General features: G+C 49.7%; 1 protein-coding gene across 1 annotated transcript; it reads left to right on the forward strand.

The window, feature by feature from the left end:
- Positions 1–287: 287 nt before the first annotated feature.
- On the forward strand, positions 288–40,223 carry RASSF7 (Ras association domain family member 7). Its single transcript, XM_038765376.1, has 6 exons — positions 288–303; positions 20,960–21,113; positions 26,913–27,409; positions 27,461–27,583; positions 36,744–36,879; positions 40,048–40,223. Exons 2-6 carry the CDS (start codon positions 21,011–21,013, stop codon positions 40,077–40,079), a joined length of 891 nt encoding a protein of 296 aa, XP_038621304.1. The 5' UTR covers positions 288–303; positions 20,960–21,010; the 3' UTR covers positions 40,080–40,223.
- The last annotated feature ends 31,866 nt before the right edge of the window (positions 40,224–72,089 follow it).

Here is a 72,089-nt window from a genome sequence, read left to right on the forward strand (position 1 = left end):
CCTCTTTGGCCCCGCCCCCTCCAGGGGATCGGCCCCGCCCACACCTGCGGGAGGGGGCGTGGCCTGAGCGGAGCCGTCCAATAGAGTCGCTGGAGGGGCGTGGCCTGGTCGGCGCCGGCCAATGGGGTGTCGGGGCAGGTTGGGGCGTGTCCGCGCCGGCCAATGGGGTGCCGGGGCGGGGCCGCAGGTTGCGGCTCCGGGGCTCGGCCGGGCTCGGCTGTTTCCGTGTCGCTCCGGGCGGCGGCGTCCTGGGCGGCGGCGCGGAGGAGGAGGAGGAGGAGGAGGAGGAGGAGGCGGCGGCAGGTGAGTGCCGTGGTCGGGGTCAGAGGGCACGACGGGCCCGGGGAGCCTGCCCTGCCCCCCCCGCGTCGCCCCCTCCCCATTGGGGCGGGGGGCAAAGGTCACGGTGACCTGAGGCCGGGCCTGGGGGGGAGGTGGGGGGCCTCGGGCCCCTCCCCCACACTCATCTTCGGGATCGGGGGCCGCCCCCTCCCTCTCTCCCTCCCTCCCCCCCCCCATACACCTGCAGGTTTTCCTGGGAGGGGGCGAGGCCGGGGTCGGTCCTGCCCCTCCTCCCCGCCCCGTGTTTCCGTGACCCCCCCCTCCCCCGATTTCCGGGGACCCCCTTCTCCCCCTTTCCCGTATTTCCGTGACCCCCCCCCCTCGTTTTCCGTGGACCCCTTTTCTTCTCTCCCCCTTTCCTGGGGACCCTCTCCCCCCCCCCCCCCCGTTTTCCGGGGCCCCATCTCTCCCCTTCCCCCGTCTCCAGGGACCCCCCCTCCTCCCCCTCCCCCGGTTTTCTGGGGACCCCTTCCTTCCCCCTGTTTCCGGACCCCCCCTTTCCCCCTTCCCCCTTTTCCGAAGATCCCCCCCTCCCCCTTCCCCCGTTTCCAGGGCCCTCCCTCCTCCCCCTGCCCCCGTTTTCCGGGGACCCCCCTTTTCCCCCTCCCCCCCGTTTCCGGGGACCCCCCCCTTTCTCTTTGCCCCCGGTTTCCGGGGACCCCCTCTTCCCCTCCTCCCGGTTTCCAGGCACCCTCCTCTCCCTCTTCCCCCCGTATCCAGGGACCCCCTCCCCCCGTTTTCAGGTGACCCCGTTTTCCCCCTCCCCCCGTTTCTGGGGACCCCCGCCTTTCCCCTTCCCCCCGGTTTCTGGGGACCCCCCTCTCCCCCTCCTCCCGGTTTCCAGGGACCCCCCTCTCCCTCTTCCCCCCGTTTTCCGGGGACCCCCCTCTCCCCCTCACCCTGTTTTCCGGGGACCCCCCCCTTCCCCCTGTTTCCAGGGCCCCCCTCCTCCCCCATCCCCTTTTTCCGGCCCCCCCCCCCTTTTCCCCTTCCCCCGTTTATGGGAGCACCCCCTTTTTCCCCTCCCCCCACTCTCTGGGGACTCCTTCTCCCCTTCCTCCCGGTTTCCAGGGACTCTCCTCCCCCTCCTCCTGTTTTCCGGGGGACCCCCCCCTCCCCCTTCCCCCTGCTTATGGGAGCCCCCCCTTTTCCGGGGCCCCCCTCTCCCCCTTCCCCCTGTTTCCAGGAACACCCCCTTCCCCCTCCCCCCGTTTTTCGGGGACCCCCCTCCCCTTCCCCCCACTTTCCCCCGGGGCCCCGGGTAATCATCCGTCTGTCTGTCCCCCCATTAGGGCGGGGAGTTTATGAGTGTGGCCTTGGGGGGTTTTGGGGGTTTGAGCCACCGCACCATTCATTCATTCATTCATTCAATCGTATTTTCTGAGTGCTTACTGTGTGCAGGGCACTGTACTAAGCGCTTGGGAAGTCCAAGTTGGCAACAGAGAGAGACAGTCCCTACCCAACAGTGTGCGCACCTGCTATTAGCCACCCCTTGCCTGGGCCCTGGTTTCGGGGTCATCACGGTGGGTGCCCCCCCTAGACGGTGGGAACCTTTACCCAAGGGGAACCCCCCCAGTCCCTCTATTTATTTCTTTATTTTACTTGTCCATATCTATTCTATTCCTTTTATTTTGTTAATATGTTTGGTTTTGTTCTCTGCCTCCCCCTTCTAGACTGTGAGCCCACTGTTGGGGTAGGGACCGTCCCTAGACGTTGCCAACTTGGACTTCCCAAGCGCTTAGTCCAGTGCTCTGCACACAGTAAGCGCTCAGTAAATACGATTGATTGACTGATTGATTGATTCCCCTTCCCACCCCCAGCCGGCTTCCTGCGTGGGAATGGCCCCCCCCGGGACCCAGGCTGGCACTGAGGGAGCCCGGGCCCTGTGCCAGGGAACAGCTTGGCAATTGTGCAAGCTGCGTATATGTGTGGGGGTGGTGTATACACTCCCCCAAGCTCCCTCCCCCCGTGTCCCTCACCCACCCAAGTCACCCCCCAGTCAGATGCCACCGGGGACGGTGGCAGCCCAGAGGCCTCCCGGGTGCCCCCAGTGATGCGGGGGCTGCAGCTTAGTGGTCTCCCCCTCTTTGCCCCATTTTCATCCATTCTGTCATATTTATTGAGCGCCTACTGTGTGCAGGGCACTGTACTAAGCGCTTGGGAAGTCCAAGTTGGCAACATATAGAGACAGTCCCTACCCATCGGGGGGTGGGGGTCTCCCAGTCCCTCCGGAGTGCCCAGCCAGTCAGCCCCTGCTTGGAGGTTGGCAGCGGGTGGCAACCTCCCCCGCAATTCACAAAAGCCTTCCCCGCCTAATAATTGTGGCATTAATAATAATAATGGCATTTATTAAATGCTTACTATGTGCAAAGCACCGCTCTAAGCGCTAGGGAGGTTATAGAGGTGATCAGGTTGTCCCACGTCTTAATCCCCCTTTTCCCGACGAGGTCACTGAGGCCCAGAGAAGTGAATAATAATGATGGCATTTGGTAAGCGCTTACTAGGTGCACAGCACTGTTCTAAGCGCCGGGTGGGATACAAGGTGATCAGGTTGTCCCGCGTGGGGCTCACAGTCATCATCCCCATTTTCCAGATGAGGGAACTGAGGCCCCGAGAAGTGGAGTGACTTGCCCAAGGTCACACAGCAGACACGTGGTGGAGCAGAATTCGAACCCATGACCTCTGACTCCAAAGCCCATGCTCTTTCCACAGAGCCATGCTGCTTCTCTAAGTGAGGTCTACAAGACTGAGCCCCTTCCTTCCTTTCCCCCTCGTCCCCCTCTCCATCCCCCCCGTCTTATCTCCTTCCCTTCCCCGCAGCACCTGTATAGATGTATATATGGTTGTACATATTTTTTACTCTATTTATTTATTTATTTTACTTATACATATCTATCCTATTTATTTTATTTTGTTAGTATGTTTGGTTTTGTTCTCTGTCTCCCCCTTTTAGACTGTGAGCCCACTGTTGGGTAGGGACTGTCTCTAGATGTTGCCAATTTGTACTTTCCAAGCGCTTAGTACAGTGCTCTGCACATAGTAAGCGCTCACTAAATACGATTGATGATGATGATGATGATGATGAGACAGACAACAAAATAAAACAAAGGTCCCCTGGCTGACAAGTGGCGGAGGCGGCATTAGAACCCACAACCTCTGACTCCTCAGCCTGTGCTGACTGCTTTCTAGACTGTGAGCCCGCTGTTGGGTAGGGACCGTCTCCATATGTTGCCAAGTTGGACTTCCCAAGCGCTTAGTACAGTGCTCTGCACACAGTAAGCGCTCAATAAATGCGATTGAATGAATGAATGAAGCGACTTGCCCAAAGTCACACAGCTGACAAGTGGCAGAGCAGGGATTTGAACCCATGACCTCTATCTCCAAATAATAATAATAATAATAATAATAGCATTTATTAAGCGCTTACTATGTGCAAAGCACTGTTCTAAGCGCTGGGGAGGTTACAAGGTGATGAGGTTGTCCCACGGGGGGCTCACAGTCTTCATCCCCATTTTCCAGATGAGGTAATGGAGACCCAGAGAAGTTAAGTGACTTGTCCACATGTTTTGTTTTGTTGTCTGTCTCCCCCTTCTAGACTGTGAGCCCGCTGTTGGGTAGGGACCGTCTCTATATGTTGCCAACTTGTACTTCCCAAGCGCTTAGTACAGTGCTCTGCACACAGTAAGCGCTCAATAAATACAAATGAATGAATAAATATGATTGAATGAATGAATGGTACTTGTTAGGCGCTCACTATGTGCCAAGTACCATTCTAAGCGCTAGGGGAGATACAAGGTGATCAGGTTGTCCCACGTGGGGCTCCCAGTCTTCATCCCCATTTTCCAGATGAGGCAACTGAGGCCCAGAGAAGTGAAGTGACTTGCCCACAGTCACCCAGCTGACAAGTGGCGGAGCCGGGATTTGAACCCACGACCTCTGACTGCCAAGCCCGGAGTCTTCTCACTAGGCCGCGCTGGTTCCTTTCCCTTCCCGGCCCTGTCCCCGAGTTCATTCGTTCATTCAGTCGTATTTATTGAGCGCCTACCCTGTGCAGAGCACTGGACTGAGCGCTTAATTCCGAGTGGGAGTGGGTCACCGGCCCCTGACTCAGGCTTCAGGAATCCCGAGATTCCCGGATTCCATGCGGGGGTGGGGACTCCTGTGTCCTCCCCCTCATTTTCCTCGTGCACCCCATTTTTCCCGGACCCCAGTTGGTGGGAGGGGACTGAGCCACGGAGGACGGGGAAGGGACTACAATCAATCAATCAATCGTATTTATTGAGCGCTTACTATGTGCAGAGCACTGTACTAAGCGCTTGGGAAGTACAAATTGGCAACATATAGAGACAGTCCCTACCCAACTTCCCCTCCATCACCCCCAGACGGCGGCGTCTTTAATCAATCGTATTTATTGAGCGCTTACTGTGCGCAGAGCACTGTACTAAGCGCTTGGGAAGTACAAGTTGGCAACATATAGAGACAGTCCCTACCCAACAGTGGGCTCACAGTCTAAAAGGGGGAGAGTCTTTAATATTACAAAAAGCAGCGTGGCTCAGTGGAAAGAGCCCGGACTTGGGAGTCAGAGGTCATGGGTTCTAATCCCCCTCTGCCGCTTGTCAGCTGGGTGACTTTGGGCAAGTCACTTCGCTTCTCTGGGCCTCAGTTTCCTCATCTGGAAAATGGGGATGAAGACCGTGAGCCCCCCGTGGGACAAACTGATCACCTTGTAACCACCCCAGTGCCTTAGAACAGTGCTCTGCACATAGTAAGCGCTTAATAAATAAATGCCATTTAAAAAAATCATCAGAACAAATAGAATTAGAAGTCACTTCATTCAATCGTATTTATTGAGCGCTTACTGTGTGCAGAACACTGGACTAAGCGCTTGGGAAGTACAAGTTGGCAACATCTAGAGACGGTCCCTACCCAACATTCATTCATTCATTCAATCGTATTTATTGAGCGCTTACTGTGTGCAGAACACTGGACTAAGCGCTTGGGAAGTACAAGTTGGCAACATCTAGAGACGGTCCCTACCCGACATTCATTCATTCAATCGTATTTATTGAGCGCTTACTGTGTGCAGAACACTGTACTAAGCGCTTGGGAAGTACAAGTTGGCAACATCTAGAGACGGTCCCTACCCAACATTCAGTCATTCATTCATTCAACCGTATTTATTGAGCGCTTACTGTGTGCAGAGCACTGGACTAAGTGCTTGGGAAGTACAGGTTGGCAACATATAGAGACGGTCCCTACCCAACATTCATTCATTCATTCAATCGTATTTATTGAGCGCTTACTTTGTGCAGAACACTGTACTAAGCGCTTGGGAAGTACAAGTTGGCAACATATAGAGACGGTCCCTACCCAACATTCATTCATTCATTCATTCAGCCGTATTTATTGAGCGCTTACTGTGTGCAGAGCACTGGACTAAGCGCTTGGGAAGTCCAAGTTGGCAACATATAGAGACGGTCCCTACCCAACATTCATTCATTCATTCAGTCGTACTTATTGAGCGCTTACTGTGTCCAGAGCACTGGACTAAGCGCTTGGGCAGTCCAAGTTGGCAACTTATAGAGACGGTCCCTACCCAACAGCGGGCTCACAGTCTAGAAGGGGGAGACACACAACAAAACAAAACATATTAACAAAATAAAATAAATAGAATAGATATGTACAAATAAAATAAAGAAATAGAGTAACAGCAGGCTCACAGTCTAGAAGCTTCACTTCTCTGTGCCTCTGTCCCCCCGTGGGACAACCTGATCACCTTGTATCCCCCCCAGCGCTTAGAACAGTGCTTGGCACATAGTAAGCACTTAACAGATACCATTATTATTATTAGAGAAGCAGCGTGGCCCAGTGGCAAGAGCCCGGGTTTGGGAATCGAAGGTCGTGGGTTCTAATCCCGGCTCCGCCACTTGCCAGCTGGGCGACTTTGGGCAAGTCACTTCGCTTCTCTGGGCCTCGGTTCCTTCATCTGGAAAATGGGGATGAAGACTGGGAGCCCCCTGAGGGACAGACAACCTGATCAATCAATCAATCAATTAATCGTATTTATTGAGCGCTTACTGTGTGCAGAGCACTGTACTAAGCGCTTGGGAAGTCCAAGTTGGCAACATATAGAGACGGTCCCTACCCAACAGTGGGCTCACAGTCTAAAAGGTCACCTGAACCTGATCACCTTGTGTCTCCCCTAGCGCTTAGAACAGCGCTTGGCACATAGTAAGCGCTTAACAAATGTCATCATCATCATTGCTCGTTATAATAATAATAATAATGTTGGTATTTGTTATGCCCTTACTATGTGCCAAGCGCTGTTCTAAGCACTGGGAAAAATCCAAGCTAATCAGGTCGACACAGTCCCTGTCCCCCCATAGGGCTCACACTCTCCATTCCCATTTTCCCTAATCTTCATTCCCATTTTCCTCCCCATTGAAAAGCAGCGTGGCTCAGTGGGAAGAGCCCGGGCTTGGGAGTCCGAGGTCGTGGGTTCTAATCCCGGCTCCGCCACTTGTCAGCTGGGTGACTTTGGGCCAGTCACTTCGCTTCTCTGGGCCTCAGTGACCTCATCTGTCAAATGGGGATGAAGACTGGGAGCCCCACGCGGGACAACTTGTACTTCCCAAGCGCTTAGTACAGTGCTCTGCACACAGTAAGCGCTCAATAAATACGATTGATTGACAAACTGATGGCCTTGTATTCCCCCACCAGTGCTTTCCCTCATCTGGAAAATAATAATAGAATGATGGCATCTATTAAGCGCTTACCATATGCCAAGCACTGTTCTAAGCACTGGTGGGGGACTGTGAGCCCACTGTTGGGTAGGGACTGTCTCTATATGTTGCCAACTTGTACTTCCCAAGCGCTTAGTCCAGTGCTCTGCACACAGTAAGCGCTCAATAAATACGATTGATTGACTGATTGATTGATCAAACAGTGCTTGGCACATGGTAAGCGCTTAATAAATGCCATCATTATAATTATTATTATTTTCCAGATGGGGGAACTGAGGCCCATTCATTCAATCGTATTTATTGAGCGCTTACTGTGTGCAGGGCACTGGACTAAGCGCTTGGAAAGTCCAAGTCGGCAACAGATAGAAACGGTCCCTATCCAATAACGGGCTCCCAGTCTAGTGAGGCTCAATGGAAAGAGCCCGGGCTTGGGAGTCAGAGGTCATGGGTTCAAATCCCGGCTCTGCCAGTAGTCAGCTGGGTGTCTTTGGGCAAGTCACTTGCTTCTCTGGGCCTCAGTTCCCTCATCTGTCAAATGGGGATTGAAGACTGTGAGCCCCACGGGGGACAACCTGATCACCTTGTATCCTCCCCAGCGCTTAGAACAGTGATTTGCACATAATAAGCGTTTAATAAATGCCATTATTATTATTATTATTATTATAACAGCCTCCCCCTTTCCTCTGCTCCTCCTCCCCATCGCCCCCACTCCCTCTCTCTGCTCTACCCCCTTCCCCTCCCCTCAGCACTTGGTTATATTCGTACATATTTCTTATTCTATTTATTTTATTAATGATGTGTGTAGATCTATGACTTGGCTCAGTGGCAAGAGCCCGGGCTTTGGAGTCAGAGGTCATGGGTTCGAATCCCGGCTCCGCCACACGTCTGCTGTGTGACCTTGGGCCAGTCACTTCACTTCTCTGTTCCTCAGTTCCCTCATCTGGAAAACGGGGATGAAGACCGTGAGCCCCGCGTGGGACAACCTGATCACCTTGTATTCCCCCCCCCCCAGCACTTAGAACAGTGCTCTGCACATAGTAAGCGCTTAACAAATGCCACTATTATTATTATTTATCCATTTTGAGGCTATTGATGCCCATCTATATGATGATGTCCGTCGATGACTGTTTCTATATGTTGCCAACTTGGACTTCCCAAGTGCTTAGTCCAGTGCTCTGCACACAGTAAACGCTCAATCAATACGATTGATTGATTGATTGTCTACTTTTTTTCTTTTTGATGGCATTTATTAAGCGCTTACTGTGAGCCCACTGTTGGGTAGGGACTGTCTGTATATGTTGCCAACTTGTATTTCCCGAGCGCTTAGTATAGTGCTCTGCACACAGTAAGCGCTCAATCAATACGATTGATTGATTGATTGTCTACTTTTTTTTTTTTGATGGCATTTATTAAGCGCTTACTGTGAGCCCACTGTTGGGTAGGGACCGTCTCTGTATGTTGCCAACTTGTACTTCCCAAGCGCTTAGTATAGTGCTCTGCACACAGTAAGCGCTCAATAAATACGACTGATTGATTGATTGATTGCAAAGCACTGTTCTAAGTGCTGGGGAGGTTACAAGTCTACTTGGTTTGTTTTGTCATCCATCTCCCGCCCCTTCTAGACTGTGAGCCCGTTGTGAGTAGGGATACCTGTCCATATCTATTCTATTTATTTTATTTTGTTAAGATGTTTGATTTTGTTCTCTGTCTCCCCCTTCTAGACTGTGAGCCCACTGTTGGGTAGGGACCGTCTCTATATGTTGCCAACTTGGACTTCCCAAGCGCTTAGTCCAGTGCTCTGCACATAGTAAGCGCTCAATAAATACGATTAATGAAGATGATGATATCTATTCTATTTATTTTATTTTGTTAGTATGTTTGGTTTTGTTCTCCGTCTCCCCATTTTAGACCGTGAGCCCACTGTTGGGTAGGGCCCGTCTCTAGATGTTGCCAACTTGGACTTCCCAAGCGCTTAGTCCAGTGCTCTGCACACAGTAAGCGCTCAATAAATACGATTGATGATGATGATGATATCTATTCTATTTCTTTTATTTTGTTAGTATGTTTGGTTTTGTTCTCTGTCTCCCCCTTTTAGACCGCGAGCCCGCTGTTGGGTAGGGACCGTCTCTAGATGTTGCCAACTTGGACTTCCCAAGCGCTTAGTCCAGTGCTCTGCACACAGTAAGCGCTCAATAAATACGATTTGATTGATTGATTGATCTGCTGAATTGTAACACTTTCCAAGTGCGTAGTCCAGCGCTCTGCACACAGTAAGCGCTCAATAAATACGATTGATTGATTTGATTTGGTTGGACGACTGAATGGGCCCCAAGGTCCCGGAGGGAAAGGAGGGAGGGGGCCGGGGCCTTCTGCTGTGGCTGAACCTGTTCCTCTCCCCGTCTTCCCTCCACCCTCCTCCTGTTTGCATGCCAGGGTTTAGTATGTAAACACCGACCCGGTTGAGGATTGGCGCATGCTCCCCCTGTGAAGTCAGAGGTTGGTCTGGGCCCTTTCCTAATGTCTCACCCAAATCCCTCCCGCTGCAGGGAGGAACTGAGGAAGCAGTCTCTAGATGTTGCCAACTTGTACTTCTAGCTTCTAGACTGTGAGCCCACTGTTGGGTAGGGACCGTCTCTACCAGCTTGGGGTTCCCAAGCGCTTAGTACAGTGCTCTGCACACAGTAAGCGCTCAATAAATACGATTGATTGATTGATTGTCTACTTTTTTTCTTTTTGATGGCATTTATTAAGTGCTTACTGTGAGCCCACTGTTGGGTAGGGACTGTCTCTGTATGTTGCCAACTTGTGCTTCCCAAGCGCTTAGTACATTGCTCTCCACACAGTAAGCGCTCAATACGATTGATTGATTGATTGCCTGCTTTTTTTCTTTTTGATGGCATTTATTAAGCGCTTACTGTGAGCCCACTGTTGGGCGGGGACTGTCTCTGTATGTTGCCAACTTGTACTTCCCAAGCGCTTAGTACAGTGCTCTGCACACAGTAAGCGCTCAATAAATACAATTGATTGCAAAGCACTGTTCTAAGCGCTGGGGAGGTTACAAGTCGACTTGGTTTGTTTTGTCATCCGTCTCCCACCCCCTTCTAGACTGTGAGCCCGTTGTGAGTAGGGATACCTGTCCATATCTATTCTATTTATTTTATTTTGTTAAGATGTTTGGTTTTGTTCTCCGTCTCCCCCTTTTAGACTGTGAGCCCGCTGTTGGGTAGGGACCGTCTCTATATGTTGCCAACTTGGACTTCCCAAGCGCTTAGTACAGTACTCTGCACACAGTAAGCGCTCAATAAATACGATTGATGATGATGATGATATCTATTCTAGTTATTTTATTTTGTTAGTATGTTTGGTTTTGTTCTCTGTCTCCCCCTTTTAGACTGTGAGCCCACTGTTGGGTAGGGACCGTCTCTAGATGTTGCCAACTTGGACTTCCCAAGCGCTTAGTCCAGTGCTCTGCACATAGTAAGCGCTCAATAAATACGATTGATGATGATGATGATATCTATTCTATTTATTTTATTTGGTTAATATGTTTGGTTTTGTTCTCTGTCTCCCCCTTCTAGACTGTGAGCCCGCTGTTGGGTAGGGACCGTCTCTAGATGTTGCCAACTTGGACTTCCCAAGCGCTTAGTCCAGTGCTCTGCACATAGTAAGTGCTCAATAAATATGATCGATGATGATGATGATATCTATTCTACTTATTTTATTTTGTTAGTATGTTTGGTTTTGTTCTCTGTCTCCCCCTTTTAGACTGTGAGCCCACTGTTGGGTAGGGACTGTCCCTAGATGTTGCCAACTTGGACTTCCCAAGCGCTTAGTCCAGTGCTCTGCACACAGTAAGCGCTCAATAAATACAATTGATTGATTGATTGATCTGCTGAATTGTAACACTTTCCAAGTGCGCAGTCCAGCGCTCTGCACACAGTAAGTGCTCTTTTAGACTGTGAGCCCACTGTTGGGTAGGGACTGTCTCTATATGTTGCCAATATGTACTTCCCAAGCGCTTAGTACAGTGCTCTGCACATAGTAAGCGCTCAATAAATACGATTGATGATGATGATGAGTAAGTACAATGAAATGACTGACTGGACGACTGAATGGGCCCCAAGGTCCCGGAGGGAAAGGAGGGAGGGGGCCGCGGCCTTCTGCTGTGGCTGAACCTGTTCCTCTCCCCGTCTTCCCTCCACCCTCCTCCTGTTTGCATGCCAGGGTTTAGTATGTAAACACCGACCCGGCTGAGGATTGGCACATGCTCCCCCTGTGAAGTCAGAGGTTGGTCTGGACCCTTTCCTAATGTCTCACCCAAATCCCTCCCGCTGCAGGGAGGAACTGAGGAAGCAGTCTCTAGATGTTGCCAACTTGTACTTCTACTACTACTACTAATAATAATGATGGCATTTATTAAGCGCTTACTATGTGCCAAGCACTGTTCTAAGCGCTGGGGGGATCCAAGGTGATCAGGTTGTCATCATCATCATCAATCGTATTTATTGAGCACTTACTATGTGCAGAGCACTGTACTAAGCGCTTGGGAAATACAAATTGGCAACATCTAGAGACAGTCCCTACCCAACAGTGGACTCACAGTCTAAAAGGGGGAGGCAGAGAACAAAACCAAACATACCAGCAAAATAAAATAAATAGAATGCATATGTACAAGTCAAATAAATAAATAAATAGAGTAATAAATCCGTACAAACATATATGCATATATGCAGGTGCTGTGGGGAAGGGAAGGAGGTAAGATGGGGGGATGGAGAGGGGGACGAGGGGGAGAGGAAGGAAGGGGCTCAGTCTGGGAAGGCCTCCTGGAGGAGGTGAGCTCTCAGCCCAAATCCCTCCCGCTGCAGGGAGGAACTGAGGAAGCAGTCTCTAGATGTTGCCAACTTGTTCTAATAATAATAATAATAATAATAATAATAATAATAATGATGGCATTTATTAAGCGCTTACTATGTGCCAAGCACTGTTCTAAGCGCTGGGGGGATCCAAGGTGATCAGGTTGTCCCACGCGGGGCTCACGGTCTTCATCCCCATTTTCCAGATGAGGGAACCGAGGCCCAGAGAAGTGAAGTGACTCGCCCAAAGTCACCCAGCTGACAAGCGGCGGAGCCGGGATTTGAACCCATGACCTCTGACTCCAAAGCCCGGGCTCTTTCCATTGAGCCACGCTGCTTCTGGTGGAGCCAGGATTAGAACCCAGGTCCTATGATAATAATGATGGCATTTATCAAGCGCTTACTATGTGTAAAACACTGTTTTAAGTGCTGGGGAAGTTACAAGGTGATCAGGTTGTCCCACGGGGGGCTCACAGTCTTAATCCCTATTTTCCAGATGAGGAAACTGAGGCCCAGAGAAATGAGGTGACTTGCCTAAAGTCACCCAGCTGACAATTGGCGGAGCTGGGATTTGAACCCATGACCTCTGACTCCAAAGCCCGGGCTCTTTCCATTGAGCCACGCTGCTTCTGGTGGAGCCAGGATTAGAACCCAGGTCCTATAATCAATCAATCAATCAATCGTACTCATTGAGCGCTTACTGTGTGCAGAGCACTGTACTAAGCGCTTGGGAAGTACAAGTTGGCACTGACTTGTCCCAGGTCACACAACAGACAAATAATAATAATAATAATAATGGCATTTATCAAGCGCTTACTATGTGCAAAGCACTGTTCTAAGCGCTGGGGAGGTGACAAGGTGATCAGGTTGTCCCACGGGGGGCTCCCAATCTTAATCCCCATTTTCCAGATGAGGAAACTGAGGCCCAGAGAAGAGAAGTGACTTGCCCAAAGTCACCCAGCTGACAAGTGGCGGAGCGGAGATTTGAACCCATGACCTCTGACTCCAAAGCCCGGGCTCTTTCCATTGAGCCACGCTGCTTCTGGTGGAGCCAGGATTTGAACCCAGGTCCTATAATATATAGGTCCTGTATCTATGTATATATGTTTGTACATATTTGTTACTCTATTTATTTATTTATTTTACTTGTACCTATCTAGTCTATTCATTTTATTTTGTTAGTATGTTTGGTTTTGTTCTCTGTCTCCCCCTTTTAGACTGTGAGCCCACTGTTGGGTAGGGACCGTCTCTATATGTTGCCAACTTGTACTTCCCAAGCGCTTAGTCCAGTGCTCTGCACACAGTAAGCGCTCAATAAATACGATTGATGATGATGATGATGATATAATAATAATGATGGCATTTATCAAGCGCTTACTATGTTCTGAGCACTGTTCTAAGCGCTGGGGAGGTGACAAGGTGATCAGGTTGTCCCACGGGGGGCTCCCAGCCTTAATCCCCATTTTCCAGATGAGGAAACTGAGGCCCAGAGAAGTAAAGTGACTTGCCCAGTCACACAGCTGACAATTGGCAGAGCCGGGATTTGAACCCATGACCTCTGACTCCAAAGCCGTGTAGCAGGCCTGAGCCCCCTCCCCGGATATCAGGTGCTCCTTTTCCCCGGAGACGGGGGCCGCAGCCGCTGGCGTCTCCCGTCCTGCCCCCACGGGCCGGCCGGGCGGGACGTGGCATGGTGCCAGTCGGATCAGCTGGGAATTCCCCGCTCCGGGCCCGAAGCGAATCCCGGGGATGAGGCCGGAGACCCCCCGGGAACCCGGGAACGAACCCACTGGGCCTCCATCTCTCCCGTCCCGCCGCCAACCCCTCGCCCGCATCCCACCTCTGGCCCGGAACGCCCTCCCTCCTCAAAGAGAAGCAGCGTGGCTCAGTGGAAAGAGCCCGGGCTCGGGAGTCCGAGGTCACGGGTTCAAATCCCGGCTCCGCCGACTGTCAGCTGGGTGACTTTGGGCAAGTCACTTCTCTGGGCCTCAGTTCCCTCATCTGGAAAATGGGGATGAAGACTGTGAGTCCCCTGGGGAACAACCTGATCACCTCGTATCCCCCCCAGCGCTTAGAACAGTGCTTTGCACATAGTACAGTAAGCGCTCAATAAATACAATTGATGATGATGATAGTAAGCGCTTAATAAATGCCATCATTATTATTAAATCCGACAGGCGACGACTCTCCCCGGTCTTCAATCAATCAATCAATCGTATTTATTGAGCGCTTACTGTGTGCAGAGCACTGTACTAAGCGCTTGGGAGGTACAAGTTGGCACCATATAGAGCCAGTCCCTACCTTACTGAAGGCCCACCTCCTCCAGGAGGCCTTCCCTGACTGCGCCCTCCTTCCCTCCTCTCCCACACCCTTCCACCTCCCCGATTTGCTCCCTTTCTTCATCCCCCCTCCCAGCCCCACACCGCTTCTGTCCACATCTGTCCACATTGAAGCAGCGGGGCTCAGTGGAAAGAGCCCGGGCTTTGGAGTCAGAGGTCATGGGTTCAAATCCCGGCTCCGCCAACTGTCAGCTGGGTGTCTTTGGGCAAGTCACTTCACTTCTCTGGGCCTCAGTTCCCTCATCTGGAAAATGGGGATGAAGACTGTGAGCCCCCCGGGGGACAACCTGATCACCTTGTAACTTCCCCAGCGCTTAGAACAGGGCTTTGCACATAGTAAGCGCTTAACAAATGCCATCATTATTATTATTGTTATTCTCTGTGCCTCAGTTCCCTCATCTGTAAAATGGGGATTAAGACTGTGAGCCCCCAGTGGGACAACCTGATCACCTTGTATCCCCCCCAGCGCTTAGAACAGTGCTTGGCACATGGTAAGCGCTGAACAAATGCCATCATTATTATTATTATTATTATTATTATTCTCTGGGCCTCAGTTACCTCCTCTGTAAAATGGGGATTAAGACTGTGAGCCCCCCGTGGGACAACCTGATCACCTTGTAACTTCCCCAGCGCTTAGAACAGTGCTTGGCACATAGTAAGCGCTTAACAAATGCCAGCATTATTATTATTGTTGTTCTCTGTGCCTCAGTTCCCTCATCTGGAAAATGGGGATTAAGACTGTGAGCCCCCTGTGGGACAACCTGATCACCTTGTAACCTCCCCAGCGCTTAGAACAGTGCTTTGCACAAACTAAGGGCTTTATAAATGCCATTATTATTATTATTATTATTATTATTATTATTATTATTATCTGTAAAATGGGGATTAAGACTGTGAGCGTCCCGTGGGACAACCTGATCACCTTGTAACTTTCCCTGCGCTTAGAACAGTGCTTTGCACATGGTAAGTACTTAATAAATGCCATCATTATTATTATTATTACTGCCCCAGTGCTTAGAACAGTGCTTGGCACATAGTAAGCGCTTAACAAATACCAACATTATTATTATTATCTGTCACTTATTGATTTCTACTCATGTCTGTCCCCCCATCTAGACTGAAGCTCACTGTGGGCAGGGAGTGTGCCCGTTTGTTGTTGTTTTGGACTTCCCCAGCGCTTAGAACAGTGCTTTGCACATAGTAAGCACTTAACAAATGCCATCATTATTATTATTGTTGTTCTCTATGCCTCAGTTCCCTCATTTGTAAAATGGGGATTAAGACTGTGAGCCCCCCGTGGGACAACCTGATCACCTTGTAACCTCCCCAGAGCTTAGAACAGTGCTTTGCACATAGTAAGCACTTAATAAATGCCATCATTATTGTTACTATTACTATCCCAGTGCTTAGAACAGTGCTTGGCACATAGTAAGCACTTAACAAATACCAACATTATTATTATTATCTGTCACATTGATTTCTATTCATGTCTGTCTCCCCCTCTAGACTGAAGCTCACTGTGGGCAGGGAGTGTGCCCGTTTGTTGTTGTATTGGACTCTCCCAAGTGCTTAGGCCAGTGCTGTGCACACAGTAATAATAATAATGATGGTATTTGTTAAGCACTTACTATGTGCCAAGCACTGTTCTAAGCGCAGGGGAGGATGCAAGGTGATCAGGTTGTCCCATGGGGGGCTCCCAGTCTTCGTCCCCATTTTCCAGATGAGGGAACTGAGGCCCAGAGAAGTGAAGTGACTTGTCCAAAGTCACCCAGCTGACAAGTGGTGGAGCCGGGATTTGAACCCGTGACCTCTGACTCCCAAGCCCGGGCTCTTTCCACTGAGTCACGCAGTAAGCACTCAGTAAATCTCTATATGTTGCCAGTTTGTACGTCCCAAGCGCTTAGTACAGTGCTCTGCATACGGTAAGCGCTAAATAAATGAGAAGCAGCGTGGGTCAGTGGAAAGAGCCCGGGCTTTGGAGCCAGAGGTCACGGGTTCAAATCCTGGCTCCACCAATTGTCAGCTGTGTGACTTTGGGCAAGTCACTTCACTTCTCTGGGCCTCAGTTCCCTCATCTGGAAAATGGGGAATAAGACTGTGAGCCCCCGTGGGACAATCTGATCACCTTGTATCCTCCCCAGCGCTTAGAACAGTGCTGTGCACATAGTAAGCGCTTAATAAATGGCATCATTATTATTATTATTATAAATACGATTGATTGAATGAATGAATGAATGAATACGATTGAATGAATGAATAAATGAACCCCCCCCCAGCCGGCCTGCAGTTTCCTCGGCGGCCGGCAGGGGGAGCCCGCGCCCCCTCCGCTGATCGTGAGTTTTCATGGTCTTCGTTCATTCATTCAATCATTCATTCATTCCATCGTAGTCAGTCAACCAATCAATCAATCAATCGTGTTTATTGAGCGCTTACTGTGTGCAGAGCACTGTACTAAGCGCTTGGGAAGTACAAGCTGGCAACATATAGAGACAGTCCCTACCCAACAGTGGGCTCACAGTCTAGAATTGGGCCCACAGTCAGTATAATAATGATGGCATTTGTTAAGCGCTTACTATGTGCAAAGCACTGTTCTAAGCGCTGGATAATGATGGCATTTATTAAGCGCCTACTATGTGCCAAGCACTGTTCTAAGCACTGGGGAGGTTACAAGTTGATCAGGTTGTCCCACGAGGGGCTCACAGGCTTCATCCCCATTTTCCAGATGAGGTCACTGAGGTACAGGAAAATGAAGTAATAATAATAATGGCATTTGTTAAGCGCTTACTATGTGCCAAGCACTGTTCTAAGCGCTGGGGAGGATACAAGGTGATCAGGTTGTCCCACGGGGGGGCTCACAGTCTTCATCCCCATTTTTACAGATGAGGGAACTGAGGCCCAGAGAAGTGAAGTGACTTGCCCAAAGTCACCCAGCTGACAACTGGCAGAGCAGAGATTTGAACCCATGACCTCTGAGTCCAAAGCTCTTTCCATTGAGCCACGCTGCTTAGTACAGTGCTCTGCAAGCAGTAAGCGCTCAGTGATTACAATTGAATGAATAGTAAGCGCATAACAAACACCATTGTTATTATTATTACTTGTTTTGTTGTCTGTTTCCCCCCCCTTTCTATTCATTCATTCAGTCGTATTTATTGAGCACTTACAGTGTGCAGGGCACTGGACTAAGCGCTTGGGAAGTACAGTTCAGCCACAAATAGAGACAATCCCTGCCCGCAATGAGTTCACAGTCTAGAAGTCACACAGTCTAGAACAAAAACTACTCCTTCATTCATTCATTCATTCATTCAATCGTATTTATTGAGCGCATACTGTGTGCAGAGCACTGGACTAAGCGTAATCCCCATGTCCCCCACCCTACCTCCTTCCCCTCCCTGCAGCATTTGTATGTATATATATATATATTTGTACAGATTTATTACTCTATTCATTTTACTTGTACATATTTACTATTTTATTTATTTTGTTAATGATGTGCATCTAGCCTTAATTCTATTTGTTCTGACGATTTTGACACCTGTCTACACGTTTTGTTTTGTTATCCGACTGTGAGCCCGTCGTTGGGTAGGGACCGTCTCCATATGTTGCCGACTTGGACTTCCCAAGCGCTTAGTACAGAGCTCTGCACACAGTAAGCGCTCAATAAATACGATTGAATGAATGTCTGCTGTGTGAGCTTGGGCAAATCACTGCACTTCTCTGAGCCCCGATTATCTCATCTGTAAAATGGGGATTAAGACAGGGAGCCCCATGTGGGACAGGGACTGTGAGAAGCAGCGTGGCTCAGTGGAAAGAGCCCGGGCTTGGGAGTCAGAGGTCACGGGTTCTAATCCCGGCTCCGCCACTTGTCAGCCGGGTGACTTTGGGCAAGTCACTTCACTTCTCTGAGCCTCAGTGACCTCATCTGTAAAATGGGGATGAAGACTGTGAGCCCCACCTGGGTCAACCTGATCACCTTGTTGGGGAAGCAGCATGGCTCAGTGGAAAGAGCGCGGGCTTGGGAGTCAGAGGTCATGGGTTCGAATCCCGGCTCCGCCACTTGTCAGCTGTGTGACCTTGGGCAAGCCACTTAACTTCTCTGTGCCTCAGTTCCCTCATCTGTAAAATGGGGATTAAGACTGTGAGCCCCAAGTGGGACAACCTGATCACCTTGTAGCCCCCCCCAGCGCTTAGAACAGTGCTTTGCACACAGTAAGCGCTTAACAAATACCACCATCATTATTATTATTTATTCCCCCCAGCGCTTAGAACAGTGCTTTGCACATAGTAAGTGCTTAAAAAATGCCATCATTATTATTATTATTCTGCAGGTGAATGGACTCACTCTACCCTTGTAGACCCCCCCAGAGGTGAAATCAGCAGTGGGGTGGGGGTGGGGAAGTGGAGGGGAGGAGGAGGAGGAATGGGGGAGAGGGGGCATCCATCACCCCTCCCCTCTGTGGGAGAGAGGGGCCCCGCAAGTTCGCATTGGGGCCTTTTGAAGCGTTGAGGAGGGGTCTTTTCTCCCAGTGAATGAACCCGGCGCTAATCCCCCTTTGTGGGCCCGCAGCCTCTTGGTGGGGGGGTTGGTTCCCAGGCGACCCCCTCCGCCATCCCATAGGAAGGGGAGGGGGGAGGGACTCGGAGGGAACAGGGAAGGGAAGCTTTTCCCAGGAGCCCCCTCCCCAACTCCCCTCACCCCCCTCATTCCGGCTGGGACCCGGCCACATCCCGCAAAATCCTCTGTGGGCCTGACAGGGTAAGGCCAGAGGGTCTTCTCCTCTCCGGGGCCTGGACCCTTCCCCATCCTGCAGCTGGGGGTCTGGGGATGGTGGGAGAAAGGCCAGGCCTTGGTCCAGAGGGACCCCCGGTGCCCCGGGCTTCCCTGGACTATAAGGAAGGTGGGTAAAGCCAGAGGGTCTTATGTAGGACGAGTCTGGGGCCTGGACCCTTCCCCATCCCGCAGCTGGGAGTCTGGGGGTCGGTGGGAGAAAGGCCAGGCCTTGGTCCAGAGGGACCCCCGGTGCCCCGGGCTTCCCTGGGCTATAAGGAAGGCAGGTAAGGCCGGAGGGTCTTCTCCTCTCGGACGAGTCGGGGGCCCGGACCCTTCCCCATCCCGCAGCTGGGGGTCTGGGGACGGTGGGAGAAAGGCCAGACCTTGGCCGAGAGGGACCCCCAGTGCCCCGGGCTTCCCTGGGCTACAAGGAAGGGAGGTAAGACCAGAGGGTCTTCTCCCGTTGGACAAGTCCGGGGCCTGGACCCTTCCCCATCCCGCAGCTGGGGGCCTGGGGGTCGGTGGGAGAAAGGCCAAGCCTTGGTCCAGAGGGACCCGCGGTGCCCCGGGCTTCCCTGGGCTATAAGGAAGGCGGGTAAGGCCAGAGGGTCTTCTCCTCTCGGACAAATCCGGGGCCTGGACCCTTCCCCATCCCGCAGCTGGGGGTCTGGGGATGGTGGGAGAAAGGCCACAGGCCTTGGCTGAGAGGGACCCCCGGTGCCCCGGGCTTCCCTGGGCTATAAGGAAGGCAGGTAAGGATGGAGGGTCTTCTCCTCTCGGACGAGTCCGGGGCCTGGACCCTTCCCCATCCCGCAGCTGGGGGTCTGGAGATGGTGGGAGAAAGGCCACAGGCCTTGGCTGAGAGGGACCCCCGGTGCCCCGGGCTTCCCTGGGCTATAAGGAAGGCGGGTAAGGATGGAGAGTCTTCTCCTCTCGGACGAGTCCGGGGCCTGGACCCTTCCCCATCCCGCAGCTGGGGGTCTGGAGATGGTGGGAGAAAGGCCAGGCCTTGGTCCAGAGGGACCCCCGCTGCCCTGGGCTTCCCTGGGCTATAAGGAAGGCGGGTAAGGACGGAGGGTCTTCTCCTCTCGATGGTCTTCTCCTCTCGGATGAGTCCGGGGCCTGGACCCTTCCCCATCCCGCAGCTGGGGGTCTGGGGATGGTGGGAGAAAGGCCAGGCCTTGGTCCAGAGGGATCCCCGGTGCCCCAGGCTTCCCTGGGCTATAAGGAAGGCAGGTAAGGACGGAAGGTCTTCTCCTCTCGGATGAGCCCGGGGCCTGGACCCTTCCCCATCCCGCAGCTGGGGGTCTGGGGACGGTGGGAGAAAGGCCAGGCCTTGGCCGAGAGGGACCCCCGGTGCCCCGGGCTTCTCTGGGCTATAATGAAGGCGGGTAAGGATGGAGGGTCTTCTCCTGTTGGACGAGTCCGGCGCCTGGACCCTTCCCCATCCCGCAGCTGGGGGTCTGGAGATGGTGGGAGAAAGGCCAGGCCTTGGTCCAGAGGGGCCCCCGGTGCCCCGGGCTTCCCTGGGCTATAAGGAAGGGGGGTAAGGCCAGAGGGTCTTCTCCTCTCGGACGAGTCCGTGGCCTGAACCCTTCCCCATCCCGCAGCTGGGGGTCTGGGGATGGTGGGAGAAAGGCCAGGCCTTGGTCCAGAGGGACCCCCAGGCTTCCCTAGGCTATAAGGAAGGGAGGTAAGGCCAAAGGGTCTTCTCCTCTCGGACGAGTCCGGGGCCTGGACCCTTCCCCATCCCGCAGCTGGGGGTCTGGGGATGGTGGGAGAAAGGCCAGGCCTTGGTCCAGAGGGACCCCCGGTGCCCCGGCCTTCCCTGGACTATAAGGAAGTGGGGTGGTTCCTTCTGTGGGTACGGTCACCCCCATCACCTGACCTCCCTCTCCTCTCTCCGCCGGGCAGGAAAACGGCCGGAGACCCCGGATCCCTGCCCCCCGCCCTCCGCCCCCCGCCATGGAGCTGAAGGTCTGGGTGGACGGCATCCAGCGGGTGGTCTGCGGCGTCTCGGAGCAGACCTCGTGCCAAGAGGTGGTCGTCGCGCTGGCCCGCGCCCTGGGTGAGGCCCAAGGGGGAGAGGGGCTGCTGGCGGCGGACGGTGACCCCCGCGGCGGGGCCGGGAGCGTCGGGAAGCAGGGGTCTTCCCTGGGGAGGGAAGCAGCGTGGCTCGGTGGAAAGAGCCCGGGCTTTGGAGTCAGAGGTCATGGGTTCATTCATTCATTCATTCATTCAATCGTATTTAATAATAATAATGATGGCATTTGTTAAGCGCTTACTATGTGCAAAGCACTGTTCTAAGCGCTGGGGGGGATACAGTGTGATCAAGTTGTCCCACGTGGGGCTCACAGTCTTAATCCCCATTTTTACAGGTGAGGGAACTGAGGCTCAGAGAAGTTAAGCGACTTGCCCAAGGTCACACAGCAGACTTGTGGCGGAGCTGGGATTCGAACCCATGATGTCTGACTTATTGAGCGCTTACTATATTATAATGATGGCATTTGTTAAGCGCTTACTATGTGCAAAGCACTGTTCTAAGCGCTGGGGGAGATACAAGGTGATGAAGTTGCCCCACGGGGGGCTCCCAGTCTTAATCCCCTTCTTACAGATGAGGTCACTGAGACTCAGAGAAGTGACTTGCCCAAGGTCACACGGCAGACATGTGGTGGAGCTGGGATTTGAACCCATGACCTCTAGTACAGTGCTTAGTACTAGACCTTAGTACAGAGCACTGTACTAAGCGCTTGGGAAGTCCAAGTTGGCAACATCTAGAGACGGTCCCTACCCAACAGCGGGCTCACAGTCTAGAAGGGGGAGACAGACAACAAAACCAAACATATTAACAAAATAGAATAAATATATTCAAATCCCGGCTCCGCCAATTATCAGCTAGGTGACTTTGGGCAAGTCACTTCACTTCTTTGTGCCTCAGTTACCTCATCTGTAAAATGGGGATTAAAACTGTGAGCCCTCCATGGGACAACCTGATCACCTTGTAACCTCCCCAGCGCTTAGAACAGTGCTTTGCACATAGTAAGCGCTTAACAAATACCATTATTATTATTATTATTATTATTATTTGGAGTCAGAGGTCTTGAGTTCATTCATTCAATTGTATTTATTGAGCGCTTACGGTATGCAGAGCACTGGACTAAACGCTTGGAAAGTCCAAGTTGGCAACATCTAGAGACAGACGGTCCCTACCCAACAGCGGGCTCACGGTCTAGAAGGGGGAGACAGACAACAAAACAAAACAAATTAACAAAATAAAATAAATAGAATAAATATGTTCAAATCCCGGCTCTGCCAATTGTCAGCTGGGTGACTTTGGGCAAGTCACTTCACTTCTCTGGGCCTCAGTTCTCTCATCTGGAAAATGGGGATGAAGACTGTGAGCCCCCCGTGGGACAACCTGATCACCTTGTAACCTCCCCAGTGCTTAGAACAGTGCTTGGCACATAGTAAGCGCTTAATAAATGCCATCGTTATGATTATTATTATTTGGCTTGAGAGGCAGAAGGACCTGGGTTCTAATCCCGGCTCCACCACGTGTCTGCTACGTGACCCTGGGCAAGTCACTTCACTTCTCTGGGCCTCAGTTCCCACCTCCGTGAAATGGGGATGAAGACTGGGAGCCCCCTGTGGGACAGGGACTGTGTCCCACCTGATTTGCTTGTATCCACCCTAGTGATGATGATGATGGTATTTGTTAAGCGCTTACTAGGTGCCAAGCACTGTTCTAAGCGCTGGGGGAGATCCAAGATTATCAGGTTCTCCCACGTGGGGCTCACACTCTTCATCCCCATTTTACAGATGAGATAACTGAGGCACAGAGAATAATAAATAATAATGATGGCATTTGTTAAGCACTTACTATGTGCCAAGCACTGTTCTAAGCACTGGGGGAATACAAGGTGATCAGGTTATCCCATGTGGGGCTCATGGTCTTCATCCCCATTTTACGGACGAGATAACTGAGGCACAGAGAATAATAAATAATAATGATGGCATTTGTTAAGCGCTTACTATGTGCCAAGCACTCTTCTAAGCACTGGGGGAATACAAGATGATCAGGTCATCCCACATGGGGCTCACGGTCTTCATCCCCACTTTACAGATGAGATAACAGAGGCACAGAGAATAATAAATAATAATGATGGCATTTGTTAAGCGCTTACTATGTGCCAAGCACTCTTCTAAGCACTGGGGGAATACAAGATGATCAGGTCATCCCACATGGGGCTCACGGTCTTCATCCCCATTTTACAGATGAGGTAACTGAGGCACAGAGAATAATAAATAATAATGATGGCATTTGTTAAGCGCTTACTATGTGCCAAGCACTTTTCTAAGCGCTGGGGAGATTCCAAGGTGATCAGGTTGTCCCACGGGGGGCTCACAGTCTTCATCCCCATTTTCCAGATGAGGGAACTGAGTCACAGAGAATAATAAATAATAATGATGGCATTTGTTAAGCGCCTACTATGTGCCAAGCACTGTTCTAAGCACTGGGGGAATACAAGGTGATCGGGTTGTCCCATGTGGGGCTCACGGTCTTCATCCCCATTTTCCAGATGAGGTCACTGAGGCTCAGAGACGTGAAGTGAGCTGCCCAAGTTCACGCAGCCGACAAGTGGCGGAGCTGGGATTTGAACCCACGACCTCGGACTCCAAAGCCCGGGCTCTTTCCACTGAACCATGGCGGGAAAGCACTTAGTCCAGTGCTCTGCACACAGTAAGCGCTCAATAAATACGATTGAATGAATGATTAGAACCCACAACCTCGGACTCCCAAGCCCGGGCTCCTTCCACCGAGCCACGCTGCTTCTCCTACCCCTACCCAACCATGGGCCCACAGTCCAGAAGCGCGAGTGCCGAACAAACGCTCTCATTCATTCATTCATTCATTCAGTCAGTCAGTCAGTCAGTCGTATTTATTGAGTGCTTACTGTGTGCAGAGCACTGGACTAAGCGCTTGGGAAGTACAAGTTGGCAACATATTTTTATTATATATATATATATATATATATATATCTAGAAGCGCGAGCGCCGAACAAACGCTGTCATTCATTCATTCAGTCAGTCAGTCATTTATTGAGCGCTTACTGTGTGCAGAGCACTGGACTAGGTGCTTGGGAAGTACAAGTTGGCAACATATTATTATTATATATATATATATATATATCTAGAAGCGCGAGCACCGAACAAATGCTGTCATTCATTCATTCATTCAGTCGTATTTATTGAGCGCTTACTGTGTGCAGAGCACTGGATTAAGCACTTGGGAAGTACAAGTTGGCAACATATTATTATTATAGATATATCTAGAAGCGCGAGCACCGAACAAACGCTATCATTCATTCATTCAGTCGTATTCATTGAGCGCTCACTGTGTGCAGAGCACTGGACTAGGCGCTTGGGAAGTACAAGTTGGCAACATATTATTATTATATATATATATATCTAGAAGCGCGAGTGCCGAACAAACGCTGTCATTCATTCATTCAGTCAGTCGTATTTATTGAGCGCTTACTGTGTGCAGAGCACTGGACTAGGCGCTTGGGAAGTACAAGTTGGCAACATATTATTATTATTATATATATATATATATATATATATATATATATATATATATATATCTAGAAGCATGAGCGCCGAACAAACGCTGTCATTCATTCATTCAGTCGTATTCATTGAGCGCTCACTGTGTGCAGAGCACTGGACTAGGCGCTTGGGAAGTACAAGTTGGCAACATATTATTATTATATATATATATCTAGAAGCGCGAGTGCCGAACAAACGCTGTCATTCATTCATTCAGTCAGTCGTATTTATTGAGCGCTTACTGTGTGCAGAGCACTGGACTAGGCGCTTGGGAAGTACAAGTTGGCAACATATTATTATTATTATATATATATATATATATATATATATATATATATATATATATATATATATCTAGAAGCATGAGCGCCGAACAAACGCTGTCATTCATTCATTCAGTCATATTCATTGAGCGCTCACTGTGTGCAGAGCACTGGACTAGGCGCTTGGGAAGTACAAGTTGGCAACATATTATTATTATATATATATATCTAGAAGCGCGAGTGCCGAACAAACGCTGTCATTCATTCATTCAGTCAGTCGTATTTATTGAGCGCTTACTGTGTGCAGAGCACTGGACTAGGCGCTTGGGAAGTACAAGTTGGCAACATATTATTATTATTATATATATATATATATATATATATATATATATATCTAGAAGCATGAGCGCCGAACAAACGCTGTCATTCATTCATTCAGTCGTATTCATTGAGCGCTCACTGTGTGCAGAGCACTGGACTAGGCGCTTGGGAAGTACAAGTTGGCAACATATTATTATTACATATATGTATCTCGAAGTGCGAGCGCCGAACAAACACTGTCATTCATTCATTCAGTCAGTCGTATTCATTGAGCGCTTACTGTGTGCAGAGCACTGGACTAGGCGCCTGGGAAGTACAAGTTGGCAACAGATTATCATTATTATAGATATATCTAGAAGCGCGAGCGCCGAACAAACGCTGTCATTCATTCATTCAGTAGTATTCATTGAACGCTTACTGTGTGCAGAGCACTGGACTAAGCGCTTGGGAAGTACAAGTTGGCAACATATTATTATTATATATATATATCTAGAAGCGCGAGTGCCGAACAAACGCTGTCATTCATTCAGCCGTATTTATTGAGCGCTTACTGTGTGCAGAACGCTGGACTAAGCGCTTGGGAAGTACAAGTTGGCAATATATTATTATATATATATATATATATATCTAGAAGCGCGAGCGCCGAACAAACGCTATCATTCATTCATTCAGTCGTATTCATTGAGCGCTCACTGTGTGCAGAGCACTGGACTAAGCGCTTGGGAAGTACAAGTCGGCAACAGATTATTATTATATATATATCTAGAAGCGGGAGCTCCGAACAAATGCTATCATTCATTCATTCAGTCGTAGTCATTGAGCGCTTACTGTGTGCAGAGCACTGGACTAAGCGCTTGGGAAGTACAAGTTGGCAACATATTATTTTATATATATATATATATATATATATATATATATCTAGAAGTGCGAGCGCCGAACAAATGCTATCATTCATTCATTCAGTCGTATTTATTGAGCGCTTACTGTGTGCAGAGCACAGGACTAAGCGCTTGGGAAGTACAAGTTGGCAACATATTATTATTTTATATATATATATTTATCTAGAAGCGCGAGCGCCGAACAAATGCTATCATTCATTCATTCAGTCGTATTCATTGTGCGCTTACTGTGTGCAGAGCGCTGGACTAGGCGCTTGGGAAGTACAAGTTGGCAACATATTATTATTATATATATATCTAGAAGTGGGAGCTCCGAACAAACGCTATCATTCATTCATTCAGTCGTAGTCATTGAGCGCTTACTGTGTGCAGAGCACTGGACTAAGCGCTTGGGAAGTACAAGTCGGCAACATATTATTTTTTATATATATATATATATATATATATATATATATATCCAGAAGCACGAGTGCCGAACAAACGCTATCATTCATTCATTCAGTCGTATTCATTGAGCGCTTACTGTGTGCAGAGCACTGGACTAGGCGCCTGGGAAGTCCAAGTTGGCAACGTATTATTATATTATTATAATATAATAGCCCACTGTTGGGTAGGGACCGTCTCTATATGTTGCCAACTTGGACTCCCCGAGCGCTTAGCCCAGCGCTCTGCACACAGTAAGCGCTCAATAAATCCGATCGATTGATTATTGTTGTTAATTATCGTGGTGGTTCTCCTTCTTCTCCCGCCCCTCCCCGCGGTGTGGCCGCACAGGGCAGACGGGGCGCTACGTCCTGATCCAGAAGCTGCGCGGGAAGGAGCGCCAGCTGCTGCCCCACGAGTGCCCGGTTGCCACGCAGGCCCAGTGCGGCCAGTCCGCCCACGACGTCCAGCTGGTGCTGCGGCGCACGGGGCCCAGCCCGGCCGAGCGCGCCGCCGCCGTGCCCGTCGAGGCCCGGCCGGCCGGCCGCGCCGCCGCCCCGGCGCCGACCTCTGACCCGGGCGCCCCGGTGCCCACCGAGGCCGCGGAGCTGGTGCGGCTGGAGCGGCTGGTGAGGCGCAACGAGGCGGAGCTGGGCGAGGAGGCCTTCTGGCAGGGCGAGCTGCGGCAGGAGCGGGCCCGCGAGCGCCAGCGCCAAGAGACCGTGCGGGGCCTGCGGGCCTCCACCCGCGACTACGTGCGCCAGCTGCGGGCCCTGGCCGCCCGCGCCCGGGCCCTGGAGGAGGAGCTGCACCGCGCCCGGGCCCCGGCCCCCGGGCCCCCGGCGCCCGCCCCGCGGTGCCCGGCCCCGGAGGCCTCGCCCGGGCCCAGCCCCGCGCAGCTGGAGGACATGGCCTGCAGGATGCGCAGAGACCTGGAGGACAAGGTCCAGCAGAGCTCGCAGCTGCGGAGCAACCTGGCCGACGTGGGCCGGGCGCTGGAGGCCGCCGAGAGGAGCCTGCAGGTCCGGGCGGGGGCCCCGGGGGGCCGGGGAAACTGAGGCCGGGAGGGGGGAGGTGCCGCCTGACACCCCGGCCTCCGAGAGGAACCTGGCCCACGTGGGCCGGGCGCTGGACGCCTCCCCTGCGGGTGGGGAGGGGGCCCTGAAGGTTTGGGGAAACTGAGGCTGGGAGGCGGGAGGTGCCGCTGACACCTCCACCACCTAGAGGAACCTGGCCCACGTGGGCTGGGCGCTGGACGCCTCCCCTGCGGGTCTGGGGAAACTGAGGCCGGGAGGGGGGAGGTGCCGGCTGACACCCCGGCCTCCGAGAGGAACCTGGCCCACGTGGGCCGGGCGCTGGACGCCTCCCCTGCGGGTGGGCAGGGGGCCCTGAGGGTCTGGGGAAACTGAGGCCGGGAGGGGGGAGGTGCCGGCTGACCCCCCGGCCTCCGAGAAGAACCTGGCCCACATGGGCCAGGCGCTGGACGCCTCCACTGCGGGTGGGGAGGGGGCCCTGACTGTCTGGGGAAACTGAGGCCGGGAGGGGGGAGGTGCCGGCTGACCCCCCGGCCTCCGAGAGGAACCTGGCCCACGTGGGCCGGGCGCTGGACGCCTCCCCTGCGGGTGGGCAGGGGGGCCCTGAGGGTCTGGGGAAACTGAGGCCGGGAGGGGGGGAGGTGCCGGCTGACCCCCCGGCCTCCGAGAAGAACCTGGCCCACATGGGCCAGGCGCTGGACGCCTCCACTGCGGGTGGGGAGGGGGCCCTGACTGTCTGGGGAAACTGAGGCCGGGAGGGGGGAGGTGCCGGCTGACATCTTGGCCTCCGAGAGGAACCTGGCCCACGTGGGCAGGGCGCTGGACGCCTCCCCTGCGGGTGGGGAGGGGGCCCTGAGGGTCTGGGGAAACTGAGGCTGGGAGGGAGGAGGTGCCGGCTGACACCCCGGCCTCCGAGAGGAACCTGGCCCACGTGGGCTGGCTGCTGGACGCCTCCCCTGCGGGTGGGGAGGGGGCCCTGTCGGTCTGGGGAAACTGAGGCCGGGAGGGAGGAGGTGCCGGCTGACACCTCGGCCTCCGAGAGGAACCTGGCCCACGTGGGCTGGGCGCTGGACGCCTCCCCTGTGGGTGGGGAGGGGGCCCTGTCGGTCTGGGGAAACTGAGGCCGGGAGGGAGGAGGTGCCGGCTGACACCCCGGCCTCCGAGAGGAACCTGGCCCACGTGGGCTGGGCGCTGGACGCCTCCCCTGTGGGTCTGGGGAAACTGAGGCCAGGAGGGGGGAGGTGCCGGCTGACACCCCGGCCTCCGAGAGGAACCTGGCCCACGTGGGCTGGGTGCTGGACGCCTCCCCTGCGGGTCTGGGGAAACTGAGGCCGGGAGGGGGGAGGTGCCGGCTGACACCCCGGCCTCCGAGAGGAACCTGGCCCATGTGGGCCGGCCGCTGGACGCCTCCCCTGCGGGTCTGGGGAAACTGAGGCTGGGAGGGGGGAGGTGCCGACTGACACCCCGGCCTCCGAGAGGAACCTGGCCCACGTGGGCTGGACACTGGACGCCTCCCCTGCGGATTGGGAGGGGGCCCTGAGGGTCTGGGGAAACTGAGGCAGGGAGAAGGGAGGTGCTGGCTGAAGCTTCTGCCCCCAAGAGGAGCGTGGCCCATGCGGGCCGGGCACTGGAGGCTGCTGAGAGGAGCCAACAGGCATTGGGGTGGCCTGGGGAAACTGAGGCATGGGGGCTGGCTGCGGCCTTAGCCCCTAAAAGCAGCCTGGTGGCCGTGGGGGCGGCGCTGGAGGCCGCCCAGAGGAGCCTCCAGGCGGGCGGGGGAGGTCTGGGGAAGGATCCCGGAGAACTTGGGGAAACTGAGGCAGGGAGGGCGGGGGATGAGTTGTAGGAGAGGAGCTCAAGCCCAGCAAAGACCGGGTTCCTCCCCGGGTGGTCTGCCGACTCCACCCTCAGACCCACCCCAGTCAATCATTGTGGGATTTACTGAGCGCTTCCGGTGTCCAGAGCACTGTCCTACGTGCTTGGGAGAGGATAATAATAATAATAATAATAATAATAATAATAATAATAATAATAACAATAATAATAATAATGGCATTTATTAAGCGCTTACTACATGCAAAGCCCTGTTCTAAGTGCTGGGGAGGTTACAAGGTGATGAGGTTGTCCCATGGGGGGCTCACAGTCTTAATCCCCATTTTCCAGATGAGGGAACTGAGGCCCAGAGAAGTGAAGTGACTTGCCCAAAGTCACACAGCTGACAGTTGGCGGAGCTGGGATTCGAACCCGTGACCTCTGACTCCAAAGCCCGGGCTCTTTCCACTGAGCCACGCTGCTTCTCTAATGGACACTTTCCCTGCCCATATCAATCAGTCAGTGCTATTTATTGAGCGCTATAGAGCCTGAGCCTAGGAGTCAGAGGGGTGCGGGTTCTAATCCCGGCTCCGCCGTATGTCTCCTGTGTGACCTTGGTCAAGTCACTTCACTTCTCTGTGCCTCAGTTCCCTCATCTGGAAAATGGGGATGAAGACTGGGAGGCCCACGGGGGACAGGGACTGTGCCCAACCTGATTAACTTGTTTCTTCCCCAGCACTTAGAACAGTGCTTGGCACATAGTAAGCGCTTAACAAGTACCATAATTATTATTATTATTATTAAGTCCCCTCACTTTTCTGGGCCTCAGTTTCCTCATCTGTAAAATGGGAACTAAGCGTGTGAGCCCCAGGTGTCCATCCTGATTAACTTGTTTCTTCCCCAGCACTTAGAACAGTGCTTGGCACATAGTAAACGCTTAACAAGTACCATAATTATTATTATTATTATTATTAAGTCCCCTCACTTTTCTGGGCCTCAGTTCCCTCATCTGTAAAATGGGAACTAAGCGTGTGAGCCCCAGGTGTCCAACCTGATTAACTTGTTTCTTCCCCAGCGCTTAGAACAGTGCTTGGCACATAGTAAACGCTTAACAAGTACCGTAATTATTATTATTATTATTAAGTCCCCTCACTTTTCTGGGCCTCAGTTCCCTCATCTGTAAAATGGGAACTAAGCAAGTACCATAATTATCATTATTATTACTATTAAGTCCCCTCACTTTTCTGGGCCTCAGTTCCCTCATCTGTAAAATGGGAACTAAGCGTGTGAGCCCCAGGTGTCCAACCTGATTAACTTGTTTCTTCCCCAGCGCTTAGAACAGTGCTTGGCACATAGTACGCACTTAACAAGTACCATAATTATTATTATTATTATTAAGTCCCCTCACTTATCAGGGCCTCAGTTCCCTCATCTGTAAAATGGGAACTAAGCGTGTGAGCCCCAGATGTCCAACCTGATTAACTTGTTTCTTCCCCAGCACTTACAACAGTGCTTGGCACATAGTAAGCACTTAACAAGTACCATTATTATTATTATTAAGTCCACTCACTTTTCTGGGCCTCAGTTCCCTCATCTGTAAAATGGGAACTAAGCAAGTACCATAATTATTATTATTAATTCCCCTCACTTTTCTGGGCCTCAGTTCCCTCATCTGTAAAATGGGAACTAAGGGTGTGAGCCCCAGGTGTCCAACCTGATTAACTTGTTTCTTCCCCAGCACTTAGAACAGTGCTTGCACATAGTGAGCGCTTAACAAGTACCATAATTATTATTATTATTATTATTATTATTAAGTCCCCTCACTTTTCTGGGCCTCAGTTCCCTCATCTGTAAAATGGGAACTAAGCGTGTGAGCCCCAGGTGTCCAACCTGATTAACTTGTTTCTTCCCCAGCACTTAGAACAGTGTTTGGCACATAGTAAGCACTTAACAAGTACCATTATTATTATTATTAAGTCCGCTCACTTTTCTGGGCCTCAGTTCCCTCATCTGTAAAATGGGAACTAAGCAAGTACCATAATTATTATTATTAATTCCCCTCACTTTTCTGGGCCTCAGTTCCCTCATCTGTAAAATGGGAACTAAGCGTGTGAGCCCCAGGTGTCCAACCTGATTAACTTGTTTCTTCCCCAGCACTTAGAACAGTGCTTGGCACATAGTGAGCGCTTAACAAGTACCATAATTATTATTATTATTATAAGTCCCCTCATTTTTCTGGGCCTCAGTTCCCTCATCTGTAAAATGGGAACTAAGCGTGTGAGCCCCAGGTGTCCAACCTGATTAACTTGTTTCTTCCCCAGCACTTAGAACAGTGCTTGGCACATAGTAAGCACTTCACAAGTACCATAATTATTATTATTATTATTATTAAGTCCCCTCACTTTTCTGGGCCTCAGTTCCCTCATCTGTAAAATGGGAACTAAGCAAGTACCATAATTATTATTATTACTATTATTAAGTCCCCTCACTTATCAGGGCCTCAGTTCCCTCATCTGTAAAATGGGAACTAAGCGTGTGAGCCCCAGGTGTCCAACCTGATTAACTGTTTCTTCCCCAGCACTTAGAACAGTGCTTGACACATAGTACGCACTTAACAAGTACCATAATTATTATAATTATTATTAAGTCCCCTCACTTTTCAGGGCCTCAGTTCCCTCCTCTGTAAAATGGGAACTAAGCAAGTACCATAATTATAATTATTAAGTCCCCTCAGTTTTCTGGGCCTCAGTTCCCTCATCTGTAAAATGGGAACTAAGCGTGTGAGCCCCAGGTGTCCATCCTGATTAACTTGTTTCTTCCCCAGCACTTAGAACAGTGCTTGGCACATAGTAAGCACCTAACAAGTACCATAATTATTATTAAGTCCCCTCACTTTTTTGGGCCTCAGTTCCCTCTTCTGTAAAATGGGAACTAAGCGTGTGAGCCCCAGGTGTCCAACCTGATTAACTTGTTTCTTCCCCAGCACTTAGAACAGTGCTTGGCACATAGTAAGCACTTAACAAGTACCATAATAATAATTATTATTTATTATTATTAAATCCCTTCACTTCTCTGGGCCTCAGTTCCCTCATCTGTAAAATGGGGATTGAGGCTGGGAGCCCCATGTGGGACAGGGCCTGTGTCCAACCTCATTTGCTCATCTCCCCCCACCCCCAATCCCCAAGTGCTTAGTACAGTGCCTGCGTGGCTCAGTGGAAAGAGCCCGGGTTTGGGAGCCAGAGGTCATGGGTTCTAATCCCGGCTCTGCCACTTGTCAGCTGTGTGACTTTGGGCAAGTTACTTCATTTTTCTGGGCCTCAGTGACCTCATCTGTAAAATGGGGACTAAGCCTGTGAGCCCCCCATGGGAAAACCTGATCACCTTGTATCCCCCCCAGTGCTTAAAACAGTGTTTGGCACATAGTAAGCGCTTAACAAATGCCATCATTATGGGAAGCAGTGTGGCTCAGTGGAAAGAGCCCGGGCTTTGGAGTCAGAGGTCATGGGTTCAAATTCCGGCTCTGCCAAATGTCAGCTGTGTGACTTTGAGCAAGTCACTTCACTTCTCTGGGCCTCAGTGACCTCATCTGGAAAATGGGGATGAAGACTGGGAGCCCGCCTTGGGATAACCTGATCACCTTATATTCATTCAGTCATATTTATGGAGCGCTTACTATGTGCAGAGCACTGTACTAAGTGCTTGGGAAGTACAAGTTGGCAACATATACAGACGGTCCCTACCCAACGGTGGGCTCACAGTCTAGAAACCTATAACCTCCCCAGCGCTTAGGCTACTGCTTTGCACGTAGTAAGCGCTTAATAAATGCCATCATTATTATTATTATAGTAAGCAGCTTGGCTCAGTGGAGAGAGCCCGGGCTTTGGAGTCAGAGGTCATGGGTTCAAATCCTGGCTCCACCAATTGTCAGCTGTGTGACTTCGGGCAAGTCACTTCACTTCTCTGTGCCTCAGTTCCCTCATCTGTAAAATGGGGGTGACTGTGAGCCCCACATGGGGCAACCTGATCACCTTGTATTCTCCCTAGCGCTTAGAACAGTGCTTTGCACATAGTAAGTGCGTAAAAAATGCCATCATCATTATTATTGTTATTATTCTCTGTGCCTCAGTTACCTCATCTGTAAAATGGGGATGAAGACCGTGAGCCCCCCGTGGGACAACCTGATCACCTTGTATCCTCTCCAGTGCTTAGAACAGTGCTTTGCACATAGTAAGGACTTAATAAATGCCATTATTATTATTATTATTAAGCACTTAATAAATACCCCAATTATTATTACAGAGCACTGTACTAAGCGCTTGGAAAAGGACAGTACAACAGAGTTAGGAGACATCCTTCTTAAAGAACTGACAATCTGGAGAACAGTTCGGTCCTGTTAGACTGTGAGCCCACTGTTGGGTAGGGACCATCTCTATATGTTGCCAACTTGCACTTCCCAAGCGCTTAGTACAGTGCTCTGCACACAGTAAGCGCTCAATAAATACGATTGATTGATTGCGTGGGTCTGTCCGTCTTGTCCCTGTCCATCAGCCAGGCCTCTGGGGTCATTCCGGTCGCTTCAGGGGTCATTCAGTTGTATTTATCGAGCGCTTCCTGTGTGCAGAGCACTGTACTAAGCGCTTGGGATGTACAGTTTGGCAACAGATAGAGACAGTCCCTACCCAACAATGGGCTCACAGTCTAGAAGGGGGAGACAGATGACAAAACAAAACAAGTACCATCAATACCATCAGGATAGATAAGTAGAAGTATAGCTATATGCACCTCATTAATAAAATAGAGTAATAAATCTGCACAAATATTCATTCATGCATTCAATCGTATTTATTGAGTGCTTACTGTGTGCAGAGCACTGTACTAAGCGCTTGGGAAGTCCAAGTCGGCAACATCTAGAGACGGTCCCTACCCAACAATGGGCTCACGGTCTAGAAGGGGGAGACAGGTGACAAAACAAAACATGTGGACGGGTGTCAAGTCGTCAGAACAAATAGAAATAAAGCTAGATGCACATCGTTAACAAAATAAATAGAATAATAAATGTGTACAGGTAAAATAGAGTAATAAATCTGTGCAAACGCTTAGAACAATGCTTTGCACATAGTAAGCGCTTAACAAATGCCATTATTATTATTATTATTATAATATATACAGGTGCTGTGGGGAGGGGAAGGAGGTAGGGCGGGGGGGAATTGGGAGGAGGAGAGGAACAAGGGGGCTCAATGTGGGAAGGCCTCCCGGAGGAGGTGAGCTCTCAGTAGGGCTTTGAAGGGAGGAAGAGAGCTAGTTTTCATTCATTCATTCATTCAATCGCATTTAGTGAGTGCTTACTGTGTGCAGAGCACTGGACTAAGCGCTTGGGAAGTCCAAGTTGGCAACATCTAGAGACGGTCCCTACCCAACAGCGGGCTCACAGTCTAGAAGGGGGAGACAGAACAAAACAAAACATATTAACAAAATAAAAGAAATAGAATAGTAAATATGTACAAGGAAAATAGAGTAATAAATCTGTATTCACTCATTCATTCAGTCGTATTTATTGAGCGCTTACTGTGTGCAGAGCACTGGACTAAGCGCTTGGGAAGTCCAAGTTGGCAACATCTAGAGACGGTCCCTACCCAACAGCGGGCTCACAGTCTAAAAGGGGGAGACAGACAACAAAACAAAACATATTAACAAAATAAAATAAATAGAATAGTAAATATGTACAAGTAAAATAGAGTAATAAATCTGTATTCATTCATTCATTCAATTGTATTTATTGAGTGCTTACTGTGTGCAGAGCACTGGACTAAGCGCTTGGGAAGTCCAAGTTGGCAACATCTAGAGATGGTCCCTACCCAACAGTGGGCTCACAGTCTAGAAGGGGGAGACAGAGAACAAAACAAAACATATTAACACAATAAAATAAATAGAATAGATATGTATAAGTAAAATAGAGTAATAAATCTGTATTCATTCATTCATTCAATCGTATTTATTGAGCGCTTACTGTGTGCAGAGCACTGGACTAAGCACTTGGGAAGTACAAGTTGGCAGCATCTAGAGACGGTCCCTACCCAACAGCGGGCTCACAGTCTAGAACGGGGAGACAGAGAACAAAACAAAATATATTAACTAAATAGAATAAATATGCACAAATAAAATAGAGTAATAAATTCATACAAACATATACATATATACAGGTGCTGTGGGGAGGGGAAGGAGGTAAGGTGGGGGAGAGGAAGGAGGGGGCTGAGCGTGGGAAGGCCTCCTGGAGGAGGTGAGCTCTCAGTAGGGCCTTGAAGGGAGGAAGAGAGCTAGCTTGGTGGATAATAACAATAATGATAATAATGGCATTTGTTAAGCGCTTAGTATGTGCTAAGCACTGTTCTAAGCACTGGGGAGGTTATAAGGTGATCAGGTTGTCCCATGGGGGGCTCACAGTCTTAATCCCCATTTTCCAGATGAGGTCACTGAGGCCCAGAGAAGTGAAGTGACTTGCCCAGAGTCACACAGCTGACAACTGGCAGAGCTGGGTTTTGAACCCACGACCTCTGACTGCAAAGCCCAGGCTCTTTCCACTGAGCCACGCTGCTTCTCTAAGCATCCTCCGTGGATGTGCGGAGGGACTTGTACTTCCCAAGCGCTTAGTCCAGTGCCCTGCACACAGTAAGCGCTCAATAAATACGATTGATTGATTGATTGAGGGCATTCCGGGCCAGGGGGAGGCCGTGGGGCGGGGGTCAGTGGCGGGACGGGCCGAGTCTTTTATCATCATCATCATCATCATCAATCGTATTTATTGAGCGCTTACTGTGTGCAGAGCACTGGACTAAGCGCTTGGGAAGTACAAGTTGGCAACATATAGAGACAGTCCCTACCCAACATTGGGCTCACAGTCTATTAATTAGGGGGAGACAGAGAACAAAACCAAACATACTAACAAAATAAAATAAATAGAATAGATGTGTACAAGTAAAATAAATAGAGTAACAAATCTGTACAAACATATATCCATATATACAGGTGCTGTGGGGAAGGGAAGGAGGTAAGATGGGGGGGATGGAGAGGGGGACGAGGGGGAGAGGAAGGAGGGGGCTCAGTCTGGGAAGGCCTCCTGGAGGAGGTGAGCTCTCAGTAGGGCCTTTTAGACTGTGAGCCCACTGTTGGGTAGGGACCGTCTCTCTATGTTGCCAACTTGGACTTCCCAAGCGCTTAGTCCAGTGCTCTGCACACAGTAAGCGCTCAATAAATGCGATCGATTGATTGACGGGCGAGGAGGAGGCCCGGTGAGGAGGTGAGCTGTGACCCCTTCCCGTTCCCCCCCCCGCCTCCCCAGGTGCAGACGCAAGAGCTGGAAGACTTGAACAAGGAGCTGCGCCAGTGCAACCTGCAGCAGTTCATCCAGCAGACGGGCGCCACCGCCACCGCCTGCCCCCCGCCCGGGCCCGCCCCGGCCCCCCATGGCAACTCAGGTCAGCCCCCTCCCATCAATCAATCACATTTATTGAGCGCAGAGCACTGTACTAAGCGCTTGGGAAGTACAAGTTGGCCCATGTCTCCGACCCGTGCCCCCCATGCCGCTGGCCGGCACCGACCCGTGACGGGGTGGAGGGCGGGGGCCGGCCCACCTTGCGTTTTGGGGGACCACTGCGCCCCACACCCTGTTGACCCTCCTGGTGTGTCCCCTTCCTCCCAGGACCCCCGGCCCGCCTCCCCGCTGGGCCCGGCCTGGGCAAGCCCCGGAGCCCGCGGGTCCCGCTGTTGGTGGGCTTGGCCACGGAGGCCATCTATGTGTGAGGGTCCCCGCCGGGAGGCCACCCCCAGCTCTGCCCGGCCATCCGTCCGCCCTCCTGCTGCCCGCCATCCCGTCCATCTGCTCTTCTGCCTGTCCATCCTGTCTGCTACTCCATCCATCCCGTCCGTCTGCCTGTCCACCCTGTCTGCCGCTCCATCCATCCCGTCCGACTGTCCATCCGCCCACCCGTCTGCCCGTCCATCCTGTCTGCTGCTCCATCCGCCCCGTCCGACTGTCCGTCCGCCCATCCGTCTGCCCGTCCATCCTGTCTGCCGCTCCATCCATCCCGTCCGACTGTCCGTCCGCCCACCCATCTGCCCGTCCGTCCTGACCGCTCGCTCATCCTGTGTGCCCATCCTGCCCGTTCTACCCATCCATCCTGTCTGCCCATCCACCCACCTGTCCTGTCTCCATCCTGTCTGCACATCCTGCCCATCCATCCTGCCTGCCCACCCACCCGCCCACCCACCCGTCCACCCATCTGTACTCTCTCCATCCGGTCTGCACACCCTGCCCATTCTGCCCACCCACCCATCCAGCCATCTGTCCTGTCTCCATCCTCTCCGCCATCCCGTCCATCCGCTCTTTTGCCCGTCCATCCTGTCTGCCACTCCATCCGTCCCGTCCAACTGTCCGTCCGCCCATCTGTCTACCCGTCCATCCTGTCTGCAGCTCCATCCATCCTGTCCGACTGTCTGTCCGCCCATCCGTCTGCCCGTCCATCCTGTCTGCTCGCTCATCCTGTGTGCCCATCCTGACCGTTCTACCCGTCCATCCTGTCTGCCCATCCACACACCTGTCCTGTCTCCATCCTGTCTGCCCGTTCTGCCCATCCCGCCTATCCATCCTGCCTGCCCACCCACCCACCCATCCACCCATCTGTCCTCTCTCCATCCGGTCTGCACACCCTGCCCATTTTGCCCACCCACCCACCCATCCAGCCATCTGTCCTGTCTCCATCCTCTCCCCCATTCCGTCCATCCGCTCTTCTGCCCGTCCATCCTGTCTGCCGCTCCATCCATCCCGTCCGACTGTCCGTCCGCCCATCCGTCTGCCCGTCCACCCTGTCTGCCGCTCCATCCGCCCCGTCCGACTGTCCGTCCATCCTGCCCGTCCATCCTGTCCACTCGCTCATCCTGTGTGCCCATCCTGCCCGTTCTATCCATCCATCCTGTCTGCCCACCCACCCACCTGTCCTCTCTCCATCCGGTCTGCACGTCCTGCCCATTCTGCCCGCCCACCCACCCATCCAGCCATCTGTCCTGTCTCCATCCTCTCCGCCCGTCCTGTCCGTCCTTCACTTCCTGCTCATCCAAGCCCTCCCAAGCGCCTGGTACAATCAATCAATCGTATTTATTGAGAGCTTACTATGTGCAGAGCACTGTACTAAGCGCTTGGGAAGTACAAATTGGCATCACATAGAGACAGTCCCTACCCAACAGTGGGCTCACAGTCTAAAAGGGGGAGACAGAGAACAGAACCAAACATACCAACAAAATAAAATAAGTAGGATAGAAATGTACAAGTAAAATAAATAAATAAATAAATAGAGTAATAAATATGTACATATGTACATATGTATATGTACATATGTATATGTACATATAAATATGGTACAGTGCTCTGCACACAGTAAGCGCTCGATAGATGCGATTGATTGATTGATTGATTGATTGAGCCCCGCGGGGGGCAACCTGATCGCCTTGTAAATTCCCCAGCGCTTGGTACAGTGCTTTGCACATAGTGAGCGCTTAATAAATGCCATCGTCATTATTATTATTATTATGACCTCTGACTCCAAAGCCCGGGCTCTTTCCACTGAGCCATGCTGCTTCTGTTAAGGCCCAGTAACCTTTGACAGGCCATTCAAAAAGAGTTCACTGCCCTAATTGTCTCTCTTTGCCCCTTTTGAAACCCTTGTTCTTTGACCTGCTCAGAAAGGGAGTTTTAGTTGTGATAACATTCTGTGGAAGTGACATTCTGCAGGTGTTTGTTTGGGGTTTTGGGGGTTATTTTATTTTATTTTTATTTTTATTTATTTTGTTAGTATGTTTGGTTTTGTTCTCTGTCTCCCCCTTCTAGACTGTGAGCCCACTGTTGGGTAGGGACCGTCTCTAGATGTTGCCAACTTGGACTTCCCAAGCGCTTAGTCCAGTGCTCTGCACACAGTAAGCGCTCAATAAATACGATTGATTGATTGATTGATTGAGCGCTTACTGTGTGCAGAGCACTGGACTAAGCGCTTGGGAAGTCCAAGTTGGCAACATCTAGAGACGGTCCCTACCCAACGGCGGGCTCACAGTCTAGAAGGGGGAGACAGACGACAAAACAAAACATATTAACACGATAAAATAAATAGAATAAATATGTACAAATAAAATAGAGTAATAAATCTGTACAAACATGTATACAGGTGCTGTGGGGAGGGGAAGGAGGTAAGGCAGGGGGGATGGGGAGGGGGAACCTCGAAGCCTCGCATGGCGAAGGGGTCCAGGGTGGGAGCGGGGACGGCCCTCTGTCTTCATCATCATCATCAATCGTATTTATTGAGCGCTTACTGTGTGCCGAGCACTGTACTAAGCGCTAGGGAAGTACAAGTTGGCAACATATAGCCCACCTTTTAGACTGTGAGCCCACTGTTGGGTAGGGACCGTCTCTATATGTTGCCAATTTGTACTTCCCAAGCGCTTAGTCCAGTGCTCTGCCCACAGGAAGCGCTCAATAAATACGATTGATGATGATGATAAAAAATACGATTGATGATATAGAGCCAGTCCCTACCCAACAGTGGGCCCACAGTCTCACAGCGACGTCCCTTTCACACGCCCACGTTTGTGTCTTGCAGTTGTGTCCACGCGGCCGAGCGCCTGGAGGTAGAAGGCGGAGCCCCGGAGGACGGTGACTCCAGCCGCAGCAGAGCCCGCGTCCGGCCGGGTAACACCACCGGGCGAGGCCCGCGGACGGCCAGCGCGGCCGCAGGGCCGGCATCGGGCCGGGTAACACCACCGGATGAGGCCCGCGGGCGGCCAACGCGGCCGCGGAGCCTGCGTCCGGCCGGGCGGCCCCGGTGGACTCCAAGCCGGGCTGGGAGCGGCCTGGACTGATGCCCGCCTGTGTGTTGGGGGGACGAGGAGGGCACTGCCCACCATCCCTCCTAGCCTCCGGGGCCGGTCCGGAGCTTTCCACCCTCCCGAGGCCGTCGGGGCCGGGGTCTTCGACCTGCCAGTGGCCGGGAGTGGACGCTGAGCCGTCCCAAGGGTCCGGAGGTGGGGTCTGCCCGGTGGACACTCTCTTTGCCCTCCTACTGCCTTGCTCCTGGGGGAAACTGAGGCCCAAGCAGAAGAAAGATGCTCAGGTTGGGGGTCGGAGCTGAAAGGCAGCGACCTTCACCCCCTCGAGGCCCAGCTCAGGAACCCCCCACTCCCCACCCCGACCCGGGCCCGGCCGGTCAGTGGTTTTCCGGGTGTCCCCTCGCCCGCCCCGGAGAGGCCGGGGTGATCTGGGACACGTGTGTCTTCCCGGCGCGTGCGGGTTCGGCGTACGTGGAAGCGTGTACCCGGGCTCTCCCTCGGACACGACCCAATGGGGAGGGCCGGTGGGCTAATAAATGTCCAGAATCAATCAATCAATCGTACTTATTGAGCGCTTACTGCGTGCGGAGCACCGGACTAAGCGCTTGGGAAGTCCAAGTTGGCAACGCATAGAGACGGTCGCTACTCCAACAGCGGGCTCACAGCCTCGAAGGTACGCTGTGCCAGGTGTCTTGCCTCCGTGGGGCTGGATGGTCATCGTTAAGTAATAATAATAATAATAATGGCATTTGTTAAGCGCTTACTATGTGCAGAGCACTGTTCTAAGCGCTGGGGGGGATACAAGGTGATCGGGTTGTCCCGCATGGGGCTCACAGTCATCACCCCCATTTTACAGATGAGGTAACTGAGGCTCGGAGAAGTTAAGTGACTTGCCCAAGGTCACACAGCAGACACGTGGCAGAGCCGGGATTCGAACCCATGACCTCTGATTCCAAAGCCCGGGCTCTTTCCACTGAGCCATGCTGCTTCTGTGTACTTACAGAGTAAGTTGTAAGTACAGTGTACTTACAATAATAATAATAATGATGGTTTTTGTTAAGTGCTTACTATGTGCAAAGCACCGTTCTAAGCGCTGGGGAGGCTACAAGGTGATCAGGTTGTCCCACGGGGGGCTCCCAGTCTTCATCCCCATTTTCCAGATGAGGGAACTGAGTTCCCAGAGAAGCGAAGCGACTTGCCCAAAGTCACACAGCTGACAATGGGCGGAGCAGGGATTTGAACCCATGACCTCTGACTCCCAAGCCTGGGCTCTTTCCATTGAGCCACGCTGCTTCTCTTGGGTGCTGGGCTCTGTACTAAGCGCTGGGGAATAATAATAATAATGGCATTTATTAAGTGCTTACTATGTGCAAAGCACTGTTCTAAGCGCTTGGGAGGTTACAAGGTGATCAGGTTGTCCCACATGGGGCTCGCAGTCTTAATCCCCATTTTACAGATGAGGTCACTGAGGCCCAGAGAAGTGAATTGACTTGCCCAAAGTCACACAGTTGACAATTGGCGGAGCAGGGATTTGAACCCATGACCTCTGACTCCCAAACCCGGGTTCTTTCCATTGAGCCACGCTGCTTCTCTTGGGTGCTGGGCTCTGTACTAAGCACTGGGGAATAATAATAATAATGGCATTTATTAAGTGCTTACTATGTGCCAAGCACTGTTCTAAGCGCTGGGGAGGTACAGGGTGATCAGGTTGTCCCACATGGGGCTCACAGTCTTAATCCCCATTTTACAGATGTGGTCACTGAGGCCCAGAGAAGTGAAGTGACTTGCCCAAAGTCACACAGCTGACAGTTGGCGGAGCAGGGATTTGAACCCATGACCTCTGACTCCCAAGCCTGGGATCTTTCCATTGGGCCACGCTGCTTCTCTTGGGTGCTGGGCTCTGTACTAAGCACTGGGGAATAATAATAATCATGGCATTTATTAAGTGCTTACTATGTGCAAAGCACTGTTCTAAGCGCTGGGGAGGTTACAAGGTGATCAGGTTGTCCCACGTGGGGCTCACAGTCTTAATCCCCATTTTACAGATGAGGTCACTGAGGCCCAGAGAAGTGAAGTGACTTGCCCAAAGTCACACAGCTGACAATTGGTGGAGCAGGGATTTGAACCCATGACCTCTGACTTCTAAGCCCGGGCTCTTTCCACTGAGCCATGCTGCTTCTCTTGGGTGCTGGGCTCTGTACTAAGCGCTGGGGAATAATAATAATAATAATGGCATTTATTAAGTGCTTACTATGTGCAAAGCACTGTTCTAAGCACTGGGGAAGTTACAAGGTGATCAGGTTGTCCCACGGGGGGCTCACAGTCTTCATCCCCATTTTACAGATGAGGTAATTGAGGCCCAGAGAAGTGAAGTGACGTGCCCAAAGTCACACAGCTGACAATTGGCGGAGCAGGGATTTGAACCCATGAACTCTGACTCCAAAGCCCGGGTTCTTTCCATTGAGCCACGCTGCTTCTCTTGGGTGCTGGGCTCTGTACTAAGCGCTGGGGAATGATAATAATAATAATAATAATAATAATAATAATAATAATAATGGCATTTATTAAGTGCTTACTATGTGCAAAGCACTGTTCTATGCGCTGGGGAGGTTACAAGGTGATCAGGTTGTCCCACGTGGGGCTCATAGTCTTAATCCCCATTTTACAGATGAGGTCACTGAGGCACAGAGAAGCTAAGTGACTTCATCAATCATCAATCGTATTTATTGAGCGCTTACTGTGTGCAGAGCACTGTACTAAGCGCTTAATAACAATAATGATGGCATTTGTTGTGTGCTTACTATGTGGAAAGCACTGTTCTAAATGCTGGGGAAGATACAAGGTGATCAGATTGTCCCCCGTGGGGCTCACAGTCTTGATCCCCATTTTACAGATGAGGTCACTGAGGCCCAGAGAAGTGAAGTGACTTGCCCAAAGTCACACAGCTGACAATTGGAGGAGCAGGGATTTGAACCCATGACCTCTCACTCCAAAGCCCGGGCTCTTTCCATTGAGCCACGCTGCTTCTCTTGGGTGCTGGGCTCTGTACTAAGCGCTGGGGAATAATAATGATAATAATAATAATAATAATATAATAATCATGGCATTTATTAAGTGCTTACTATGTGCAAAGCACTGTTCTATGCGCTGGGGAGGTGACAAGGTGATCAGGTTGTCCCACGGGGGGCTCACAGTCTTAGTCTCCATTTTACAGATGAGGTCACTGAGGCACAGAGAAGCTAAGTGACTTCATCAATCATCAATTGTATTTATTGAGCGCTTACTGTGTGCAGAGCACTGTACTAAGCGCTTAATAACAATAATGATGGCATTTGTTGTGTGCTTACTATGTGGAAAGCACTGTTCTAAATGCTGGGGAAGATACAAGGTGATCAGATTGTCCCCCGTGGGGCTCACAGCCTTGATCCCCATTTTACAGATGAGGTCACTGAGGCACAGAGAAGTGAAGCGACTTGCCCAAAGTCACACAGCTGACAATTGGCGGAGCAGGGATTTGAACCCATGACCTCGGACTCCCAAGCCCGGGTTCTTTCCATTGAGCCACGCTGCTTCTCTTGAGTGCTGGGCTCTGTACTCAGCACTGGGGAATAATAATAATAATAATAATAATAATAATAATAATAATAATAATAATAATGGCATTTATTAAGTGCTTACTATGTGCAAAGCCCTGTTCTAAGCGCTTTGGAGGTTACAAGGTGATCAGGTTGTCCCACATGGGGCTCGCAGTCTTAATCCCCATTTTACAGATGAGGTCACTGAGGCCCAGAGAAGTGAAGTGACTTGCCCAAAGTCACACAGCTGACAATTGGCGGAGCAGGGATTTGAACCCATGACCTCGGACTCCCAAGCCCGGGTTCTTTCCATTGAGCCACGCTGCTTCTCTTGGGTGCTGGGCTCTGTACTAAGCACTGGGGAATAATAATAATAATAATAATAATAATGATGGCATTTATTAAGTGCTTACTTTGTGCAAAGCACTGTTCTAAGCGCTGGGGAGGTTCCAAGGTGATCAGGTTGTCCCCCGTGGGGCTCACAGTCTTAATCCCCATTTTACAGATGAGGTCACTGAGGCACAGAGAAGTGAAGTGACTTGCCCAAAGTCACACAGCTGACAATTGGAGGAGCAGGGATTTTAACCCATGACCTCTGATTCCAAAGCCCGGGCTCTTTCCATTGAGCCACGCTGCTTCTCTTGGGTGCTGGGCTCTGTACTAAGCACTGGGGAATAATAATAATAATAATAATAATAATTAATAATAATAATAATAATAATGGCACTTATTAAGTGCTTACTATGTACAAAGCACTGTTCTATGCGCTGGGGAGGTTACAAGGTGATCAGGTTGTCCCACGTGGGGCTCACAGTCTTAATCCCCATTTTACAGATGAGGTCACTGAGGCACAGAGAAGCCAAGTGACTTCATCAATCATCAATCGTATTTATTGAGCGCTTACTGTGTGCAGAGCACTGTACTGAGCTCTTAATAACAATAATGATGGCATTTGTTATGCGCTTACTATGTGCAAAGCACTGTTCTAAATGCTGGGGAAGATACAAGGTGATCAGATTGTCCCCCATGGGGCTCACAGTCTTGATCCCCATTTTACAGATGAGGTCACTGAGGCCCAGAGAAGCGAAGCGACTTGCCCAAAGTCACACAGCTGACAATTGGCGGAGCAGGGATTTGAACCCATGACCTCGGACTCCCAAGCCCGGGCTCTTTCCATTGAGCCACGCTGCTTCTCTTGGGTGCTGGGCTCTGTACTAAGCGCTGGGGGAGAGGCAAGATAATCGGGTTGGACACAGTCCGTGTCCCACATGGGGTCACGATCTTCATCCCCACTTTACCGATCAGGGGTTCTAATCCCGGCTCTGTCCCTTGTCTGCTGTGTGACCTTGGGCAAGTCACCTCACTCTCATTCATTCATTCAATCATATTTATTGAGCGCTTACTGTGTGCAGAGCACTGTACTAAGCGCTTGGGAAGTACAAGTTGGCAACATATTGAGACGGTCCCTACCCAGCTGCGGGCTCACAGTCTAGAAGGGGGAGATATAGACAACAAAACAAAACATCAACAAAATAAAATAAATAGAACTCATTCAGTCGTATTTATTGAGCGCTTACTGTGGGCAGAGAGGTGTAGTAAGCGCTTGGGAGAGCATAATGGACGGCGGGACGGGTTTGTTTGGGAATCAACGCGATGGGAGAGAGAGAGAGAGAGAGTGGGGACAGAAAGGCTGAGTTTTATAAAACATTTATTCCGCGAGGCGAATTGAATTATTTGATTATTTTATCAATCAATCGTATTTATTGAGCACTTACTGTGTGCAGAGCACTGTACTAAGCGCTTGGGAAGTACAAGTTGGCAACATATAGAGACAGTCCCTACCTAACAGTGGGCTCACAGTCTAATTATTACATGTTATTAATTATTAGATTATTATTATTAGATGTTATAGATGTTAGATTATTATTATTAATAATCTAATAATTATTTTAGATGCGGCCAATTGAACTTCCCTTTTGGGAGGAATATGATAATAATAATAATAATAATAATGATAGCGTTGGTATTTGTTAAGCACTTACTATGTGCCAAGCACTGATCTAAGCACTGGGGTAGATACAAGGTAATTAGGTTGTCCCACGTGGGGCTCCCGGTCTTCACCCCCATTTTACAGATGAGGGAACTGAGGCCCAGAGAAGTGAAGTGACTGGCCCAAGGTCACACAGCTGACAAGTGGCAGAGCCGGGATTAGAACCCATGACCTCTGACTCCAAAGGCCGGGCTCTTTCGCCTTGAGCCACGCTGCTCCTCTAATATAATCATTTTAGAGGATATAATCATATTTAATGATCTCCTCTAATATAATCATTTTAGAGGATATAATAATATTTAATTATATTAGAGCTTCCCTTTAGGGAGGAATACGATTACTTGTGTGTTACTCGCGTGTGGGAAAACACCCAGGTGAAATTCACTTATGGTTCGTTCGCCCATGGTGAGGCGGCTAGCTCCCACCCACGAGCATTTCCCACTCAGGAGGAGTCCACTTCATTCATTCAATCCAACGTATTTATTGAGCGCTTACTGTGTGCAGAGCACTGGACTAAGCGCTTGGGAAGTACAAGTCGGCAACAAATATGAGGTACACACTCGTGGAGAAGCCCCTGGCTCCCACCCATGTTTACTTCCCACTTGGGAGGAATCCACTTACGTATTAGACGCCCATGGCGAAGCGCTTGGCTTCCAGCCCCATGAGCGTCCGGCAGGATGGGACACTCACCCATTCATTCATTCATTCATTCATTCATTCAATCATCATCATCATCATCATCAATCGTATTTATTGAGCGCTTACTGTGTGCAGAGCGCTGGACTAAGCGCTTGGGAAGTACAAGTCGGCAACAAATATGAGGTACACACTCGTGGAGAAGCCCCTGACTCCCACCCATGTTTACTTCCCACTTGGGAGGAATCCACTTACATATTAGACGCCCATGGCAAAGCACCTGGCTTCCAGCCCCACAAGCGTCCAGCGGGATGGGACATTCACCCATTCATTCATTCATTCATTCATTCATTCATTCAATCGTGTTTATTGAGCGCTTACTTCATTCACTCAATTGTATTTATTGAGCGCTTTCTGTGTGCAGAGCTCTGGACTAAGAGCTTGGGAAGTACAAGTTGGCAACATATATGAGTTACACACTTGTGGAGAAGCCCCTGGCTCCCACCCACGATTACCTCCCAGTTGGGAGGAATCCACTTACGTATTAGATGCCCATGGTGAAGCGCCTGGCTTCCAGCCCCATGAGCATCCAGCAGGATGGGACACTCACCCATTCATTCATTCACTCATTCATTCAATTGTATTTATTGAGCGCTTACTGTGTGCAGAGCACTGGACTAAGCGCTTGGGAAGTCCAAGTCGGCAACATATATGAGTTACACACTCATGGAGAAGCCCCTGGCTCCCACCCACGATTACTTCCCAGTTGGGAGGAATCCACTTATGTATTAGACGCCCATGGCAAAGCGCCTGGCTTCCAGCCCCATGAGCGTCCAGCGGGATGGGACACTTACCCATTCATTCATTCATTCATTCATTCATTCATTCATTCATTCAATCGTGTTTATTGAGCGCTTACTTCATTCATTCAATTGTATTTATTGAGCACTTACTGAGTGCAGAGCGCTGGATTAAGCGCTTGGGAAGTACAAGTCGGCAACATATATGATTTACACACTCGTGGAGAAGCCCCTGGCTCCCACCCATGTTTACTTCCCAGTTGGGAGGAATCCACTTACATATTAGACGCCCATGGTGAAGCGCCTGGCTTCCAGCCCCATGAGCATCCAGCGGGATGGGACACTCACCCATTCATTCATTCATTCAATTGTATTTATTGAGCGCTTACTGTGTGCAGAGCACTGGACTAAGCGCTTGGGAAGTACAAGTCAGCAACAAATATGAGGTACACACTCGTGGAGAAGCCCCCGGCTCCCACCCATGTTTACTTCCCAGTTGGGAGGAATCCACTTACGAATTAGATGCCCATGGCGAAGCGCCTGGCTTCCAGCCCCATGAGCGTCCAGTGGGATGGGACACTCACCCATCCATTCATTCATTCATTCATTCAATCGTGTTTATTGAGCACTTAGTTCATTCATTCAATTATATTGAGCGCTTACTGTGTGCAGAGCACTGGACTAAGCGCTTGGGAAGTACAAGTCAGCAACATAAATGAGTTACACACTCCTGGAGAAGCCCCTGGCTCCCACCAACAATTACCTCCCACTTGGGAGGAATCCACTTACTTATTAGACGCCCATGGCGAAGTGCCTGGCTTCCAGCCCCATGAGCATCCAGCGGGATGGGACACACCCATTCATTCATTCATTCATTCATTCAATCGTGTTTATTGAGCGCTTACTGTGTGCAGAGCGCTGGACTAAGCGCTTGGGAAGTATAAGTCGGCAACATATATGAGTTACACACTAGTGGAGAAGCCCCTGGCTCCCACCCACAATTACTTCCCACTTGGGAGGAATCCGCTTACGTATTAGACACCCATGGCGAAGTGCCTGGCTTCCTGCCCCATGAGCGTCCAGCGGGATGGGACACTCACCCATTCATTCATTCATTCATTCAATTGTATTTATTGAGCGCTTACTGTGTGCAGAGCACTGGACTAAGCGCTTGGGAAGTACAAGTCGGCAACATATATGAGTTACACACTCGTGGAGAAGCCCCTGGCTCCCACCCACGATTACTTCCCACTTGGGAGGAATCCACTTACGCCCATGGCAAAGCGCCTGGCTTCCAGCCCCATGAGCGTCCAGGGGGATGGGACACTCACCCATTCATTCATTCATTCATTCATTCATTCATTCAATCGTGTTGAGCGCTTCATTCATTCAATTGTATTTATTGAGCGCTTACTGTGTGCAGAGCACTGGATTAAGCGCTTGGGAAGTACAAGTTAGCAACATATATGAGTTACACACTCGTGGAGAAGCCCCTGGCTCCCACCCATGCTTACTTCCCAGTTGGGAGGAATCCACTTCCGAATTAGACGCCCATGGCGAAGCGCCTGGCTTCCAGCCCCATGAGCGTCCAGCGGGATGGGACACTCACCCACTCATTCATTCATTCAATCGTGTTTATTGAGCGCTTCATTCATTCATTCAATTGTATTTATGGAGCACTGTGTGCAGAGCACTGGACTAAGCGCTTGGGAAGTACAAGTCGGCAACATATATGAGTTACACACTTGTGGAGAAGCCCCCGGCTCCCACCCACGATTACTTCCCAGTTGGGAGGAATCCACTTACATATTAGACGCCCATGGCGAAGCGCCTGGCTTCCAGCCCCATGAGCGTCCAGTGGGATGGGACACTCACCCATTCATTCATTCATTCATTCAATTGTATTTATTGAGCGCTTACTGTGTGCAGAGCGCTGGACTAAGCGCTTGGGAAGTACAAGTCAGCAACAAATATGAGGTACACACTCGTGGAGAAGCCCCTGGCTCCCACCCATGTTTACTTCCCAGTTGGGAGGAATCCACTTACGTATTAGACGCCCATGGCGAAGTGCCTGGCTTCCAGCCCCATGAGTGTCCAGCGGGATGGGACACTCACCCATTCATTCATTCATTCATTCATTCATTCATTCATTCAATCGTGTTTATGGAACGCTTCATTCGTTCAATTGTATTTATTGAGCGCTTACTGTGTGCAGAGCACTGGACTAAGCGTTTGGGAAGTACAAGTTGGCAACATATATGAGTTACACACTCGTGGAGAAGCCCCCAGCTCCCACCCACGATTACTTCCCACTTGGGAGGAATCCACTTACGTATTAGACGCCCATGGCGAAGCGCCTGGCTTCCAGCCCCATGAACCTCCTGTGGGATGGGACACTCACCCATTCATTCATTCAATCGTGTCTATTGAGCGCTTACTTCATTCATTCATTCAATTATATTTATTGAGCGCTTATTGTGTGCAGAGCACTGGACTAAGCGCTTGGGAAGTCCAAGTCGGCAACATATATGTAACTTCACAAAGCCCCGGCTCCCACCCATGATTACTTCCCAGTTGGGAGGAATCCACTTACGTATTAGACGCCCATGGTGAAGCGCCTGGCTTCCAGCCCCATGAGCGTCCAGTGGGATGGGACACTATCCCATTCATTCATTCATTCATTCAATCGTATTTATTGAGCACTTACTGTGTGCAGAGCACTGGACTAAGCCATCCCACGTCTTCTCACTTGATGCAGGCTGAGCGGGCATAACAATAATAAAATAATAATAATAATAACAATAATAATAATAATAATAATAATAACAATGGCATTAATTCGAGACTGTGAGCCCACTGTTGGGTAGGGACTGTCTCTATGTGTTGCCAACTTGTACTTCCCAAGCGCTTAGTACAGTGCTCTGCACACAGTAAGCGCTCAAGTACGATTGAGTGAATGAATTTATTAAGTGCTTACTATGTGCAAAGCACTGTTCTAAGCTCCGGGGAGGTTACAAGGTGATCAGGTGGGTCCCACGTGGGGCTCACAGTCTTCATCCCCATTTTCCAGATGAGGGAACTGAGGCGCAGAGAAGTGAAGTGACTTGCCTAAAGTTACCCAGCTGACAAGTGGCGGAGCCGGGATTTGAACCCACGGCCTCTGACTCCAAAGCCCGGGCTCTTTCCACTGAGCCACGCTGCTTCTCATCTTGGGAGTCAGAGGTCATGGGTTCTAATCTCGGCTCCGCCACTCGTCAGCTTGTGTCCCAGACAAGGGGTGGAGCGGGATTAGAACCCATGACCTTCTGACTCCCGGGCTTGCGGACCCCAAATGTGAAATTAATCCAACTGGAGTAGGGTGGGTGCGTGCACTGGGGGGCTGGAGCTGGAGATGGAACTTGACAGGTTGGGGTGTTCATCCATTCAATCATAAATAAATATTCATAAATAAATTCATAAACATTCAACAACATTCAAAAATTCATAAATAAGTTCCTAAATATTCAACATTCAAAAATTCATAAATAACTTCATAAATACCCAACATTCAAAAATTCATAAATGAATTCATAAATATTCAACCATATCCAACAATTCATAAATAAATTCATAAATATTCAACAATTCATAAATAAATTCGTAAGTATTCAACATTCAAAAATTCATAAATGAATTCATAAATAATCGACAATATTCAAAAATCCATCAATGAATTTGTAAATATTCAACAATATTCAAAAAATCATAAATGAGTTCGTAAATATTCAACAATATTCAAAAATTCATAAATGAATTCGTAAATATTCAACAATATTCAAAAATTCATAAATGAATTCATAAATATTCAATAATAGTCAAAAATTCATAAATAAATTCGTAAATATTCAACAATATAAAAAAATTCATAAATGGATCATAAATATTCAACAATATTCAACAATTCATAAATGGATTCATAAATATTCAATAATATTCAAAAATTCATAAATGAGTTCGTAAATATTCAACAATATTCAAAAATTCATAAATGAATTCGTAAACATTCAACAATAGTCAAAAAAATAAATGAATTCATAAATATTCAGCAATAGTCAAAAATCCATTAATGAATTCATAAATATTCAACAATATTCAAAAGTTCATAAATGAATTCATAAATATTCAACAATATTCAACAATTCGTAAATAAATTCATAAATATTCAACTATATTCAAAAATTCATAAATGAATTCGCAAATATTCAATAATATTCAAAAGTTCATAAATGAATTCATAAATATTCAACAATATTCAACAATTCATAAAGAAATTCATAAATATTCACCGATATTCAACAATTCATAAATGAATTCATAAATATTCAACAATATTCAACAATTCATAAATGAATTCATAAATATTCAACAATATTCAACAATTCATAAAGAAATTCATAAATCTTCAACAGTATCCAGCAATTCATAAAGAAATTCATACATATTCAACAATATTCAAAAATTCATAAAGAAATCATAAATATTCAACAATATTCAAAAATTCATAAATAAATTCATAAATAAATAAATATTTATTCTATTTATTTTATTTTGTTAATATGTTTTGTTTTGTTGCCTGTCTCCCCCTTCTAGACTGTGAGCCCGCTGTTGGGTAGGGACCGTCTCTCTATGTTGCCAACTTGGACTTCCCAAGCGCTTAGTCCAGTGCTCTGCACACAGTAAGCGCTCAATAAATACGATTGAATGAATGAATGAATTGAATGGGAAAATCAGATGGGGGGGGGGGTACCCCAAGAGGCTGAGGGACAGAGAAGGGGGTGGTGGGGATTGCATAGAGAAGCAGGGTGGCTCAGTGGAAAGAGCCCGGGCTTTGGAGTCACAGGTCATGGGTTCAAATCCCGGCTCTGCCAACTGTCAGCTGGGTGACTTTGGGCAAGTCACTTCACTTCTCTGGGCCTCAGTGACCTCATCTGGAAAATGAGGCTAATAATAATAATGATGATGATGGCATTTGTTAAGCGCTTACTATGTGCAAAGCACTGTTCTAAGCGCTGGGGGGGATACAAGGTGATCAAGTTGTCCCAAGTGGGGCTCACAGTCTTCACCCCCCATTTTACAGATGAGGGAACTGAGGCTCAGAGAATTTAGGTGTCTCCCCCTTCTAGACTGTGAGCCCGCTGTCGGGTAGGGACTGTCTCTATATGTTGCCAACTTGGACTACCCAAGCGCTTAGTACAGTGCTTTGCACACAGTAAGCGCTCAATAAATACGATTGAATGAATGAATAAATGAATGACTTGCCCAAGGTCACACAGCAGACATGTGGTGGAAGCGGGATTCGAACCCATGACCTCTGATTCCAAAGCCCAGGATGATGAAGACTGTGAGCCCCCCGTGGGACAACCTGATTCATTCATTCATTCATTCAATCGTATTTATTGAGCGCTTACTGTGTGCAGAGCACTGTACTAAGCGCTTGGGAAGTCCAAGTTGGCAACATCTAGAGATGGTCCTTACCCAACAGTGGGCTCACAGTCTAGAAGATCACCTTGTAGCCTCCCCAGTGCTTAGAACAGTGCTTTGCACATAGTAAGCGCTTAACAAATGCCGTCATTATTATTATTATTGTGAACACACACACACTCATTCACTTTCTCAGTCTCACCCTATCTCCCCCACATTCATTCAATCGTATTTATTGAGCACTTCCTGTGTGCAGAGCACTGTACTAAGCGCTTGGGAAGTCCAAGTTGGCAACATATAGAGACGGTCCCTACCCAACAGTGGGCTCACAGTCTAGAAGGGGGAGACAGACAACAAAACCAAACATAGAAGTTTCTGTCCTTCCGTTTCATTCATTCATTTCATTCAATCGTATTTATTGAGTGCTTACTGTGTGCAGAGCACTGTACTAAGCTCTTGGGAAGTACAAGTCGGCAACATATAGAGACGGTCCCTACCCAACAATGGGCTCACAGTCTAGAAGGGGGAGTCAGACAACAAAACAAAACATATTAACAAAATAAAATAAATAGAATATGTAAATATGTATGTCAAATAAATAGAGTAATAAATCTGGACAAACATACATACAGGTGCTGTGGGGAGGGGAAGGAGGTAAGGTGGGGGGATTCATTCATTCAATCATATTTATTGAGCGCTCACTGTGTGCAGAGCACTGGACTAAGCGCTTGGGAAGTCCAAGTCGGCAACATATAGAGATGGTCCCTACCCAACAGCGGGCTCACAGGCTAGAAGGGGGAGACAGACAACAAAACAAAACATATTAACAGAATAAAATAAATAGAATATGTAAATATGTACAAGTAAAATAAATAGAGTAATAAATCTGTATAAACATATATACAGGTGCTGTGGGGAGGGGAAGGAGGTAAGGCGGGGGGGATTCATTCATTCAATCGTATTTATTGAGCGCTTACTGTGTGCAGAGCACTGCACCAAGCGCTTGGGAAGCACAAGTTGGCAACACACAGAGACGGTCCCTACCCAACAGCGGGCTCACAGTCTAGAAAGGGGAGACAGAAAACAAAACAAAACATATTAACCAAATAAAATTCTGATTCTCAGCCCCATTTCCTGTCCATATTTCTTCTATTTATTTTATTTTGTGAATATGTTTTGTTTTGTTCTCTGTCTCCCCCTTCTAGACTGTGAGCCCACTGTTGGGTAGGCACCGTCTTTAGATGTTGCCAACTTGGACTTCCCAAGTGCTCAGTCCAGTGCTGTGCACACAGTAAGTGCTCAATAAGTACGATTGAATGAATGAATGAATGAATTTCTCTCCCCCGGCCCCCCTTTAGAGCCAGAGACCACGATGCGAGATGAGGACGGGGGTCCCGGGGGTCTGGATGAGCTTTGGGAAGGGCCGCAGGGCTCTAGGCCGGAGCCGACCCCTTCCCCGTTCCCCCCAACCATCCCTCTGCTTCTCTGCTGGACTGAGTCGGGACTCAGTTACCCAAAGGCCTGGGATTGGGGTGGGGGCCGTCTGGGATCCGGTTGGGGGTCTGGGATTTTCTAGATTGTGAGCCCACTGTTGGGCAGGGACCGTCTCTATATGTTGCCAACTTGTACTTCCCAAGCGCTTAGTCCAGTGCTCTGCACACAGTAAGTGCTCAATAAATACGATTGAATGAATGAATGAATGAATCTAGTTGGGGGGGTCTCTGGTGTGACCGTGGTTGGGGGTCTCTGGTGTGACCCCCACACAATGCTGTGGTGGGGGGTCACTCCAGTGAAGGGGCAACTGAGTCAGGACTCAGTTACCCAAAGACCTGTGATTGGGGTGGGAGCCATCTGGGATCCAGTTGGGGGTCTCCGGTGTGACCCCACACACACAATGCTGTGATGGGGGGGTCACTCCAGTGAGGGGGCGACTGAGTCGGGACTCAGTTACCCAAAGGCCTGGGATTGGGGTGGGGGCCGTCTGGGATCCAGTTGGGGGTCTGGGATCTTCCAGACTGTGAGCCCACTGTTGGGCAGGGATTGTCTTTATATGTTGCCAACTTGTACTTGTTATGTACATATATACCTGTATATATGTATATACATTTGTACATATTTATTACTCTATTTATTTATTTATTTTACTTGTACATATCTATTCTATTTATTTTATTTTGTTAGTATGTTGGGTTTTGTTCTCTGCCTCCCCCTTTTAGACTGTGAGCCCACTGTTGGGTAGGGACTGTCTCTATATGTTGCCAACTTGTACTTCCCAAGTGCTTAGTACAGTGCTCTGCACACAGTAAGTGCTCAATAAATACGATTGATTGATTGTACTTCCCAAGCGCTTAGTCCAGTGCTCTGCACACAGTAAGCGCTCAGTAAATACGATTAATGAATGAATTAATGAATCCAGTTCGGGGTCTCCGGTGTGACCCCCACACACAATGATGTGGTGGGGGGTCACTCCAGTGAGGGGGCGACTGAGTCGGGACTCAGTTACGCTTGAATGCATGAATGGATTTCCCAAGCGCTTAGTACAGTGCTCTGCACACAGTAAGAGCTCAATAAATACGATTGAATGAATGAATGAATGAATCCAGTTGGGGGTCTCCGGTGTGAGGTCACTCCAGTGAGGGGGCGACTGAGTCGGGACTCAGTTACCCAAAGGCCTGGGATTGGGGTGGGGGCCGTCTGGGGTCCAGTTGGGGGTCTCCGGTGTGACCCCCACACACAATGCTGTGGTGGGGGGGGTCACTTCAATCAATCAATCATATTTATTGAGCGCTTACTGTGTGCAGAGCACTGTACTAAGTGCTTGGGAAGTCCAAGTCGGCAACATATAGAGATGGTCCCTACCCAACAGTGGGCTCACAGTCTAAAAGGGGGAGATGGAGAACAAAACCAAACATAGTAACCAAATAAAATAAATAGAATAGATATGTACAAGTAAAATAAATAAATAAATAGAGTAATAAATCTGTACAAACATATATACATATATACAGGTGCTGTGGGGAAGGGAAGGAGGTAAGATGTGAGGGGGGCAGCCTCCGTCCTTGACAGAGAACAAAACAAAACATATTAACAAAATAAACAAAACTAATTAACAAAATAAAACATACTAACAAAATTTATTTTACCTGTACATATTTACTATTCTATTTGTTTTATTTGGTTAAAATATGTTTGTTTCGTTGTCTGCCTCCTCCTTCTAGACTGTGAGCCCGCTGTTGGGTAGGGACCGTCTGTAGATGTTGCCAACTTGCACTTCCCAAGCGCTTAGTACAGTGCTCTGCACACAGTAAGCGCTCAAGATACGATTACGATTAAATACGATTGATTGATTGATTGACTGATGACCTCTGACTCCAAAGCCAAGTGCTTAGTATAGTGCTCTGCACACAGTAAGCGCTCAATAAATACGGTTGAGTGAATCCCCCCCGCCTTACCTCCTTCCCCTCCCCACAGCACCTGTATATATGTTTGTACAGATTTATTAGCCTATTTATTTTACTTGTACATATTTACTATTCTATTTATTTTATTGTGTTAAAATGTTTTGTTTTGTTGTCCGTCTCCCCCTTTTAGACTGTGAGCCCGCTGTTGGGTAGGGACCGTCTCTAGATGTTGCCAACTTGGACTTCCCAAGCGCTTAGTACAGCACTCTGCACACAGTAAGCGCTCAGTAAATACGATTGAATGAATGAATGGATGAGTTACTCTATTTATTTTACTTGTACATATCTATTCTATTTATTTTATTTTGTTAGTATGTTTTGTTTTGTCGTCTGTCTCCCCCTTCTAGACTGTGAGCCCGCTGTTGGGTAGGGACCGTCTCTAGATGTTGCCGACTTGGACTTCCCAAGCGCTTAGTATAGTGCTCTGCACACAGTAAGCGCTCAATAAATACGATTGAATGAATGAATGAATGAATGAATGAACGGAAAAGAATTGCTAAGGGGGCTCTGTCTTTGCGATGCTTACGTGTGCACGTGTGTTTTTCTGTGTGTTCCTTTACTCTAGGCCTGCTCGTGTCAGTCGTGCAGTGTGGGTGTTCCTTTGCCTCTTGGCCTGCCCCTCAGCTGGACTCTGTGTGTGTGTGGTGTGTGTGTGTGTGTGTGTCTGTGTGGGCCTTGCTGTGTGTTACTTTAACAATAATAATGAGTTGTGTGTGTGTCTGTGTGCCTTGCTGTGTGTTACTTTAACAATAATAATGAGCTCTGTGTGTGTGTCTGTGTGCCTTGCTGTGTGTTACTTTAGCAATAATAATGAGCTGTGTGTGCGTGTGTGTGTCTGTGTGCCTTGCTGTGTGTTACTTTAACAATAATAGTGAGCTGTGTGTGTGTGCCTTGCTGTGTGTATGTGTCTGTGTGCCTTGCTGTGTTACTTTAACAATAATAGTGAGCTGTGTGTGTGTGTGTGCCTTGCTGTTTTACTTTAACAATAATGATGAGCTGTGTGTGTGTCTGTGTGCCTTGATGTGTGCTACTTTAACAATAATAATGAGCTGTGTGTGCGTGTGTCTGTGTGCCTTGCTGTGGGTTACTTTAACAATAATAATGGGCTGTGTGTGCGTGTGTCTGTCTGTGTGCCTTGCTGTGTGTTACTTTAACAATAATAATGAGCTGTGTGTGCGTGTGTCTGTGTGCCTTGCTGTGTGTTACTTTAACAATAATAATGAGCTGTGTGTGCGTGTGTCTGTGTGCCTTGCTGTGTGTTACTTTAACAATAATAATGAGCTGTGTGCATGTGTGTGTGTGTGTGTGTGCCTTGCTGTGTGTTACTTTAACAATAATAGTGAGCTGTGTGTGTGTGTCTGTGTGCCTTGCTGTGGGTTACTTTAACAATAATAATGAGCTCTGTGTGTGTGTGTGTGTGTGTGTGTGTCTGTGTGGGCCTTGCTGTGTGTTACTTTAACAATAATAATGAGCTGTGTGTGTGTGTGTGTGCCTTGCTGTGTGTTACTTTAACAATAATAATGAGCTGTGTGTGTGTCTGTGTGCCTTGCTGTGTGTTACTTTAACAATAATAATGAGCTGTGCGTGTGTCTGTGTGCCTTGCTGTGTTACTTTAACAATAATAATGAGCTGTGTGTGTATGTGTGTGTCTGTGTGCCTTGCTGTGTGTTACTTTAACAATAATAATGAGCTCTGTGTGTGTATGTGTCTGTGTGCCTTGCTGTGTTACTTTAACAATAATAATGAGCTGTGTGTGTATGTGTGTGTCTGTGTGCCTTGCTGTGTGTTACTTTAACAATAATAGTGAGCTGTGTGTGTGGGTGCCTTGCTGTGTGTTACTTTAACAATAATAATGAGCTCTGTGTGTGTATGTGTCTGTGTGCCTTGCTGTGTGTTACTTTAACAATAATAATGAGCGGTGTGTGTGTGTATCTGTGTGCCTTGCTGTGTGTTACTTTAGCAATAATAATGAGCTGTGTGTGTGTGTGTGTGTCTGTGCGCCTTGCTGTGTGTTACTTTAACAATAATAATGAGCTGTGTGTGTGTGTCTGTGTGCCTTGCTGTGTTTTACTTTAACAATAATAATGAGCTGTGTGTGCGTGTGTCTGTGTGCCTTGCTGTGGGTTACTTTAACAATAATAATGAGCTGTGTGCATATGTGTGTGTGTGTGTGTGTGCCTTGCTGTGTGTTACTTTAACAATAATAGTGAGCTGTGTGTGTGTGTCTGTGTCTTGCTGTGTGTTACTTTAACAATAATAATGAGCTCTGTGTGTGTGTGTGTGTGTGTGTCTGTGTGGGCCTTGCTGTGTGTTACTTTAACAATAATAATGAGCTGTGTGTGTGTGTCTGTGTGCCTTGCTGTGTGTTACCTTAATAATAATAATGAGCTGTGTGTGTGTCTGTGTGCGTTGCTGTGTGTTACTTTAACAATAATAATGAGCTGTGTGTGTGTGTCTGTGTGCCTTGCTGTGTATTACTTTAACAGTAATAATGAGCTGTGTGTGTATGTGTGTGTCTGTGTGCCTTGCTATGTGTTACTTTAATAATAATGACTCTGTGTGTGTGTGTGTGTCTGTGTGCCTTGCTGTGTGTTACTTTAACAATAATAATGAGCTCTGTGTGTGTGTGTGTGTGTCTGTGTCTGTGTGCCTTGCTGGGTGTTACTTTAACAATAATAGTGAGCTGTGTGTGTATGTGTGTGTCTGTGTGCCTTGCTATGTGTTACTTTAATAATAATGACTCTGTGTGTGTGTGTCTGTGTGCCTTGCTGTGTGTTACTTTAACAAAAATAATGAGCTGTGTGTGCATGTGTGTGTGTGCCTTGCTGTGTGTTACTTTAATAATAATGAGCTGTGTGTGTGTGTCTGTGTGCGTTGCTGTGTTACTTTAACAATAATAATGAGCTCTGTGTGTGTGTCTGTGTGCTTTGCTGTGTGTTACTTTAACAGTAATAATGAGCTCTGTGTGTGTGTCTGTGTGCCTTGCTGTGTCTTACTTTAACAATAATAATGAGCTCTGTGTGTGTGTCTGTGCTTTGCTGTGTGTTACTTTAACAATAATAATGAGCTGTGTGTGTGTGTGTGTTTCTGTGGGCCTTTCTGTGTGTTACTTTAACAATAATAATGAGCTGTGTGTGTGTGTCTGTGTGCCTTGCTGTGTATTACTTTAACAGTAATAATGAGCTCTGTGTGTGTGTGTGTGTGTCTGTGGGCCTTGCTATGTGTTACTTTAATAATAATAACTCTGTGTGTGTGTGTGTGTCTGTGTGCCTTGCTGTGTGTTACTTTAACAATAATAATGAGCTCTGTGTGTGTGTGTGTGTGTGTGTCTGTGTGGGCCTTGCTGTGTTACTTTAACAATAATAATGAGCTGTGTGTGTGTCTCTGTGTGCCTTGGGACAGGATGACACAACAAGGATCCAGTGGGACTGGTGGGCAGATCCCTTTTCCTGGGTGGATCCCAACTTACCCGGGGCCGGCTCTGGGTGCGAAATCTCCACGGCGGGGTGGCTGGCGCTGGTGGCCGAGGGCCAGGTTAGCCGCTGTCACACGCACAGTGGGGTACACAACAACGCAATGTGCGTTAGTCAGTGGCTGCCCTGCTCCTGGAGGGAAGAGGGGTCCATCCGTCCGTCCACCCGTTGTCCACCGAGACCCCCGTCCAGGGGCGTCTTCTCCACCTCTGCCTGCCGGTCCCCCGCTCTCACCCACATCCCTCTTACTGCTGTGTGACCTTGGGTGGGTCGCTGGACTCCTCTGGGCCTCAGTTCCCTCATCTGTGAAATGGGGGTGGAGGCCGGGAGCCCCACTGGGGACCGTGTGTCCAACCGGGTTTGCTTATATAATAAGGACGGCACTTGTTAAGCGCTTACTATGTGCCGAGCACTGCTCTAAGCGCTGGGGAAGGGACTGTCTCTATAATCAATCAATCGTATTTATTGAGCGCTTACTGTGTGCAGAGCACTGGACTAAGCGCTTTTAACTTGTATTCCCCAAGCGCTTAGTACAGCGCTCTGCACACAGTAAGCGCTCAATAAATACGATTAACTTGTACTTCCCAAGCGCTTAGTACAGCGCTCTGCACACAGTAAGCGCTCAATAAATACAATTAACTTGTATTCCCCAAGCGCTTAGTCCAGTGCTCTGCACACAGTAAGCGCTCAATAAATATGATTAACTTGTACTTCCCAAGCACTTAGTACAGTACTCTGCACACAGTAAGCGCTCAATAAATACGATTAACTTGTACTTCCCAAGCGCTTAGTCCAGCGCTCTGCACACAGTAAGCGCTCAATAAATATAATTGCTTGATTGATTGATTGATTTCAATCGTATTTATTGAGCGCTTACTGTGTGCAGAGCACTGGACTAAGCGCTTGGGAAGTACAAGCTAACTTGTATTCCCCAAGCGCTTAGTCCAGTGCTCTGCACACAATAGGCGCTCAATAAATACGATTAACTTGTACTTCCCAGCACTTAGTACAGCGCTCTGCACACAGTAAGCGCTCAATAAATACGATTAACTTGTACTCCCCAAGCGCTTAGTACAGTACTCTGCACACAGTAAGCGCTCAATAAATACGATTAACTTGTACTTCCCAAGCGCTTAGTACAGCGCTCTGCACACAGTAAGCGCTCAATAAATATAATTGCTTGATTGATTGATTGATTTCAATCGTATTTGTTGAGCGCTTACTGTGTGCAGAGCACTGGACTAAGCGCTTGGGAAGTACAAGCTAACTTGTATTCCCCAAGCGCTTAGTCCAGTGCTCTGCACACAGTAAGTGCTCAATAAATATGATTAACTTGTACTTCCCAAGCGCTTAGTACAGTGCTCTGCACACAGTAAGCGCTCAATAAATACGATTAACTTGTACTTCCCAAGCGCTTAGTACAGCGCTCTGCACACAGTAAGCGCTCAATAAATATAATTGCTTGATTGATTGATTGATTTCAATCGTATTTGTTGAGCGCTTACTGTGTGCAGAGCACTGGACTAAGCGCTTGGGAAGTACAAGCTAACTTGTATTCCCCAAGCGCTTAGTCCAGTGCTCTGCACACAGTAAGCGCTCAATAAATATGATTAACTTGTACTTCCCAAGCGCTTAGTACAGTGCTCTGCACACAGTAAGCGCTCAATAAATACGATCAACTTGTACTTCCCAAGCGCTTAGTCCAGCGCTCTGCACACAGTAAGCGCTCAATAAATATAATTGCTTGATTGATTGATTGATTTCAATCGTATTTATTGAGCGCTTACTGTGTGCAGAGCGCTGTACTAAGCGCTTGGGGAATACAAGTTAAAAGCGCTTAGTCCAGTGCTCTGCACACAGTAAGCGCTCAATAAATATGATTAACTTGTACTTCCCAAGCGCTTAGTACAGCGCTCTGCACACAGTAAGCGCTCAATAAATACGATCAACTTGTACTTCCCAAGCGCTTAGTACAGCGCTCTGCACACAGTAAGCGCTCAATAAATACGATTAACTTGTACTTCCCAAGCGCTTAGTACAGCGCTCTGCACACAGTAAGCGCTCAATAAATATAATTGCTTGATTGATTGATTGATTTCAATCGTATTTATTGAGCGCTTACTGTGTGCAGAGCACTGGACTAAGCGCTTGGGAAGGACAAGCTAACTTGTATTCCCCAAGCGCTTAGTCCAGTGCTCTGCACACAGTAAGCGCTCAATAAATATGATTAACTTGTACTTCCCAAGCGCTTAGTACAGTGCTCTGCACACAGTAAGCGCTCAATAAATACGATCAACTTGTACTTCCCAAGCGCTTAGTCCAGCGCTCTGCACACAGTAAGCGCTCAATAAATATAATTGCTTGATTGATTGATTGATTTCAATCGTATTTATTGAGCGCTTACTGTGTGCAGAGCACTGGACTAAGCGCTTGGGAAGTACAAGCTAACTTGTATTCCCCAAGCGCTTAGTCCAGTGCTCTGCACACAGTAAGCGCTCAATAAATATGATTAACTTGTACTTCCCAAGCGCTTAGTACAGAGCTCTGCACACAGTAAGCGCTCAATAAATACGATCAACTTGTACTTCCCAAGCGCTTAGTACAGCGATCTGCACACAGTAAGCGCTCAACAAATATGATTGCTTGATTGATTGATTGATTTCAATCGTATTTATTGAGCGCTTACCGTGTGCAGAGCACTGGACTAAGCGCTTGGGAAGTACAAGTTAACTTGTATTCCCCAAGCGCTTAGTCCAGTGCTCTGCACACGGTAAGCGCTCAATAAATACGATTATCTTGTACTTCCGAAGCGCTTAGTACAGTGCTCTGCACACAGTAAGCGCTCAATAAATATGATTGCTTGATTGATTGATTTCAATCGTATTTATTGAGCGCTTACTGTGTGCAGAGCACTGGACTAAGCGCTTGGGAAGTACAAGCTAACTTGTATTCCCCAAGCGCTTAGTCCAGTGCTCTGCACACAATAGGCGCTCAATAAATACGATTAACTTGTACTTCCCAAGCACTTAGTACAGCGCTCTGCACACAGTAAGCGCTCAATAAATACGATTAACTTGTACTTCCCAAGCGCTTAGTCCAGCGCTCTGCACACAGTAAGCGCTCAATAAATATAATTGCTTGATTGATTGATTGATTTCAATCGTATTTATTGAGCGCTTACTGTGTGCAGAGCACTGGACTAAGCGCTTGGGAAGTACAAGTTAACTTGTATTCCCCAAGCGCTTAGTACAGCGCTCTGCACACAGTAAGCGCTCAATAAATACGATTAACTTGTACTTCCCAAGCACTTAGTACAGCGCTCTGCACACAGTAAGCGCTCAATAGATACGATTGATTGATTGGGGAGGATACAAGGTGATCAGGTTGTCCCCCGTGGGGCTCCCAGTCTTCACCCCCATTTTACAGATGAGGGAACTGAGGCCCAGAGAAGTGAAGTGGGGATAGCAGCGTGGCTCAGTGGGAAGAGCCCGGGCTTGGGAGTCAGAAGTCACGGGTTCGAATCCCGGCTCTGCCACATGTCTGCTGTGTGACCTCGGGCAAGTCATTTAACTTCTCTGGGCCTCAGTTCCCTCATCTGTAAAATGGGGGTAGAGACCGTGTGTCCAACCGGGTTTGCTTATATAATAATGACGGCATTTGTTAAGCGCTTACTATGTGCCAAGCACTGCTCTAAGCGCTGGGGAAGGGACTGTCTCTATAATCAAATCAATCAATCGTATTTATTGAGCGCTTACTGTGTGCAGAGCGCTGGACTAAGCGCTTGGGAAGTACAAGTTAACTTGTACTCCCTAAGCGCTTAGTACAGCGCTCTGCACACAGTAAGCGCTCAATAAATACGATTAACTTGTACTTCCCAAGCGCTTAGTACAGCGCTCTGCACACAGTAAGCACTCAATAAATACAATTAACTTGTATTCCCCAAGTGCTTAGTACAGTGCTCTGCACACAGTAAGTGCTCAATAAATACGATTAACTTGTATTCCCCAAACGCTTAGTACAGTGCTCTGCACACAGTAAGCGCTCAATAAATACGATTAACTTGTACTTCCCAAGCGCTTAGTACAGCGCTCTGCACACAGTAAGCGCTCAATAAATACGATTAACTTGTACTTCCCAAGCGCTTAGTACAGCGCTCTGCACACAGTAAGCGCTCAATAAATACGATTAACTTGTACTTCCCAAGCGCTTAGTACAGCGCTCTGCACACAGTAAGCACTCAATAAATACAATTAACTTGTATTCCCCAAGTGCTTAGTACAGTGCTCTGCACACAGTAAGTGCTCAATAAATACGATTAACTTGTATTCCCCAAACGCTTAGTACAGTGCTCTGCACACAGTAAGCGCTCAATAAATACGATTAACTTGTACTTCCCAAGCGCTTAGTACAGCGCTCTGCACACAGTAAGCGCTCAATAAATACGATTAACTTGTACTTCCCAAGCGCTTAGTACAGCGCTCTGCACACAGTAAGCGCTCAATAAATACGATTAACTTGTACTTCCCAAGCGCTTAGTACAGCGCTCTGCACACAGTAAGCGCTCAATAAATATGATTGCTTGATTGATTGATTGATTTCAATCGTATTTATTGAGCGCTTACTGTGTGCAGAGCACTGGACTAAGCGCTTGGGAAGTACAAGTTAACTTGTATTCCCCAAGCGCTTAGTACAGCGCTCTGCACACAGTAAGCGCTCAATAAATACGATTAACTTGTACTTCCCAAGCGCTTAGTACAGCGCTCTGCACACAGTAAGCGCTCAATAGATACGATTGATTGATTGGGGAGGATACAAGGTGATCAGGTTGTCCCCCGTGGGGCTCCCAGTCTTCATCCCCATTTTACAGATGAGGGAACTGAGGCCCAGAGAAGTGAAGAGGGGATAGCAGCGTGGCTCAGTGGGAAGAGCCCGGGCTTGGGAGTCAGAAGTCACAGGTTCGAATCCCGGCTCTGCCACATGTCTGCTGTGTGACCTCGGGCAAGTCATTTAACTTCTCTGGGCCTCAGTTCCCTCATCTGTAAAATGGGGGTGGAGACCGGGAGCCCCGCGGGGGACGGGGACTGCGTCCAACCGGGTTTGCTTATATAATAAGAATAACGATGGCATTTGTTAGGCGCTTACTATGTGCCGAGCACTGCGCTAAGCGCTGGGGACGATACAAGGTGATCAGGTTGTCCCACGGGAGGCTCACAGTCTTTCTCCCCATTTTACAGATGAGGTAACTGAGGCACAGAGAAGTGAAGAGGGGATAGCAGCGTGGCTCAGTGGGAAGAGCCCGGGCTTGGGAGTCAGAAGTCACAGGTTCGAATCCCGACTCTGCCGCATGTCTGCTGTGTGACCTCGGGCAAGTCATTTAACTTCTCTGAGCCTCAGTTCCCTCATCTGTAAAATGGGGATGAAGACTGTGAGCCCCACGTGGGACAACCTGATCACCTTGTATCCCCCCAGGGCTTAGAACAGTGCTTGGCACATAGTAAGCGCTTAACAAATGCCATTAAAAAAAAAGTGATTTGCCTAAAGTCGCACAGCTGACAATTGGCGGAGCAGGATTCGAACTCGTGACCTCTGACTCCCAAGCCCGGGCTCTTTCCATTAAGCCACTACTCCAGCGCTTAGTACAGTGCCTGGCACATGGTAAGCGCTTAACAGATGCCATAAAAAAAGTGATTTGCCTAAAGTCGCACAGCTGACAATTGGCGGAGTCAGGATTCGAACTCGTGACCTCCGACTCCCAAGCCCGGGCTCTTTCCATTAAGCCACTACTCCAGCGCTTAGTACAGTGCCTGGCACATAGTAAGGGCTTAACAAATACCATCATTATTATTGTACACTCCACACACACAGTCTGGATGCACACTTACACACAGCTTAGACACACACACAGTCTAGACACACACCCACGGTTCAGACACACATAGTCAGACACACAGATTCACATGTAGTCTAGACACACATACACACACAGTCCGGACTCACAGTCATAGACACACACACTCTCACACACAATCCAGACTCACAGTCTTGACACACACTCACCCACATACACATAGTCAGACACACACATTCATACGAAGTCCAGACACACACATACACTCCAGACTCACAGTCATAGACACACACACACTCTCTCACACACAATCCAGGCTCACACAGACACACATAGACACACACACACAGTTCAGACAGGCATTTGCACATAGTCCAAAAACACACTCACACACAGTTCAGACACACAGACACACACAGTCATAGACACACCCGCAAACACGCCCACATTCACACATAGTACAGACACAAAGTCATAGACACATACCCATTCACACAGTCCAAATTCATACTCACACATTCACACATACTTCAGACACACACACACACACACACACACACACAGAGTCCAGACTCACAAGCATAGACACACATACACTCTCACACACACAGTTCAGACAGGCACTTGCACACAGTCCAGAAACGCACACACAGTTCAGACCCAGACACACACAGCCATAGACACACCCGCAAACACAGACACACACATTCACACATAGGTCAGAAACACACACACAGTTCAGACCCAGACACACACAGTCATAGACACACCCGCAAACACAGACACACACATTCACACACAGTTCAGACACACACACGCAGTTCAGACCCAGACACACACAGCCATAGACACACCTGCAAACACAGACACACACATTCACACATAGTTCAGACACACAGTCACAGACACACATCCATTCACACACACACATCAGACACAGTCCAGACTCAGTCATACTCACACATTCACACATAGACACACCCAAGCATAGACACACCCAGTCCCAGAAACACATACAGTCTCACACAGTCATAGATGTACTCACACACTCATAGACAGTCACACACAGTTCAGACACACACACAGAGTCCAGATTCACAGTCAAAGACACATACACTTTCACACACACAGTTCAGACGTGCATTTGCACATAGTCCAGAAACACACACACAGTTCAGACCCAGACACACACAGTCATAGAAACACCCACAAACACAGACACGCACATTCACACATAGTTCAGACACATAGTCACAGACACACATCCATTCACACACACACACACACACACACACACACACACACACACACCGCATCAGACACAGTCCAGACTCAGTCATACTCACACATAGACACACCCAATCATAGACACACCCAGTCACAGACACACATATAGTCTCACACAGTCATAGACATACCCGCAAACACAGGCACACACATTCACACATAGTTCAGACACACACACAGTTCAGACCCAGACACACGAAGTCATAGACACACCCGCCAACAGACACACATTCACACGTAGTTCAGACACACAGTCACACACACCATCAGACACAGTCCAGACTCAGTCATAGACTCACACATTTCCACATAGACACACCCAGTCACAGACACACATATAGTCTCACACAGTCATAGATATACTCACACACTCATAGCCAGTCACACACCGTTCAGACACATAGACCTGCAGTCATAAACACACACACATTCAGTCCAGACTCACACATTCACACATAGACACACCCAGTCACAGACACACATATAGTCTCACACACTCATAGACAGTCACACACCATTCAGACACATAGACCTGCACAGTCATAAACACACATACATTCACAGTCCAGACTGTCATAGATGCACATTCACACATAGACACACCCAGTCACAGACACACAGTCTCACAGTCATAGACATAATCACACTCATAGACAGTCGCACACCGTTCAGACACATAGACCTGCACACTTATAAACACACACACACACATTCACAGTCCAGACTCACAGACGCACACATTCACACATAGACACACCCAGTCACAGACACACATATAGTCTCACACAGTCATAGACATACTCACACACTCATAGACAGTCGCACACCGTTCAGACACATAGACCTGCACAGTTATAAACACACACACATTCACAGTCCAGACTCATAGACACACACATTCACACATAGACACACCCAGTCATAAACACACCCAGTCACAGACACACATACAGCCTCACACGGTCAGAGACATACTCACACACTCATAGACAGTCACACACAGTTCGGACACACACAGAGTCCAGACTCACAGTCATAAACACACACAACACTCACAGTCCAGCTACTCACACTCAGTCCAGACACATCTTCACGCAGTTCAGACACACAGACACGCAATCAGATTCACACACTGTCCAGACACACAGTCCAGGCACACACAGCCGTGTTCATCGAGTGCTTACTATGCGCTGAGCACTGTACACCCTGTTCAGATATAGACACCCACACATTTACACACAGTTCAGTCACCCATAGTCATTGACACATATAGTTCAGACACAAAAACCGGTTCTGACACACGCATTCATTCCATTCATTGATTGAAGTGTATTTATTGAGCGCTTAATGTGTGCAGAGCACTGTACTAAGCGCTTGGGAAGTACAAATTGGCAACATATAAAGTCCCTACCCAACAGCGGGCTTACGCAGTCATAGACACACAGGGACACTCAGTCATGGACACACACACACACAACACACACTTAAACGCAGTTCAGACACCCAAACACACACTGCCCTAGACAAACTCACACTTTAACGCAGTTCAGACACTCAGACACACGCTGCCCTAGACAAACTCACACTTAAACACAGTTCAGACACTCAGACACACACTGTCCTAGACAAAAACTCATACTTAAACACAGTTCAGACCCACGCAGTCACGGACGTGCGCACACACACAGTTCACTCAGATTCATTCATTCATTTCATTCAATCGTATTTATTGAGCGCTCACTGTGTGCAGAGCACTGTACTAAGCGCTTGGGAAGTCCAAGGCGGCAACATAGAGAGACGATCCCTACCCAACAGTGGGCTCGCAGTCTAGAAGGGGGGGAGACAGACAACAAAACATGGAGACACACACTGCACTCTGCACACAGTAAGCTTAACAAATACGACTGAATGACTGAAAGAGACAGACACATACACACACAAATATTTTTTTTTTTGTTGTTGTCTGTCTCCCCCTTCTCGACTGTGAGCCCGCTGTTGGGTAGGGACCGTCTCTAGATGTTGCCAACTTGTACTTCCCAAGCGCTTAGTACAGTGCTCTGCACACAATAAGGGCTCAATAAATGCGATGGAATGAACGTGTAGACCCTCCTTCAGCCCAGGTCAGACAGAGACACCGAGTCCCAGACGTCCATACACACGGTCCAGACACACAGACATGGTCCGGACCCCCCACCCCCCATACACCCCCCACACACGACACACACACACACACACACTCTCTCTCTCTCTCTCTCTCTCTCTCTCTCAGGCCCAGGCTTCTGGGCGGTGTTGGTTAGGCCCGGCCCTCTGTCCCCTGCCCCGCAAAACTTCGCTCCAAACTTCAAATTCCCAACCCCGGCTCCAACCTGGAAAAAGGTGCCGAGGGTGGCAGCCCCTTCTCCTTCTCCTCCTCCTCCTCCTCCTCCTCCTCCTCCTCCTCGGTGGCCCCGGCCCCAACCTGGAAAGGTGCCGAGGGTGGCAGCCCCTTCTCCTCCTTCTCCTCCTCCTCCTCCTCTCCCCCCATTGCCATCCTCCTGTCCAGCCCCCTCTGCCCTCCCTCCACCCTCCTGTCCAGCCCCTCTGCCCTCCCTCCACCCTCCCCTCCAGCCTCCAGTGCCCTCCCTCCCTCCTCCCCTGCTCCGTCCTCCCCAATCCATCCTCCTCTCCACCTCCAGTGTCCTCCCTCCCTCCCTCCCTCCTGCCCTCTCCATCCTCCTCTCCACCCCCCCCCACCCCCGCCCCGGGTTCCATCCCATCTCCGCCAACTGTCAGCTGGGTGACTCTGGGCAAGCCACTTCACTTCTCTGGGCCTCGGTTTCCTCATCTGGAAAATGGGGATGAAGCCTGGGAGCCCCCTCCCGTGGGACAACCTGATCACCTCGTAACCACCTCAGCGCTTAGAACAGGGCTTTGCACAGAGTAACCGCTTAATAAATGCCATCATTATTATCCTCCCCGCTCTCCCCCCCTCCGCTCCACCCTCCCCACTCCACCCCACCCTCCCCACTCCATCCTTCCCCCCTCCATCCTCCTCTCGGTGGCTCGGTGGAGAAGAGCCCGGGCTTGGGAGTCCGAGGTCGTGGGTTCGAACCCCGGCTCCGCCGCTTGGCAGCTGGGTGACTTGGGGCGGCAAGCCACTTCACTTCTCTGGGCCTCAGTTACCCCATCTGTGAAATGGGGACTAAGACTGTGAGCCCCCCGTGGGACAACCTGATCACCTCGTCACCTCCCCAGCGCTTAGAACAGGGCTTGGCACATAGCAAGCGCTTAATAAATGCCATCATTATTCTTACCATTACCCTCCGCTCCATCCTCCCCACTCCGTTCCACCCTCCGCTCCATCCTCCCCGCTCCACCCTCCGCTCCATCCTCCCCACTCCGTCCCACCCTCCTCTCCTCCGTCCCCCCCACCCGTCCCACCCTCCTCTCCATCCTCCCACCCTCCTCCCCATCCCCCCACCCGTTCCATCCTCCGCTCCAGCCTCCCGACTCCGTCCTCCTCTCCATCCCCCCCACCCGTTCCATCCTCCGCTCCATCCTCCCCACTCCATCCTCCTCTCCATCCCACCCCCGCTCCATCCTCCGCTCCATCCTCCCCACTCCATCCTCCTCTCCATCCCACCCCCGCTCCATCCTCCGCTCCGTCCCCCCCACCCGTCCCATCCTCCTCTCCATCCTCCTCTCCATCCCCCCACCCGTTCCATCCTCCTCTCCATGCTCCCCACTCCATCCCACCCCCGCTCCATCCTCCTCTCCATCCTCCCCACTCCGTCCCACCCTCCTCTCCTGCATCCCACTCCCCGCTCCATCCTCCGCTCCATCCGGTCCGGTCCGCTCCAGTCCGGTCCGATCCGGTCCGGGCTCCCGCGCTCTCCAACTTCTCCCCCCTCCCCTCCGGCCCCGCCCCTTATGCAAATGATCTGCCCCCCCCCCTCCACCAATGAGCGCGCGGCGTGGGCGGGGCGTCCCTGCCGCCGGCCCCTCCCCCCGCCCTGGCGGCGGCCTCGCGCGTTCGGTTCTGCACGTCGGCCCGCGGGGAGGAACCACCGCCGGCGAGGGGGCGGGGGGGGCGGGCGGCCCGACCCTCACCCCCAGACCCCCCCCCCGACCCCCCATCGGACCCTCTGGGGGGACTGGGGGAGGAGAGGCTTTCCTCCGCGGTGGGGGTCCCTCCCCTCCCCCCCCCCCGGGCTGGGGGTGGTGGTGGTGTCTGGGGCCCCTCCCCGCGGGCGGGTAGAATGGTACGGCCGCGCCCCGCTTGGCCATGAGGACAGTGGCGCGCCGCACGTACCAGCCGCACGCGCCCCCTCATCGGGACACGCCCCCTAGCGGCGGGCACGTCCCCTCGCGCGGGCTGCGAGCGCACCCGGACACGCCCCCCACAAGGCCACGCCCCTTCGGACGGCCTCTCCCCTGGAGGCCACGCCCCCTCACGCGACTGCGCGCGCAGCCGCAAAGACCCGCTGCGGAGGCCACGCCCCCACGCGGCCGCGCGCGATAACGGACACGCCCCTCGGAAGCCACGCCCCCTCGTGGGCTGCGCGCGCACCCCGCCACGCCCCTTCTTAACCACGCCCTCGTACGCCACACCCTTCGTGTGGGCTGCGCGCGCATTCTGCTACGCCCCCTCACGGGGGCTGCGCGCGCACCCGGACACGCCCCTCCTAAGCCACGCCCCCTCACGGGGCTGCGCGCGCACCCGGGCGCGCTCACCCACCCCGTGGCAGCGCCCCCACGTGGCGGCGCACGGCCCTGCGATTCCCTACTTCATTCCTTCCTTCCTTCCTTCCTTCCTTCATTCATTCATTCCTTCATTCATTCATTCCTTCCATCGTATTTATTGAGCGCTTACTGTGTGCAGAGCCCTGGGCTAAGCGCTTGGGAGAGCACAAATCGGCATTCCCCCCATCTTCATCCTCATAATGATGGTACTCTTTAACCACTTACTATGTGGCTGGCACTGTACTAAGCGCTGCGGTGGGTACCAGCCAATAATAATAATGATGGTATTTGTTAACCGCTTCATCATCATCAATCGTATTTATTGAGCGCTTACTGTGTGCAGAGCACTGTACTAAGCGCTTGGGAAGTACAAGTTGGCAACATCTAGAGTCAGTCCCTACCCAACAGTGGGCTCACAGTCTAAAAGGGGGAGACAGAACAAAACCAAACATACTAACAAAATAAAATAAATAGAATAGATATGTACAAGTAAAATAAATAGAG

This window comes from Tachyglossus aculeatus, chromosome 22 (genome assembly GCF_015852505.1).
Source record: "Tachyglossus aculeatus isolate mTacAcu1 chromosome 22, mTacAcu1.pri, whole genome shotgun sequence".
Taxonomy (NCBI): domain Eukaryota; kingdom Metazoa; phylum Chordata; class Mammalia; order Monotremata; family Tachyglossidae; genus Tachyglossus; species Tachyglossus aculeatus.

Bases quoted from the DNA above. Each gene is read 5' to 3' on its own strand.
- RASSF7 (XM_038765376.1), top strand. From the start codon at position 21,011: ATGGAGCTGAAGGTCTGGGTGGACGGCATCCAGCGGGTGGTCTGCGGC. The intron at 21,114-26,912 runs GTGAGGCCCAAG...GTGGCCGCACAG, and splicing joins CGCGCTGGCCCGCGCCCTGG to GGCAGACGGGGCGCTACGTC. The intron at 36,880-40,047 runs GTCAGCCCCCTC...TGTGTCTTGCAG, and splicing joins GGCCCCCCATGGCAACTCAG to TTGTGTCCACGCGGCCGAGC.